We start from the raw sequence: 72089 nt of genomic DNA on the forward strand, positions 1-72089 counted from the left end.
ATGCGGCCAACTGGAGAAGAAAGCGATTGTTACATGACGTATATGACCGAGTAAAATCTGTTTTCAGATGACATACATATCTTTTACACAAAGAAATATCAACTGAGGCAATTCAAAGGTTAGAAAAGGTGTAAAAATAGTGAAGTTGTACGCATTTACTTCGGATGCACTCTACGGTAGCTGCTGCTAATGATAATTTAATGATTCACAAAATGACAGGCAATCATGATGATAAGTATGAAAGAAAACAGGTAATCAAGCCTACTGTATCCAAAATCTAGTAAACCACGTCATGTAATATATATGGAAACAAATAAACAAGCACTTATTAGCATTAATATGGTAGCAGGAGCAGTCCTGAGCAAATTTCAATGCTAATTTACTTGCGAACTAGCGTTCCACATCCTGAAAACGTTATAAATTCAAAGCAAGAGTAGGTGATACCACTCGCTACTATTAAGCTCAAAGCAGAATCTAAAAGCCTTCATAATATCGTCGTGAATCTCCTTTCATTAGTCGATTGATTTTGAACAAAAAAAAATAAACTAGTACCGCAACTACCTCTAGTACTTCTATTCCTACTATTACCACTACTACTACAACAACAACCGCTACTACTACTACTACTACTTCTAATACTACTAGTATTATAATAGCAGTAGTAATAGTAGTAGTAGCAGTAATAGTAACACAAAAATTATCGTGAAGAAAGCATAGACGACGAGCCTAACAAACACCACAGTGAGTTCCGTTCCCCACCGTTATTCAAATTTATTTGTATACTGGTTTTGCTTTCCAAAATGTCATATTTCAAACACCTCTTTACCTGTTCTTATATTTACTAATATCGTCGAAAACCTTGATTTTTCTCCTTTTGAATATTACTGTCATTGATAGGTGCTTGTACCTATCGAGTGTTTACATGCCAGATATAGTCGGTGATTGACAAATGCCAGTGAAGTACAACTAATGTCTACTCTCCACATTAACTTACAATCCAGACACGATAGCAATAGTGCTTAATGAGAATCTTTTTTATTGGTCTATATAACCAAAACTGTTCCCAATAGTTTGGTTTTGTGGCCAGTTTGAAGACAAACAGCCTAAACAATTTTATATCAGGTACTTTAGCTTTGTATTTTTATTTACATGTTTGCCTAATGTGCTAACTTTGAGCTTTCTGGGATTGGGTGCAATTGAAGTTATCGACTACTCCTCGTGATTAATGCTATAACTAAGACAAGATACACACCAAGGCAGGTCTCGGCGGATCTTAGATTATTCATTTCACCTACTTTATCTCAGATATATAGTATATCCTCCGCTGAATCAGCTTTGGGAAGCAGACAGACGAAAGTTTTAAAATTGAATAACATACCTTTAGGAGATAACTACGTACAGATTTCATATCGTTGCCAAAGGAAGTTGAAATTTGTGCTGCAGAATATAAATAAAAAAGAAAAGCAGAAGAAACAGTTTGAAAAATAAATGTGAAATAAATCCCCATTTTTGAATTGTCAGTCTGGCAGGAATCATAATCAATTTTCTCAGAATATTGCAGTCTATCTTTGTAAATGTTATATTGTCTGCAATCCAAATGCGCAAAGTCTAGGGTGTTGAAAGGCAAGTGTATTACTTTCCAGTGATTAAATGCTTCCAAATTAAACATCCTACTCCAATAGGAAACAGAAGCTGTTTCTTGGAAAATGAAACTACATAATAACATGTAAAATAGTGGTGTTGTACATGAGCAAGACAATATAATTCCAATTTTTATAGATGAAACAGATTTCTCGCAATACGATTGGCTGTAAACGGTCACGTGATACTGATCTGGAATTTGTTACACATCGATACAGTCTGGGACTACTTTGCAATATAAATAAACATTTCATACACGTCATGACGAAACGATTGTTTCATCTTTTAAATTTTTTATTCACTAAATAAATATAAATTATACACTTTTTATACTTTTTCAAATATTGTTTGATTGAAATGCATAGTTTACAATTTTGCGTTCGTCTGCTACATAGTCTCGCAAAATTGTCGATTACGGTCACTTTCATTGCAATTTGCTGCGGAGATTTTTGAATAATTAGATGAAACGAAATAATATCAGCGATTGAAGCAGATGAAGATGGATTTGACGATAAATGCGATGGATGTTGCAAACGCTGAAAATGAAAATGAATAACAGAGATTGGTAAATTCCCTCACATAGCACCCCATGATCTCAGTCACCCTAGCCGTACACAACAACAATAATAGCGTTGGAATTGGGCCAGTCAATTTTGAACCTGTTGAGGGATATAAACCAAGATTCGGGAAATTATCTGAGGAGGACTTAAAAACTTTGTCATATCCTATCATGAACATTTGTTCAACGGAAGTGGTATTAAGAACACCAACTCTATAATTTTTTAAAATAATCTCAACTATATATACAATATAATTCTTAAAATAGCTTTATTCAGGACATTTCAAAAACATGTGAAATAAATCCTCTGTTTCCAACTGGCACACTGGACATAAGTTATTATCAATTTTGCCATAGTATTGCAGTCTCTTTTTTGTAAATATTCGATTGTGCATTATTCTGTAATCCAAATCTACACAATCTGGGATCTTGAAAGGCAAGTGCATAAATTTCCAGTGGTTACGTGTTTCCAAACTCAATAACTTACTCCAAAAGGAAACAGAAGATGGTTCTTGAAAAATCAAAGCACATAAAACCGTGCCGACCGCTCCGGTGGCCTAGTGGTTAGAGCGTCCGCCTAGGTTGCGGGAGGTCGTGGGTTCGATCCCCGGCCTGGTCATAGCAAAGACTTATATAAATGGTACTAACAGCTGCTCTCGACACAATATTCTCATTCTTAACATTCTGACAAATGTGCAACAGGATATCATATATACAATCATAAAATTTACAATATCAATCTACTGTCTATCCGTCCGGGCTGGGGCTTTTATTTTTTGCCATCCCTTTTAAAGCTGTATGTATTTCATCAACTGTTATTATGACATCACACATATCTTTATCCTCATCAGGTACAGAACAGTTTACGAGATTTAAAAGTGAATTTGTACAATTATCATCAGTAGTTACCGAAGAATACAAATGGCTATCAAACTGATATCATCAGCTCCCAGTGTTGCATGTGCCGCACGAACGGTTCCCGAATTCAAATAATCGTTCTTAGTGTGGTGGATAAACTCTTCCACAAACACAAATTACAACACACATACAAGAATCTCATAAAAGTACCTGCAAGAAAATTAAACAGAAAAACAGGTCTATTCAAGGAACGCAACTTGAAGATTCACGGAGCCATCATCGAACGTGTTTCCCTTCTGATGTCACAACCGGAAGTCCTTAAGCACGACGCTCTACCCAAGTGAGCTATCCGGCCACTTGAAGACATTGGGCTTCTTACATAAATTATAACAATGAATAAAGTTATTTGCCGCTGTTAGATACCTTTACACACAGAATGGTTAGCGGAGGCAATCCAAAAGTTAGGACACGTATAAACAATGTGTCACATGCATGCCTAATTTCATAGCTTTCAGCATTAGGTTTTATGTAAACGTAGAGAAAATCTTGAATTGAATGTCTGTTTATCACATAGTGGGTACACTTTGCCTATAGTGTGTACAATTTCATATTTTTGATAAAATAAAATGTTAAAATATTACTTTGTGTGATTCTGATTGATCCAAATAAGTCCATGAAATTATTGTGCAGTATTCTCTTTACTGATTGACTGCAATCGTGGGAAACATTTTGTTTTATCCCCGCCTTTTGGAATGTTTTGTTTTGAATGAAAATTGTTGCTACCATTTTCCATTCGAGTCACAATGGGATTTGGGAAATAATGGTGTCGTCTGTCTGAATATGGCCAATTTACCACTTCAGCTGCTTGCTACATCATGTATAACATTTCATAATATGAAAAATGGCTAAAAGCTCAGGACAAGAAGAAGAAGTAAAACTAATGGTATTGATCAGCAGTTGATACCGGGTGTGTGGGGTGTGGGTGGGGGTGTGGGTGGAGTAGGGAACGGGAGTGGTAAACTATGTATACAAGCGTGGTTTAAATGTTAACTTACGGATGAAAATAACCTCAGCTCTATTCACAGAAGAATGTGGACATAAACCGATCTCCAAACTGACAGAAGTTTATGCGACCACTGCTTATTTACGCAGTAAATATGTGATGTAATTCCGAATCATGTTGAAATTTGTTCACATATTCTGTAGCGTACTGTTCGAAGTCAAGAACTGTAAATATCCCTTCACAAATACATTACAGTGAATATGGGAATTTCTGCATCCAGTAAATCTTCTTTCACATCAATATTGCAACAATGTAATTTGTATTTGTGAAAGTGGCATGCCAGGTTGCTTAAACATGGATCGTCTACTGCAGTATAACGGGTAATGCATCAAACAATGCGACATCACGTGCACTGGAAATTCTGTGTTGAAAAACGATTTTGTATGTGTGAAATATTCTGTTCATTCGGAAGGACACTTGCTAGAAACGTATAATCTACTATGAAACGTTAATACTAGTTTAGCTTTGTTTATATGCATAGCAAATGAGAGGGGCATCGACTGTCATAATGAATGGACATACTCTCTCTTCTTTCTAGCTAAATAATTTCCACTGAAATAAAACTATGTGATAAAATGAATCTCAAATGGATAAGGATTTTATATTAAATTTATGGAACTCGTTGAATAGTGCCCAGCTGGTGTTAAGGCAATAACAACAACATAAAATGTGCCCTCCCTAAGTTATTAACATATTCAGATAAATTAAAATCCTACAACTGTGTATGGAAAATATATGTCAAATCCAGATAGATAATAAGTGACTTACATACCAAAAACGCGTCAATTCCAAAAGTAATAAGCAACATAGACGGTAAATATGTGTCAATGGATCTTATATATATAATTCCAATACCTTTAATACTGCTACTACCCTTATGATCCGAATTAACACATATTCAGTTTTTATAAGTACTAACAGACGCAACAATAAATTGGAATATACAGTCTTGAGGTCGTTTGAGAGAGAGGAAAGCCTTGCTCATATATATATATATATATATATATATATATATATATATATAGATAGATAGATAGATAGATAGATAGATAGATAGATAGATGCATACATGTGAGAGAGAGAGAGAGTTTCAACAAGGGCATCTTACTAAGCGAATCAATCACTTGTATTATCGTGACTTGAATTTCATGTTTCCCTATTTCGAAACTTGCTTATCTTTAATGTCCAAGGCTCGCAAAAGCTTTACATTATTAAACTCGTTTCGTAAATTCAAAACTAAACCATTACCCAGTTGAGATCCTATATGTAGTACTGTAAGCCTGTGATAATACCAAGATTATTTTAAGCTTTGTATGTTCAGTGTAGTGTCGTTGTTCAGTATTGTGTGTGTGTTCACTGGAGAATAGCAAACAAAATATGGATCTTTATTTAATTTAATTCATATTTTACAGTCGTTCGGAAAGCCTAAGAAGAGCATATATTTTTACTTTGTTTTTGCATGTAAATTCAACTACCACTGATGTAGCAAGTGTACCTCCTAACAGATTAGCACGTACAGGACCGCTCCGGTGGCCTAGTGGTTAGAGCGTCCGCCTCGGATGCGGGAGGTCGTGGGTTCGATCCCAGGCCGAGTCATACCAAAGACTTACAAAAATGGTACTAACAGCTACCTCGCTTGGCGCTCAGCATTAAGAGGTTAGTGTTAGGACTGGTCGGCCTGGTGTCAGGATAATGTGACTGGGTGGGACATCGTGCTACATGTCTGCGGCATGATGCCCCAGTGCTGGAAATCACTATAAACTGCCACGCTGCAGACATCGTAGATATATGACTGAAAAATTGTTAAAGCTACGTTAAAAATCCAAATCACACACACACACACACACACACACACAACACGTACAGATTACATCCCAGCCCATAGTTTCCAATTCATGCATTAAATTTGGACATATCCCAATGAATAGGTATCATACTGATATAACGAAGATGAGATACATACTTAGGTGGGTCACAGCGGATGGTGAATATGTCACTTCCCTGTCTGTCTCTCTAATACTTATACAAAATCTATTTAATAATTGTTTGCTATGCATTTAGGAGATTATTCGGTACAATATTTATACTTACATCCAGTTCCAAATGGAAATTTTAGATTTTTTATTGCATAATGGGAATGAAAGAAAATGAAATAAAAAGAATGGCCACAGGGGGGATCGAACCCACGACCTTCGCGTTATTAGCACGACGCTCTAACCAACTGAGCTATGCGGCCAGTTACTATAAAGTGGGGTAATAGTTCGAAAATATTTAGTCATATCCTCAACATTTTTGTTCCTTGTTTCTTCATTTTTTTTTTGTTTACCTGCTTATTTAGTATGACGTTTCCAATACATAGTATAGTGATTGATTGAGATACCAATAATGTTTTCGCTTCACTATATCTCAAGGGAAGTAACTGACTCAGTCAAGGAATACGGTTGCGAACGTTTGGATTTGAATAGCCTCGTTACACCGCATACTTTAGATTACTTGTACACATAAACTGGATGGGTTTTCAGTTTTTATAGTATTTAGGTTCTGGTAATCCCCCTGCCCATAATCTTATGAGTACACTACACAAGATATCCTTCCTCTGCGTAGATCGCTCATTCCCTGTCGTCCACTTAGCAGGTGTGCTCGTCCGAGAAGAATGGAGGTCCCGGCCGTTTCTAGAAAATGTTATAAAAAAATTTAATTAATCTTTGTAGTAAATGTTAAAATCTGTTCCTTGCAAGAAACTAAGTTACACTTGATTACTACATGTTTTATGCGCAAAACTATACACAGTGGACTTTAACAAATAAAAAAAATAGACTAGTTTTGGTGCCTATGACTGCTCTGCCCAAGGGCCCGGTGTGTGTGTTCTACAGGAAGTAACTCGTATTAGCATGATTTGTTGCCCGTCTTGAAGCCACAGGGGCTCGTTACAAAGAAAATCAGGGGATGGGGGTTCTAATATAGCACAAGGGAAGACACCGGTCCGCACCCCTCCACAGGGGCTCGTTACAAAGAAAATCAAGGGATGGGGGGGGGGGTGGTGGGTTCTAACCTGCAATAATATAGCACAAGGGAAGACACCGGTCCGGACCCCTCCACAGGGGCTCGTTACAAAGAAAATTAAGGGATGGGGGTTCTAACCTGTAATAATATAGCTTAGAACCCCCATCCATCTTTGTAACGAGCCCCTGTGCTTGAAGCTAAATATGCCAATATTTTAAATAGATTTAAAAGATTAAAATCTGAACCCAACCTAACAATGGGAAGGGATATATATATATATATATATATTGGTACGGTTTTACAATGAGGAATAGGAGGGAAATGTATCAAAATAATAAATTTAAATTTTTTTAGAAATACCTATGAAATTCAGGCTTGTTAAAGATTTACTAATTTAATATCGTGATAAAACAAAGTTATGGGAAAAGGATGAAAAAGATACATACCAATGGATAAGAGAAGATACAACAAAAAAAAGTAGTAGGAAAGCAGAACAAGAAAATTTAGGAGTAAATTGGGACAGGGCCTGGGGGCACTGGAACAAATTAGGATCACTTCAAATTCAAAGCCTCTGCTTCAAATACATGCACAATGCATGGTTGACAGGAGAGGTGGCGGTGAGACGGCACATGATCAGAGTATCGCCAAAATATCCACTGTGTAAGAACGTCCCTTTTAGTAAATATCATACTATGATGCAATGTGAAAAAAGAAAGGATGAAAGACTGAAGTTAATAGGGAAAATATGTAAGAAAGACAAATATAAAAGAAATAACATTTTATTTTTAGATGGGAAATTTGACAAAAGCACACTTTATAAAATTACAGATTACATTGTTGGAACAGTGAGGGCCTGTGGGCAAATAATACTGATAGGGAGATAATTATGAAATAACTTGTCAAGAAATTGGAATCCTGAGGAGAGGAGGAGCAAAATGGGGAGGGGGATGGGAGGGAGAGCTTTGGTTGGCTACCCACTAGGGGTGTGATACTGTTAGTGTGCAGGCCAGAGCCTCCAACTCATCCCCCGACCCAGACACGAGTCCCACCAAACCTTAGGATCCAATTCCAAATTTTAAAATTTCAACTAGTTTTAAATCCTAAATTTAATATAAATTAAATAGGAACCCCAATCCAATATAAATTACATAAAATTTAAATTGTAAAATTTTTAATAATCGGGAAAAAATTTGAAAATTTCAAAAATTATGTATGAAGTTTAGCAGAGTTTAAAGTTTGTGAAACTTTAAATTTTGTTGTTTATTATTTTTTTTGTTTGTTTATTTTCCAAAATTAAACCTATAAAGATAATTAAAAAAATTTACTAAATTATAACAAGGTTTATATAGGAATCCTAACTTATTGTAACTTTCAAATACCATCTGAACTTTCTAAAGAATCCTATGATGCTACACATTTGAAAATTCTAAAATATTATTACATGAAATACGAAACTACAGGGAATCCACAGGGAATCTATATGGTTAAAGTACAAGGTGATCACATCATGGGGCTCTGTCACAGGGCGCTATGCGAAGTGGACAGGCCTATGAAAGAGTTTTGAAAAAACACCCCATATAGAACATAAACAGACCAAACACAAACACAAATACAACCTCACTGACTCTTCTCTCTTTCTCCAACCATACAGCTTCCGCACTGTTGACCAACCTACAATCTAGTAGTGATTAAAAAAAAATTGGAATTTTCTAAAGAAATAGTTTAAATAAAGGAGGCCCTACTCAATTCGGAAGAAATACAAGGAATGAAGAAGTGTGGACCTTGAATCCAGCACAGCCTACCTATTTGCTTCTTTAGCACATATTGAAAGGAACAACACATATTACAACTCGAATAAAACAATAGAATGTTTTTTTTCATAACCTGATATATCACACCATTCCGAAAGCCAAAATTCTAAATTGAAAATAAATTAACGGAAAATAACATAAAATATATTGTAATGGATTTTAAATCCAAAGAATTGAAATAAGACAACTGGGGGAAACCTTCCCCCGCCCTGAAAACTTGATTTATACTTGCTGTCTCAAACATACAGAAAATATAGCATGCACACAATATAGCACTAATACACATAGCAAACACTGAGACTTAGAAGACCTCTATCAAAGGTCACAAAAATTACAAGGGAAGGGACATGAGCAAGGTGACTAAAACCAGGCTCAGACGAACATTAGATAACACTAAGGGGAAAATAATACCCCATCAAAAATTCAAATTAAAATTTTTGATGCAAAATTCTTTATAAATAGAACATACAACATATCTGAGGGGGAAACACGCAAACATAAAATACTTTTTATATTTTTTTTTAAATGGGGGGGGCAGCTGTCTGGTGCCCCCCCACCTCAAGTCTTTAGCTATGAATGGATTAATGGCAGAAACTTTTTGACTCAGATGTGTGTTTTGCGTTAGAAGCTAATACAATTCTTTAAAAAACAGTTCTGAGTCCAATTTAATATTTGTTGCTATTAAAAGAAAACGATGTAGGTTTTCGTTTACAGCATAACATTCACCTCTCTCTCTCTCTGTTTTTATATATATATATATATATATATATATATATATATATATATATAGAGAGAGAGAGAGAGAGAGAGAGAGAGAGAGAGAGAGAGAGATATTAATTTAAATAAGATTATTGCTGATAGATTCAGCATTAGAAAGATAGGGAGAGACAGGATGAATGTAACAAAAGATGGGTAAAATATTGTATTGATTTTGGGAAGATGGAATAGATACAGAGGAGGTGAGATACCTTTTTCATGAAATAAAGGAATAAAAAGTTAAAAAAAGAGAACATCCTCATTAGCTAGATTGAATACCAAGAATGACTTTCACTAGAATCAGTACCAAGAATGACTTTCACTAGAATCAATACCCAGAATGACTTTTACTAGAATCAATACCCAGAATGTCTTTCACTAGAATCAATACCCAGAAGGACTTTCACTAGAATCAATACCCAGAAGGTCTTTCCATAGAATGAATAGCCAGAAGGACTTTCCATAGAATGTCTTTCAAACTGACACTACATCAAATGTGTATATGATTGCTTGCATAATACAAATGTCAAAACAAAAATTCACGTAAAAGCTAGTAAGGTCAGACATAAACCGGTCCAGTTTTTGTTGCATTGTGATATACAAGTTAAACAAATGGTGGTGGAGGTAGATGCGCCTGGGGTGCCATTTGGTCAAGGGACCAACTTTGGGAACAATAACTCTTGCCCTTCACCATTAGGGTGAAAATGATAGGTCTCTGACATTATCTTTAGTCCTTAACACCCACTGGTATTAATGTAACTCTTACAAACTTTATCACCAATCTCTGCAGGTTTCTGTAAAAGACATTGCTATTTGACCATCACTTTTCATGTCAGTTATTTGTAATGTTTACTCCGATGCATTATATTAGAGTTCAGATTATGCTAACAGCAAAGAAACCCCACATTTACCAGTGTGCAATAAATTCTGATTTTGTTTAAAATGTATTATATTTAACTTAATTTAGATAATAATAATAATAATAATAATAATAATAATAATAATAACAATAATAATAATAATAATAATTATTAATAATAAAACATCTATAATGTTATTTCATGCAATCAAATACACTATTTTATGTCTTTTTATGTACAAACATGACAAACTTGTTGCAACTTGGTATAAAGTGGCCCCACTTACGATGTCAGTCACTTATAAGGCTCCCATATACAACATTATAAAGAGGGAGTATAAGGCACCCTCACTTATAATGTCAGTCACTTGTATTGCTCACATATATAGTATTATAAAAAGTGATCACTGTATGATCTTTTCTAAACGTGCCATGCAAGGATATACTTTTTCCAATTGGATCCTAAAATTTGGTATGATCAATTTGAAAAGTCTTGAAATACACTTTTAAGATGCAAGGTGTAATTTGTGATTTTCATCCATATTGCTTTTAAATATTCCTGAAAGTTTGAAATTATAAAGAGTTGCAACAGCACAATGAATCATGAATGTAAAACGTAATTTTGAGTTTGATTTTGACATGTAAAAATAAAATGAAACCCCACTTTTTAAAAGCCACACTATAACAAGCTTCATTATAACACAAAGTGAAACCCCACTAAAACACGTTTTACCATAGCTCAAAGTGAAGGCTTCCCACTATAAAACACTTCATTATAACACAAAGTGAAACCCCATTATAGGCGTCAGTTCAATAACTGTTGTTACCGTCCCTGAAAATAGACTCCCTTGAAGAGCTCTTTATTGCAGTGATATCAGATAATGTCTTAACGAATTTACAATCCCTACCTCTGGCGAGCAATAACCGTTATAGATGCATCAACTTGAGTGCCTAAATCAACAGAAGAGCGTGTTATTATTATTATTATTATTATTATAAATCCTCCATACGCATTTATATTTGTTCATTGTGTCCTTGGCAAACCTAGATGTTTAAATAATCGTGAAAATTCTTGTGCTAAGAAAAAGAAGTGCCTGAATTAGATTGTCTGGAAATGACACATTAGCAAAGAAAAGAAAATTATCATTTCTGTCCAGTATGTAATATGATTGCACTTTTTTAAATATCAAATGCATGTTTGAATTAGATTAAATGATTGTTTGACTTAGGAATGAATAAATGATCTTATATACTTTTAGATACTTAAGTGATAAAAAAAATCCAAACGGCATAGTCTGGTTTCATGTTTTGTTTTCCATCAAAGTCCAGTAACTAGATTTACTGGAACAAAGGGAATTACTGAAACAAGATTGAAATTATCAAAAGGAAAAGTTAGCAGTACTGTCCAAATAGAAGAAATTTTAATATATATATATATATAAATATATATATATATAGAGAGAGAGAGAGAGAGAGAGAGAGAGAGAGAGAGAGAGAGAGAGAGATATTATAATATAATTGAACATACTTTTTAGTGAATTACATATTTGTGGCGAACATTGAAATTTATTAATCTTTATATTATTTATTAACATTAAGAATTATTTACACCATGTTCTTGATGAGCTTTGGTTTCAACAAATGTTATAATTTATTTATAAGTATTAAATTTGACTTGGTCACAAGGGGAACAATGACACCTCATGGCAACTGTTACAGCTTAATTCAGTTTGGCCACTTTGATACTAATTGTTTCCTTTTCTTAATGAAATAAACAAACTTTATGTCTTACTTCCTACTTTTTGTTTTATAAACAAAGGGGTGTATGCTCCACTGTTGTATATGCTTATTTATACAACCCTCTCTTTCGACCCCCCCCCCCCTTCTCTCTCTGTCTCATACACTTTAAAGGTCAGGGCCGGCCTTAGGCCAGTTGAACTGATTTGGTCCAATCGGGCCCCGAGCTCACAGGGGCCCCACATATTTGTAATTTCTAAAAACATATCTATAGAGAGAAACTAAATTTACAGCGATGGAAGATTTTAAGATCAATATCCTACAAAACTTCTTCAAAAGTTTATTTCCAAATGTCCCTGTGTGAAAATCCAGAAAGCCCTGTCAAAATGATAAAAATCGGGCCCTGCATTCGCTAAGGCCATTATTGTTACGGATTATGTGTTCTAGGTAATTACACCAATGACCATGCAGTAGATTAATTAGATTATTGTGATTGCAGTTCTGAATTTAGTAAATTACAATCAACTGTAAAATCATCATTCTGTGTATGTATACTACCATTCGCCATTATAGAACCTTTCAGGTATATCCAAGTTACATTATTACGTTAATTGTATGTAAAATAGAAGCAAAAATTAATTAGTTATATAAAAATCATTTAAATCAAAGTGTATTTTGTTTATTAATAGTATTATTCAAAAACTACAAATCAAAATTTGCTCATAAACTCGAGGCACTTGACACAAAATTTTCGTGGGTACAAGGTTCATTCACAGCTTTTTTTGATGCCATTACTTTACAGATTTACTCACTCAATGAACATTGGATCATGGGTAAATTAAGGGAATTAATAAGCAGAGAGACATAACTGTTATCAAATAGGTCTATATTTCTATAACATGCTTCATCATAACATAAAGTGAAGCCCTACTTTAACATGCTTCATCAAAACACAAAGTAAAATCCCACTATAACACGCTTCATCATACCACATAGTGAAATTCCTGCATAACATGATTCATTATAACATAAAGTGAAACCCAACAATAGCACACTCCATTATAACATAAAGTGAAACCCTACTATAACATGATTCATTATAACACAGAGTGAAAACCCACCATAACACACTTCATTATAACTGGTTAGTTATAACTCTAATGGTCTGTAACTGGTTACCTAGGACTGTTATGGCCCATAACTGGTTACTTATGACTCTAATGGCACAAACTGGTTACTTATGACTCTAATGGCCTATAACTGGTTACCCAGGACTCTTACGGCCCATAAGTGGTTAGTTATGACTCTAATGGCCCATAACTGGTTACCCAGGACTCTAATGGCCCATAACTGGGTACTTAAGACCCTAATGGCCCAAACTGGTTACTTATGACTCTAATGGCCCATAACTGGTTACCTAGGACTGTTATGGACCATAACTGAATACTTATAACTCTAATGGCCTATAACTGGTTACCCAGGACTCTTATGGCCCATAAGTGGTTACTTACAACTCTAATGGCCCATAACTGGTTACTTATGACTCTAATGGCCCATAACTTGTTACCTCGGACTATTATGGTACACAGTTGATTACGTAACACCAGGTACAAAAACAAAAAAAGGTGAGGGACAATAAAGTCTTTTGATTATCAATGTTCAAGTTCATTTGGATAACTTTAAATCACAAAAAGCAAACATCTGTGTTTGTGCTTATGTGCACCTAAAGACCCAAGTGCATGTTTTTGTCTCTGTCTCTAGGTGTCTGTCGATTGTCTCAACCTAGTAACACATAAACACATTTAGCAATTGGGCAATTAGAATTTATCATTACTTGTACTCAGTTTCATTGAGCTTTCTGGTTGTATTTCTGACCATTGTTGCAGCTGATGATGGGTGGCAAGACTGAAGAATGCCTGGCTTTATGTGGAAAAATTACTGACATGATGGGAAATATTCCTTTGATATGGCATGTATGCATGAAAGAAAACATAAACAAGATTGATAGAGAGAAATGTGACTAAGGTCAAACAATTAACTCATCAGACTTTATAAAGAGAAATATCATCCTGATTATTTGTAAGGCTAAAGAGGGGAACTAGGAATAATGGAATATGTCAGTATATAATGGTGCCACAAGTTTTCAAATCAAAGGACATATCAATCAATAATGCACCAGTACATTTTATGCTAGGACAGTTGTTAGGATTTTTACTCGTGTATGCTAATGGCCAAGTTGGACAGAGTTCAGGCTGTATGCAAAATCACATTTTGTCTATTAAAATGTGAATTTTGATCTGGTACCCCTGGGGCTGCATTCAGGATCATAAACCTTTTATGTCATATATTTATCACGGTAAAACATTAGGTGAATTATGCTTAATGTCAGACTATGCTTACAGATTGCAAGGTACAAGCAAGATTATACCGCTCCTGTGGCCTAGTGATTAGAGTGTCCGCTTCGGATGTGGGAGGTCGTGGATTTGAAACCCTGCCGTGTCATACCATTAAAGACTTATAAAAAAGGTACTTACAGCTTCCTCGCTAGGTGCAAAGCATTAAGAGGTTAGTGTTAGGACTGGTTGGCCTGGTGTCAGGGTAATGTGACTGGGTGGGACATTATGCTTCATGTCTGCAACATGATGCCCTAGTGCTGGACATCACTATAAACTGCCACGCTGCAGACTTTATATTGATATGACTGGAAAATTGTTAAAGCTACATTAAAATTACAAAATCTCTCACACAAACACACTCACACACTGATAAATCCATTAATTAAATTTTAGTTGCATAGCGGTGTAAAAATCAGAGGTCTCACTAGGATTTTTAAACTAGGAGTCCAGGACTCCCATTTTGGTAAAAATAGGAGTCCCACCATCAAACGCTGCAGTCCCTTCTTTCCTACAGAATCAACACAGACGTGAGTGCATCTATTTTTAGATGGAGAGGTTTTCATAATGTAATCACTTATTATAATATAGCTTTATTACAACAGTCCACTGACAGGATCGCAAATTTATGGTTTATTTATTTGTATACGTACTTGTAGTAATTTTAGGCAAATAAATAGTATTTGATTTGCTGTTTTTTTCCCCATATTTTTGCAAATACAGTAATACCTCGTGCATTCACGTTTCTGGATTCGCAAATTCATGGATTTGCGAAATTTTCATTGGTACCCTCTACGTACATGTTTTCTTTATTTTATTGAATTGTACCTTTGTTATATGACTTCTGTGACATATGAAGTTTGTCTAGTTAGTTTACCTTCCTGACAATGACAAAGAAAACGTCGGTCATTAAGTTTACAGTCCCATTCCTTACTTGGTTTTATCTTACTGTGAGTGCAAAAGAAAACGGCAGCCAATGAATTAGTATAGGGGTAATATTAGCATACATGTACCGTACTGTAAATGCACTAGTGTGGCAAATACCCATTAGGCGATACTGTACTCTATTTTTATGTCAACCATTTATTTCTCTTTTTAAGGGTAATGTATTAAGCTAACTTTTAAATGAAATTATAGTGCTTTGGGAGCATGATTTGGGTCATAGTTAGGGTTTAAACCCTAGAAATAAGCATTTATTAGCATTTTTAGTGACTCGTACCAAACATTCGCGATTCCTCCTGATCTGCGACTGGTTCTGGAACCTAACCTCGCGAATGTTCGAGGTATTACTGTACCTGTCGTGTCAGAAAACAGCTTAGACATTAGAGCGCATCCCGTGAATTCCACAACACAGCATCGTCCCACATGTTTCTGACCTACATATTTTTCATTTTAAAGTTAAATCTTTAATAAAATAATACATAGGCTTTGAGTTCAATGATTTGTATATTTTTTCTGAATATATTTACCTGATGATTTAAGAAGACAGACAACCTAATAAACTGGTACATCCCAGACTTAGCACAGTCTGCCATTATTTCCTGGTAGGCCTACTGGTTCACTTAAGTTTCAAACCAATTTTATGACAAAATAGTGTATAAGAGGCAGTTAATATATATATATAGATCACCGATTCTGATCTTAAAACACAAGTTTGTTTGTTTTATCATCAAAGGATAGCATGCAGGAAATTGATAGTTGCTACCTTACTCGGAAAAGGGTTAATGGTCAATCAGCTGTCAAAACATAATGCTTGTGAATGGGTAAGAGTTTGTTTATCAATGTAATTTATATAAAAACTAGGCCTAGCTACTGATGCCTTGATGAATACATTTCGCTACAACACTAGAACTAACCGGGCTACGGTGAGGGGCATTTAAACAAAATATGCTATGGTCAGTCAATGTACCTCTTAAATAATGACAGGGTGAAGTCGCTTTCACTTTTCCTAACAGAAGAATGCAAAGTTTACATTTTTAGGCGACTTGTCACCTACTTACAAATGGTCTTTTTATCCAAGCGTCAACATGTCTTGTTTCTGAGGTCACGTGAACTGCTTATTCGGCTACAATCGGAAATGAACACAATAACAAAAGCTTGTTGTTGTTGTTGTTGTAAGGTTTAACGCCATTTTTCAGCACACAATAGGCTATACATGGCGGCCAGTATTAATGGTGGAGGAAGAACCCGGGAAAACCCCAGAAAGAACCACTGACCCTCAAGAAGCTACTGGCAAGCTTTGTCACATACCCATATTGGCCGAATCCGAGACTTGAACCTATGCAGACAGAGGTGAGATGGCAGTGATCCATAACGGAGAGCGCTTTAGACCACTTGGCCACTCAGGGCCCCTCAATAACGAAAGCTAAAGTTGTTTATTTGATGTACTTTTATAAATGACCACATGTACATGTCAAGGTCTTTCTGTCTCTGAATTCAATCACTGTAAATATCAGTACATTTTCCCACCCCGCCACCAGTCAAAGCCTTTGAACTTGCTGCCCAGCTATTGCATCATGTTCTTTTTTTATGTACTCATGAAATGGCAATATGTATGTACATCAAATGTGTCTTTCAGTCACTTAATTATGTCATTGTAAATATCAGCACAGCTAACTGATCAACACATTTTCCCACAAAGCAGGTGGCTGAAGCAGGACTGGCAAGTCTTAGAATTTTGCCGCACACCTATTACATGCGTACGCAGGACTCCCGCATCAGTGATTTTCTGCGTCCCAGATCAAAAATTGGCATCCAAATATGTTTAGTTAAGTGTTTCCGAGATCTCTGAAAAATAGTTCATAAAAAATCTTCAAAAATAATAAGCATAATTCATAAAAATAAAAATATTAGTGCAGAGAAATGTAAGATCATAGGCAAAACTCAACTATTTAGCGAACAGGCATAATTGCATAAATGAAAGTGATGAAAGTGGTTCTTCCCGGGTTCTTCCTCCACCATTAATACTGGCTGCCATACATAGCCTATCGTGTGCTGAAAAATGATGTTAAAGCCCACAACAACAACATCTAAAAAACAACAAATTTTTTGCTGCAAGACCCTAGCCATTGATGAGGTGATATATATCTCAAAGTCAACATAGGATGAAAATATAAGTAAAAATGACCTAGTTCTGCTATGTAAACGTACTACTCATAAAATTAGGTACTATAATATTGATAACTTTCATGAGCAAAACCTAAGGACTTACAGTACTTATTCTTTGGAAAAATTGGAACCAGTTTGTAAAATGGGTGAACATAAATTAGAGTATACATGGGTTTGGCTGGCCAGAATTGGTCGATTATATGTTATTATTTTAGGAAAAAGAATCTTTCCAGAGCTTGTCATAGTTGTAAGTGAAATAAAATATTGTTTTATTGATGGAATTTCAGTCCTTTAACAGTCTTGAGTTTGGAACATTCATTATTAAAATTAGCACCCGACTCTTTGGTGTTGAATTGAAAGCGCACGTTTGAAACACACGTAAAACCAGAAAATGCCGCAGCTCAAATCATTTTCTCTAAACAGAGGCTGTCATCCAGGTTTCATTTAAACTGAAAAATGTAGGTTTGATCATGAGCACTCAGAATGTTAAAGTTATTGGAGTTTTAATATCATGGTGTTTGCATAGGTTTACCATGGGAACTGAATTAGTACTGAGAGTCCTATAAAAATGAACTTGGAGACAAGAAGGTGAACAAAGACTGTGCTGCATTAAATAGTTTTCATTAATAGTAGTCACACAGCTCTGGTCAATATTTTGTTTAGGACTTCCCAAAATAATCAAGGAGAATTTTTTTATATTGTAAAATGGTTATGTTCCAACAGAATTAGTCATCCTTTTAAACAAAATAAGATATACACAAAATCATGGAAAATTAATTAGCACCTACCCGTTTTGTGTAATACATGTAATTTACCTTCCAAATGTTGGTGTGTGTCTGTGTGTGTGTGTGTGTGTGTTTCATAGTAAAGTTTCATGACTCTACCATTGTCAGTGTGACCAAGGAATGTTCCTCAAAATATTTAACATCATTGATGAATTAATTATTGTCACTATCAAGATCATTAGTGTGTGTGTGTGTGTGTTCCAAGTTTTAACATAGCTTTAAAAAAAAATTCAATCATATCTCTATGATGTCTGCAGTGTGGCAGTTTTTAATTATGTCTAGCACTGAGGCATCATGCCACAGACATGTAGCATTATGTCCCACCCAGTTACATTATCCTGATAGCATGCCGACCAGACCTAATACTAACTCGTAAAGCTGAGTGCCATGCGAGGCAGCTCTTACTACCATTTTTATAAGTCTTTGGTATGACCCAGTCGGGGTTCGAACCTACAACCTCTTGCATAGTTTGTATGATGATGAACATTTCTTAAAGTCTTAAACTTCCAAACTTTTCAAGGATTATCTCCCATGCCTGGAGCATCAATTTCATTTTCATAAGCCGTGTAAGCATATTCTGTTAGTGTCCGCTTTAAACCTCTTTCAACCAGTGGATGGTGTGCTATGCTCCCACTGAACATATAAAAAAAGCTTTTATCAAAAATGGCTCAGCCATATTGAAGAAAAGGTTGAAATTGGGTTTCCAAAATGGCTGATTTAAGCTAATAAATTTGGTATGCAACTCATTCATTTAATGATATACACTTATGCCATATTTCCAAATAATACTTCAATCGGCAGGATAAGTAATGAATATGCAAACAATTTGATATTATACAAATAGGGTCAGTCTAACATACCCTTGACCTAACTTTCAGGGTACCTATACACTAAAGCTGTATGCAAAGTCCAAAGGAGAATAACTTTCACAAATTTTAAAACGCTAACCCTTCCTCTCTGACATTGTGTTTTGATCCAACAAATCATAAGAGACTGTGTTTGTTCCCTTTGACGCTTATATTCAGTGTCTGATGATAATCCGATGTGTTAACAGCACACATGATCACTTCTAATGAATTTACCTGACACTTTTGATCTTGACCTTAGACATGGTGACACACATATCACTGGAGATATCAAAACCCCTGCTTAACCTCAAAGCAAAACCTATCCATGGAAATAGGAGACATTCAACTGCCCAATAAAAAGAATCAATCAATACATGCTTGTTTCCACAACTTTGATCTTTCAGTCATCATAGAACTAGGAATGTACCACCCCCAACCTGCAACAAATGTAGTTATCCAATATATCTACCCTAAAAGATAAATTTCAAAACACATCTCACTAATGGAGAGATAGGCATAGTGCCCATTATCTCTTATCATTTTTCCCTTTTGTCATTGGCAAGATAAAATGAATCAATAATGTCACCAAATTGGTTGAAGCACAGGGAAAATTCAAAATAGGGCCATCAAAAGAAAACTGCCAATTTTCTTCCTGTGGATTTAGAGGATACAAGTCTGCAAAACTGTACATCACTACTATGACAGGCATATTAAATGATACATAGAGACATAATAAGCGAATGCGGCCATTTTGAGAAATATTTCTGCCAAAGTCCATTTAAGTCAGTGTCATAGAATATATAATAATTTCTGATCCACCGGTGGGGTAGGGAAAGGTTACAGATTACAACTACAGGCATTGTTTATAATTTTAATGTCACAAAATAAAATCAAAGGGTCACAGCAATAATAATTATACTTTGCAACCTGTGTCTAAATGAACTAATTATAATGCCTTGTTATATCGTCTTATGATCATTGGTTTATTTAATATGGCAGCCTGTATATCAAGGTACCTCAAACACTGTGGCATGTGATCCTTTTGGAGGTCAATTATTTCTCTCGTCTGCAACAAAGAAAAAACACCTAAATAAAACAGCAGCATTTCCAATCATTAAAGAGGCTTCACTAAGTTGAGATTTTAAACCTGTAATATGCCAGGAAGAGCTGATATCTAACATGATCTCAGGAGATCATTCCATGAACAGTATTCATAACACACAGAATTTGTGTTTATTTATTGGTGCTTAATTGCACATCTGCACATCAAAGACTATTAGTATCAAAGTAAAGAAAGCAAATTAGCTAGTCTAGAAACACACCACTCTTGAAGACCATGGATGGGTTGGGCAGGATTCAAACCTACACTCCTCTGATTTTTACATTAGCATGCTGACCACTGAGTCACAACGGATCCCAAGCACAGTAAAAAGAAAAGATAATAAAAAACCTTAAAAAAGCTGGACTTTGAGAACTCAGAAAAGGTCATATACTGCAAAAATCAGAAAATTCCTGCTGGAAATGCTAGTTTATGCAAAATGCAGTTACAATGGAAACTGTCACAAGAAATTAAGAATGATATAAGTTACAATTAGAAATCCAAAGGGAACAAGAAAAACAAAAATTAAGTTCTCTCCCCAAACTAATTAGCCCTAATTAACTAATTAATATAAGAGACAGATTCTTACTTGGTAGACAGCCCTTGTTGTATTTAGTGTTGGATACACTGACAGTGGAGAAGTCTTTGACAAAGTCTTTTAATGCATCAGTTTCTTCTCTGGACCAGTATTCACATAGCAGCTATCATAATATTATCCTGACTTCTATGCATAATAAGGAAACAGCGTACACTGACACTACTTGTTAGAATTTTAGAAATGTACATACTTGACTGCTAATACTAACCTGGCCTTACAGTGCAGGTAAGTAATCTGAGGGCATATATAAAGTGAATAGAACTAATAAATGTTGATTGATCAAGTAAACTGTGTTAAGATTATGTATATATCTCCTTTCTCCTAATTACTTTCAGTTTTTCAAGGAGACTGATTTGTCATTTTTCTTAAATCATTATGAAAAACTTGGTCAAGCTCGTGATGTTTCACATTGTTTCAAATTATGTTGATAATAAAACTGCATATAGACTCTATGTTCACCATGACATGCAGATACTTAGATGGATGCATTGTCACTAATTTTAGCAACAAAGATAAAGCGTTCCAACAGTATTTTCCCAAGAAGACTCGTTAAATTGAAAAATTGAGTACAATGTCTTTGTACATTTCCACCAATTCTCTTTGTGATTGGAAACAAAACTCTAAATATAAGGATACATATATGCATAGACTGATGAACGAACAAGGATAACATAATAGTAATCCAACTAAACAGAATTCTATAAGTACTGTAACATTATGTCATAGGACAGCAATGCTTCAAGTCTGAGGAGCAACTATAAAGCATGCATGTGAATCAGCACTGAAACTATAACAGTTGCATAGAAGTAAAATCTTTTAAACCTTTGAATGCACATATGTTGCACTATTCAAGTTCATTGAAGCATCACACACAGGTCCATAAAATATACCTTAAGTAGAACTCTGAAATGCACCCTTTCATGAATTTTCATATAGATAATGTCTCAGGAATTAGATTGGATGTGAAAGTTCACCAAAGTTTGCATGGTCCATGAAGCAGTGATGAGTGTGCAAAATGTACCCCTTCATCTGTTTTGATGATTTTAACATGAAATGAACTTAACAGGTTAAGGTAGGAAAGAATACATGATGAAGGAATTATCAGTAAGTGACCCAGATTTGTAGCAAGGGTATAGTATTCCAAGAAATATATTAATGCAACCAACAGGAATGAAGATTATGATTTTAACTTGACTAAAAGTCAAATAAAGTCAGTGTATTGGGGAATACATAAAGGTCTCAATATATCCAATTTTTGTGGTGAATAGGTACACTGATATGCAGTTCAAGAGTCTACACGAGAATTCAACATTAAAAGGGAACCCCCATTTCATTTAAAAAGGGGAGATTTATTGGAGGGATTTATCTAGGAAATAAAGGTTAACTGCACTAACATGATGTACATTATTTGCAAACCCAGTTAACTTTTAGGACGACGTTTGAGAAATCTGCATCCTGCAATCATGCATCCTAGAGTATACCCTGAGTTCTTCCCACATGTTCAGGACTTGACCATGAATAATGCCAAAAAGTGAGCCAACGTTAAGCCTGTTGTGTAACATAAATCAGTAAACCGTGAAATAATGGACGTTCTGATATACCTTCTTGCTGGCACGCATAATAATTAAAGAAATGCATTCTCTTACCAAGTTTCTTAACTGTACTAAAATCAAAGTCTGAAAATGGAAACTTGCCCAAAATCTTTCAACAAAGTCAGTGAACCACAAAACAAAATCCATTCCTGTTTTCACGGTGTAGTTCTTACTGGTAAGGATCCTTTTACAAAGTGTCATAACTCTACCATGATCAATGTCTGGGAAACTATTCTTATTGCAAACTTAAAGTCATTGCAATAAAATATAGGCTACAGAGATCTACTTTTCTGTTCATGGTGCAGTATTCAAATATGCATACAATCACTAGGTTTGATAATCCCAACATGTTTAGTGACTTAAGTAAATGTGCCCTAAAACATTTCAAGTTGGTGCTCCATGAAATATACATCACAGTGACCTACATTTGTGATGAGGGTGTAGGATTAGTGTATACAAATGTCCTATCCATGTTAAATGACTCTACCATGATCAACAACTGAGAAACAAACTGGTCCCATACTTGGAATCAAGTGTGATGCTAATGGTCATGTTGAAACAACTGTCCATGCCAAGATGACTAGATTAACTATCCATATTTTATGACTGCCTTCAATTTGTTTTTGACATCGTAGACATGTTTACACATCAGCTTCAGTTTAACTCAATAGTCCATGAACTAACTTGCGTACAGAAAAGCATGAATGAAATTTGGAAAGTCCACTTCTAATATGTCTCTCTCCCTTTGTAGTGGGGTGTTTACTTATCAATAGGTGAAGTTAGATATGTTTCACTCAAAATTTACTGAACCATAAATGAGTGTTTTTATGAGGAGTTATTCTCAGGATTGAAGCAAACGTAATTTTTACATATCTTGGTCTCTTGATTGCTGGTATCTCAACATGCTATATAGAAGTATCTCTAATGCTGATTATTATCATTATGCCAAATAAATAAAAAATTTAGTCTCCATATTGCTGGCTTTTAACAGCAAGCACAACTTAAGCATTTGCCACCAAAGCAAACTCATACAATAGCATTTAATATCCAATGGTTTGTTCCGAGTGAGCAAGTGAGCTAATTTGTACAAAATATGGCATGATTCGTGCATTTCTTTACTTTTGATATTACAGCCGTTTCACAAGAGTATATTTGTCTGTCACATGACTGGTTTCATTGCAGATGGTTGTCTTGTTTTAAAAACAAAATTACAGAATAATGCCGATGTATTTCTATTAATTCTACAAAAGTAGGATGGAAATGGGTTTGTAATTCTTGACTTCATCCTAAATTCCAGTTTTGAAAAGGAGCATCACTTTCACTAGTTTCCATGATTTTGGGAGCTGACCAGTCTTTGTACTGATTATGTGTGAAAGTAACACAGCACTTATTGGAGTAGATGCTTTCCAAAGTCTGGGTCCAATCTGATCTTACTAAAAATTGTTCATTTTATTTGCTGGACAATTTAAGAACATGATTATAGTTAATTGATGCAGTTGAAAATGTGTCTCACTTGCAAGCCTTTCAGAGAGTAAGTCTTAAAGATATGGATATGGATTCAACAGTAGGTTTCTTCATGAAGGAAGCTGCAGTAATTAGCAAATATATCAGTTAAACTATCTTCCCATATCATTAGGATTTTTAATGTAATACTATATGATATCAGTGATGAACTATATGTGACTATTTATGCACTTTTCCAGCTTCAAACTCAGTCAAAATTTTCCAACTGACTTTAAGATTATTTCTCTTTTCATCTGTGGCTTTTACATCATGGTCAATTACCTGATGAATTATAATATAATTTCTTTTGTACTGTAAACTAGCTCATTACAGATGGCATTTATTTGTTCTTTTAAGTCATCTAAATTGTTAGGTGTAGTCCAGTCAGGTTGTTTGGCCTGTTTGACTGAGATTTTATTGTGGGGTGTGTAATCAACAACATTAATAGTTTGGATCAAGCACTCCAAATTCTGGTATATGGCTAATTACAGACTTAATATGATCTTAATATTTTAATGCAAACAATGACAAAAAAGTGAAAAGTATGTCTATCAACATGCACAAGTGAAACTCATCTACATTCTTCCTTTATATGAAAGATAAACAATACCTGAAACACAAACTTTACCTGTTGTTTACAGATAGCATTCGCTAAAGAATCCCCTTAAATTAATAGTGTAAATATTTAGTTAAAAGTGATTTTGAAGAAACAACAAAACTACATAAAACCTTAAGGAACATGATCAGATTAGCTGAGGGAACTTTACAGTATTATTCAAACAATCTACACAAAAATATGCACATTTTGCTGATGACCTCTCTTGTGCTCTGGCCCTCCTGGTATTCTCTGACCACTCTTTTACCCCAGGCCCATCTGGTCTCTTTGGTGCTGCAGACCCCTCTGACATCTATGGTAGTGTTCATGCCTCTGCTGTGGTACCTGAAATGTGTTGCAGCAAATTAGCTCAATTACAAAATCCAGGATGGATTCTATGGAGCATAGTTGAGGTGTCAGAGTAATTCTTCCATCTGTGATAAGCTTGACACTGGCTGCAATATTATGAGTGTGGCACAAATGGGCGTCAATGTGGTTTTGAAGGAATATTTGATATGATTTCAAATTGCATTCTGTGAATATCTGCAATTGTTTCCAGACATAACATGCACCAAGTCACCCTTATTTTGAGCCCTGTATATGGATCACTGATGATTTGTATCTATAGTTGAAGGGACATGGTGTAATAACATAACTGAGTGAAACATGATATGCACCTGTCAAGAGTTTGCACAACTAATACTTCCACCAGTCACCTATGTCATCTGGTTTGCAGGCTGAGAAATCTTTTGAGAGATCTTTTGTTAGGCATTCAACAGTAAAGTTGGGTGTGCTGGAGTTTGCTGTTAGGTAGTAAACAAAATGACATGGAGGGACAGTTGCCATCTTTGCTTCTCTTCAGAAATCATGTTGTACTAGTGGTCACTGCCTTAATTGTATTTTACAGGATTAAAGTTTTACAGTTACTTCATTACACTAAGCAAATTCACAGGCTTTAATTGCTAAATACTACCATGGAAAACAATACTTCATCTTGGACAAGTGAAGATGGATATTTTCATCTGCATGTGATTTCCTTCCTCTAATGTGCTAACTGGTTTAAAATTGTGCTAAAATTAGCACCTGGAAACAGTCAAATTAGAGGAGGGGAAAACCAGGATTTCACTTAAACCATGAGGCAGTTGCATAATGCAGTCCAGTTAACCACAAACTAGCAAAATTATAGGACCTTCTATCAACCATTACCTACCTGAAATCAACAGAACATTTACCCTTTAAGACACAATCAAATAAAACATAATTTGTCTATTTAACAATCCGACATTTGAACCAGTATTTCCAAACAGAATGTACCCTGTGATGCAGCATGAGACACATAATTCATAAATTTGCCTGGCAACTAGAAGAACCGCTAGTCAAATATGTCATTTGCATAACAGTGATATCATTCCTCTAGTGGATAGCATGGAAACCTCCCCTGAACTGCAGTAATCAGTTGGCATATTAGTTGCAGCTTTTGCATAATAGGAAATGTATGAAATTACCAAAGTTTTTCAATGATGGTGGTTCGATAGTTATCTGAGGTCTCACAAGGAAGTATGATGCAGCTGTTAGCAAATTTCCCCGCACAGCTAGTTAGCAAATTTCCCCGCACAGCTAGTTAGCAAATTTCCCCGCACAGCTAGTTTGATGCATTAACATTTAACCTCTAACATAATGAAAAGTTGCGAGATCTGAATAACATGACCCAGCGATGTGCAATGATTTCATAGAAAGTCTATTATGTGAACGCTAGCTTTTACTCATGTGAAGACAAGACATGATCAATTAACTTGCCTCATGCCCAGAACGAGCTCAAATGGGACGTGAGTATTGCTAAGTACTTGCCTGCAAGTATGTAAAACAGAGAGAGAGAGAGAGAGAGATTGCAAAGTTTGCAATGGTGTATTATCTCAAGTTTTATACTCTGTGATCTTGCCAGAGTATAAATAAATGAACCTTTATTTATTGTTATAGGTACCAAATATTTCTATTATATAAATGTACTCAGTTTGATTCACCTATCATTCCTCTGTTTCACACAAACTCCTGCAAAAGCCTGTTGCTTCCATCTTCCAGTTAATGCCATAGTCTCTCTCTTGTGCAGGCATGACAGTTATACTACTATTTCAAGCAAGTTTTCACAAATAGGAAATAAATCTTTATATTTTAACTTGTCAGTTTCATTTTAATCATAATACATGTATTTGCAAGCAAACAGGATTTCACGATTTTCAAAATGCCCAACCAAGACACAGGCAGTTTGTGAGTAGACTCCAAAATGTGCTGAGCTTGCAAGATCTCAAACTTGTCACATTGTAAAAAGATCTTTTTGATGCATACCACCTACTTCAAGGTAATTAGGTGATAACTCTTAATAATATAGATCCCAAGACTTCTTTGACAGGTGTATTCGGCAAAAAAGGGTATTCATTTCTGATGATTACAAACCTGGATTTCATGAAGAATGCAATTGCTTTACCGAAACTGTAGCATCCACAATGGTGTTACCATCTGTTGTTTATGTAATAATTACTGGAGAGAGATACTCGCTTACAGTTCTTTTTATTGTTGATGTAGGTGAAGATACAAGACTGCTAGCATATCAAAGCAGAAAAAGGAAACTTGAGCCCGAACTGAATAGGATTCTCCCTTACAGCAAGTGTATGACTGACTCGACACTAGAAAACCTCAGTAAAATGGCAAAGCTTTGTCAAATTTTCCATTATTAAATGAATAAATACTTTCTGAATATGGCTGATATATGGATAATTAATTTAATATACCAGACTTTGAAGTCAAACATGCTAATAAACGAGCAGTTTACTTACTATCTGTTTTTCTCTTGAGAAAGCCATTGTTTGCATTTATTCTGAAAAAAAGATGTAAAGATGATAATTTTAATTGCCATTACTCAACAGAGAAGATGTTGCCAAATAGGGGTGGGGGCAGAGGCTGCAAAAAAATGAATGTGTCCACTTATTTTAATTCAAAATGATGGATATAAATTATGCCATAAAAAGATTAATGCACGATTTAGATCATAATTATTACATATTACAGTGAATGAGCAATCTGACCTGAAGTAACTATGACATCAGGTGCTGTTCTAATATAAGTTTTAAAAAAATCTGCTTACCTGCCGTTTCATCAAGCCAACAAATTTCATCTTTGTGAACAAGTCTATTTTATTTTCACCAAATCTCTTGACAATACGAATGGTTTTGAAATGAGATACAGGCATGAGAATTACTTAATGGACCAAACAGCAATAAAATTACCATGGCCTCTTACAAAAAACATTGTATTTAATCGATCAAGGCAATTTTGACATGTTTTGACATTTTGGAAGTTCATTAAAAATCAGATATTTGCCAACATAATGAAGATTCCTATACCTCAATGTTCAATCTAGGCTTTTGGGTCATGGGGACAATGGTTAACTGATTCTTTTTTTCTCATGGGTCCTGTTATGATTGTGTTTGGCCAATATTTTAAATGGTTTAAGTTCCTTTTCTTTGAAAGTGGAATGAGACGCCTTTTTAATCGCACACTTTGAAATTCAAAGTGACGAATGTAAATAGATCTAAATAAAAATGTAATTCCTCACTTAGTCAAACCTATTTGTGATATCATCTGAACTATTCCCACAGTCAGTGTAAGGAACTATTCCACCATTTACTTTGCTAAAAATTCACAGCAAGATGTCTACAATGGACTGTCTGTGGAAAAGTGTCCAGCCTAATATAGAAGTCAAAGTCTATCCAATATTTATATCGAATTAAATTTACACCAGGTGCTTATGCTTGTGCTAGCCAGAGGCTACAGTCATTACTTACTGCTGATTGTTTAAATAAACAAAGGGTTAAAATCCATTTTAAATAAAAAAACATCGACTGGCATTTAAATGAGAATAACTTCATCACTACAGTGTATAAATTTTCAAAATCCCACAACATTAACGCACTGTATTTATACTGAGCAGTGTTTCTTCCAAGTTGAGTCTAATCATCACAGTATAGGGTAGTACGAATTTGTTTATCAACATCCATAGCTTTCATTGTGACATCAAAGCGCGCAACATTCAATCCTGATTGTACTAGGTATTCCTACAATGTAAGATGTATAACATTTTATTTGTTTTAGTCCTACCATGTAAGATGTATCACATGTTATTTGTGTTTTGATGCTACAAAACAAAAATATCATGTGATAAGTCTTATATTGTAGGACTAACCTGTAGTCAGATTTCATCCAAAAATGTAAATGTACTTTGACATTGATTTTGCTCTATGTACCTCTTGGGGAGTGTAAATAATGATCTTCCAAAGGAATATGGATGTAAGAGGATCCAAGTAAAGTGAATAATTGCCAGTTACAGCTATGTAAAATCAAATTATAAAAATGACCAGTGGCACAACTTACCTAAATATACCCAAATACTACCCAAATATTACTCAAACTTTTAAGAATCAGTTGGTAAAGATCAGACACAAGGTTATAAATAGATCTGTAAGCTGTATCAACATTTGTGCTGGATTTGATTTCTACTTAGCATTCTTCTAGAATATAGATATCTGCAAATTATGTAAACTAAGAACATATATGTAATCCATGATTGTCGATATTTTCCAAGCAAATGGTAACTGGAGATGGTACTTCTGTTACCTTTCTTACAAATAATTTCTAATTGCTTTTGTAATTTAACATATTTCGTTTTAACCTAGAACCTAATTTTGCAATGAATTTAAAAATCTCTTTAGTTGTAAATGTATTAAAAAAAGTCTCTTTAATTGTAAATGTAACACGTGCTTGTATATGGGCAGTATATGGGAGTATTTGGGCAGTATTCGGATGTATTTGGGTAGTATAATCCAACGCTGTATTATCGCGGGTTCTATATTATTGCGGCAAATGGGATTTTCCTCTTAATTTTGGACACGCGCCGTCTAACAGTTCTTTACAAATGTAAAGCTGTAACCAGTCAGGATGCAAATATCTTATTGCAGTATTTTCTCTAAAATGTCTACATTTTTAATAAGTTTACATTGAAAAGAATGAACATCACTATTTTGTAAAGTGCATGCAATTCTGTTTATCATTATATAACAACTCCCGTCGAACTTGATATACCTGCATTGACTTTGATTACGAAAAATATTCAGTGCATCATCTGATGTTTGATGATTATAGGTGATATACTGATGGTGACATACATCTTATGTTCCTACAATGTAAGGCATAGCACATGGTATGTTTTGTTTATCCCAAAACATAAATATCAGCTTCGAGGTCTTACATGTAGGACTATACCACAGGGGCTCGTATTGCTGCTTAAAATTGACCTGTCATACATGTAGTTTATAATAACTATTACTATAAAACTATTATATAGTACATGTATGACAGGTCAATTTTAAGCAACGATACAAGCCCCTGTGAACTATACAAGGTAAAGCTTGGAATTTCATATATGGGCTAAAATTGACGAAAAATATTAATTGGGCTGCTTAATGTCATATAAGTCAGATGTTTATTCTATCTTTTTCCCCAAACATTTTTTACTCCAATATATCGAAATTTATTTATGAACATAGGACTTAAGCAGCAAGAGAAATGGGGAAGCTAGATAGAGTTATCTCCCCTATCGTAACGCTCTTTGGCTTCGTATTTTACATTTTGAAAGGAAAAGGGATTACCTCACTGGTTATCATGACATTTTAAAAAAGACATTGTATATCTAGCTGTCGTTAAAATATCTTGTGATTACTTTATTATGGTAATTCGACTGATGGGTGTAATTTGGGCTACAAAGTCTAACTGCTTTGCCTTACTGCGCTTCAACTTCGAATATGCAGTTTCTTGAGAAATTTCATGGAACAACTGGGAATGGCATGTTGTTGCGCCATTTCTCGAGAAATTTAATCGTCCTGAGGGTCCGGCTTTAACAGCAGTCTTTTAGAGATTTTCATCGGTGTATATGTTTATATATATATATATATATATATATATATATATATATATATATATATATATAGTATGTTCGCTGTATTAGGAATAAACCACGAGATGTATAAATGTTACATTGAAAGGAAACGAGGCTTGTCAAGTTTCCTTTGAATGAAAAATGTATACGAGTGGTATATCATTGATACAGCGTACATACTGTACATGTATTTTACTTGTATCACATACAAACACATATATTTGTCCTTTGAACAGAGTTTAAGATTGACTACTGGTAACTGTATTGACCGAGTGAATGAACTCCTCACATCCTTACAAAATGTGTCCGCTACAAAATGTAGTTATGTGCATCTTGTTGCTACAATCACCTTTGCGTATTGATAAGTTTATTGTTTTCTTTTTTAGGTTTATATTTTTATTCACATTGATTAAATCAATATAAGACACTTATGATTTAAACATGAAAGAAGGTTTTAATGAAGAAAGCAGAGCACTACAAACACATTGTTAGCTATGCCATTTATATGAACGTAAACCATTCACGTACCGACGCATGGAAATTGGTGTGGAATAGGAACTATAGAAACTAAGCGAAATGACCAACCAACAAGAGGCAATTTAGATATATTCACATATTTACAGTTGATCTAAGTATTTTTCTGCTTTAATAACAGTGCTACCGTTCATAACACACACTCTCTCTCTCCTTCTCTCTCTCTCTCTCTCTCTCTCTCTCTCTCGTTCACAATCACATTTGTAAATTGATAAGTTGATTGTTTTCTTTTACAGTTTATATTTTTATTCAAATTGATTAAACCAACATAAGACACACTTATGATTTGAACATGAAATATTGTCTTTGTGAAGAACGTAGAGCACTACCAACACAGTGTACACACTGAAGACTGAGGCATTCACTTACTAGCGTACGAAAATTAGCGTGGAATAGAAACCAAGCGAATTGACGAACGAACAAGAGGTAATTAAAACATTTTAATATATCTACAGTCGATCTCAGTTATTATTCTGCTTTAATTAACATTACTACTGACCATAAAATTCTCTCTGTCTCTCTCTCTCTGTCTCTCTCTGTCTGTCTCTCTCTCTCGTCCTTTGGTCGGTTTAACTTAGCTTTTACCATCGTTCATAAGTCCAGAGATATCGTGGGATGACACAAGCGAAAATCCAGAGAGAGAGAGAGAGAGAGAGAGAGAGAGAGTGGTGGGGGTGGGGGAAGCCTTTGGACATTTTCCTATTCAATTAATAGTAATCGATTTTTAGAACATTATAAGAGGTTTAAGAAACAAGAACAAAAAACATTAAGTACACCACAGCATGTGTACCACGTAACCGAAGAATTTACCGTATTTGCAACTTTGTATCATTGATTATATAAAGACTGTAGATAAATCCCAGGGAAAGTGCACAAATACCGTTACGACGAACCATATTCTTGTAGGTTACTTGATGTAAGTCCAATCTCAAATTCTGTTTCTTAAATAGCGATTAAAAGTATTAATAATCCCCGTTTTCGAAATGAAGTTAACATGGTGCACAATTTTATCGCTATCCTTTCTGCTTTCCGTTATTCCCCTCCCCTCTCATGCATAAGGGACAAAATACGCAGAAATCTGGAGTGAGAGAGAAAACGAATTTGGGCTGAATAAAAACTTTGAAAATAAACTTACACCAAGTAACCTACAAGAATACGGTTTCTTTTTTTTTATCTCAACAACAGACAAGTGCTTGTCAATTATTGCGATTGTGCTCTACCGGTGGATATCTCATGTGCACTAATAACCGCAAGGCACACGTTTGTAAAGGAAAGAAACTATGTCGTTTTTGTGACAAAATGCTCGACTTTAAACATCAATGCTAAATTAAAAGAAACCACCTGCAAAGAAGGAAGATTTGAAGACCAAGGAAAAGACACAATTGGATTTCATAGTTTTTTTTTATTTCGCGTTTATGCAAGAGACTGGCTTTGACATTCATAATATCTGTGTCGCTGATCGGGCTTGCAAGATAGTGCATCCAATAATCTTTTTTCATTGTCCTTATTGTAGCAAGATTCCAGGACGACATGAAGAAATCTTTCAAGGATCCAGCACGCTTCCGGATTTTCTTCCATGGATCTTAGACTCTTGGAGCCAAGAGGGTATCCATCGTTACGGGGACAACCATCTCTATGCTACAGTGATTTCTCACAATTTCTCTTTTTGCGACGGACACTTTCTTCTGAAATACTATTCAGAACAAGGCAACGATTGCCCTAAGGTCATTATGAACAGATCCAAAATCATCAGCATGTAAGTGGTACAAGAGAAGTTTAAAGATTCCGTGAGTTATTTGGTCATTCCTTTGAGTCTAATGCCCGAATGACCGAAATGGCCAAAGAATATTTTCCACACTTTTGCAATACCGAAGCCAAACAACACGGATACTCCCACATTCGCATGACGCTAACTATTACGACTCCGACAATATGCGAAAGGAAGGGCGAGAGCTTTCTGCGCCTGTACCACTCTCACGCTTCCAGCCCCTTTGACTTTCAGGAAGAAATGTTAAAGTATTGCCGATTTGGTGTTGACATTTCCAGCCGTAGTTTTGGAAATTTTGACAATGGTTTCTGGAACACGTATGAATTTATCCCTGGATGGAATCCTCTACCATTGCCAAAGCGTTGTCCCCAATAAACCACAACAAATTCATGCCCGAGAACACATTAGCAATCATATCCTCTCAAACTACCCTGTGCATCAGCCGTCGATACTCTGCCAATGCTCTGCCATAGTTACATCACTTATGCGTAAAGGCGGACACTTGGATCCAGAAACGGAGGAGGTGAAAAGAAAATCGGAAATATTGTGGCTGTGAAATACAATACCCAAGCATCGTCTACGAATTTCATGGATGCTTATTTCACAGATGCCCTGTCTGTTACTTTCAATGACACATGAAAAGTCCATTCTCAGAATACATCATGGAAGAATTGTAGGAGAAAACATACTAACAACAACTGAAGTTAGAACAAAAAGGATACCGAGTGGTAGAAATGTCCGAAAACGACTACGATCGACGTTTCAAAACCGATCCCAAGTTCAGGCGCATTGTCGAAAGTAATGACGTGATGGACACGGAACCTCTGGACCCACGCGACAGTTTATTGGAGGACGAACGAATGTCAAACGTTTGCTGTACGACGTGGACGAATCTCAAGAAGAAATTAAATACGTCGATGTGTGTTAGCTGTATCCCAGGGTGGGCAAATATTGTTCATTTCCTACAGGACATCCCCAAATGTTGACAGAACATATCGACGTGGAGTACATTGACCAGTACGAAGGCTTGATCAAACGCAAAGTCTTACCTCCCACCAATTTGTATCAGCCCTTTTTACCACACCATTGCCAAGGAAAACTAATGTTTTATTTGTGCCGTTCCTGTGCCGAAACCGGTAAATAAGACCAACCTTGGCAACACAGCGAGGAAGAACGCGCTTTAATAGGAAGGTAGGTTAGTGTGGAAATGTTCTGGATCCGGGACACCTCTTATTAAAAGTGTACGAAATTTGCCACTTAACAAACACAGAAATATACCAATTGACGTCGAGTCACTGAAAGGCAACTTTTTGGGCCACGTCAACCAATTTCTAAAACGAAAGCAATGATCCAGCGGCTATCCCTCAGGGTGTCATGCTCCAGAATACCAAGACAAATTCAGAGAAGCGTACCGTTGAATTGAAGGCATCACTTTTGGCCACGTAGATAAGAACGTAGGAAGACGCTAGTTTGCTAAACGCATGCTCACTTGCAGGTGGGGAACATTACAACAACGCCCTTGCTTACCCAAGTAGGAGTGCTAGGCAGATACATACAGGTACTTTGATCTGGTGGACGACAAAGTAAAACTAATGAAACACGTGGATGTTGTTCTTGAAGATTTGATATTGGTCAATTAATTGAGTACTAGAAGTATTAGAGTTTGTATTTCCAAATGTCATCATTGCAGCCTACGTGACAGCCAATACTCGCTTAAAATTGTACAAAGCCTTCAGCCCTTTAAGGGAAAGAGTCATGTACGTACAGTTACGTATATATTTATCACCGTGAGAGTCCTCATCCAGAAACCAAAGGGGACCAATTAGGGCCATTGACGGACGAGCACCCCGAAGACAAGATCCTGATCCCAAACGTTAAAGCCACCAATATCGTGACCGACGGGGAGAAATGTATTGCAAGTGCAAAATCGAGCGGATGGCACTGAATTATCGACGAGTCAACTGGTGAACTCTGAGGTGCTGAAAGAAGCCCCGAAGTCAGGAGAGGATCGACACTTTTTCGTGACCATCTTCGATCTGCACAAAATTGTATTGTTTCAAAATCACAAAGTCGTCAGACGTCCTATCGAAAAAAATTATCAAATCTTGTACCAGAAATGAAATGAGGGCGTCTTCCAGACCACAACGCTCTATCGTACGGACACGCCGAGCTCCAGTATAAAAAGGAACGACTTCCCAGACAGACACTTCATATCGACTACAAACGCGAAGTTATCAAGATGAATCATTCAATAAAGCCACAATCATGCGAAGAGTTCAAGTTCAGTGATAAAATCTAGTGCGATGCTTTGCCAGGTGGTCGCATCTATGCCATACCCTGCGACATCCTCGATGCAGCACGTCATGGTTGCTTATCTACTTCTACCACCATAGAAAGTGTTGCTGTGCGTGTACCACAATACGGATGCAAAAGTGATCCCGTGCGTGTATGTCGTCCTTCTTCGATGCCGTTCATTACTGTGTACTTTGCTTCTTTACTACTGGAAGAGATGCAATAAGAGCATGTACTGGTTTTCATGGTCCACGTAATGTCGTGCGTGTACCACCCTACCAAACTCATCCACGCCAGTGCAGATTACTCCAGAAAACTCTACCACATCATCGAAATTAGCCAGTGGAAACAAAATACACGTTACCTGTGCTTTGCGTGGCTACTGTGATTTTGAACTCGACTCCAAACGTTCAAGGGGAAATCGCCTAAATATCAGAATTGATCTACATACAAACAATTAGCCAGAGCTGAATTTGTTTACGTGAGAGAAGGAGATAAAATCAATTGCTTTAGCCGTGAAGTGTCACTTCACAAATGGGAGGGGAAAGACTCGACTTGTCTTACCTGGAATATGTTGGGTGGTATCGGCACTGCCTACCTTTGTTCGGACCAAGTCATATAAGTGTCTACGCTACTTTCATATTATGTTGTTTAAAAAACCAGACTGGCGATTAGTCAAAAGTTCTACATTACCATTAGAAGTATCAAACTACCGGATTTGCTTCTTTCACCTTTGAAGCCATTCCACCCGTCATCGCCTCTACTCCCATGGCAATTTAGGCTACAATTGACATTTGCATGTTTGTCACTTTTCATTTTATTAGCACACACACACACACACACTCGCGCGCGCGCGCCACGTGATTGAGCCAGCCATGGGGTTAGAGTCTCGTACGGATTTAAGTGTCTAAAAGAGTTTCCACAATGGGCAAGACTCTAGCCTTTGATACTACTCTGTGATTGTAGAAACAACTCCCGAAGCGTACTTGTTCAGGCAAACATTTCGTACCGATGGATACCCAGCGCAATGAATGAACGTGGTTTCGATCAATATAACATAAAAACAGGTTGGTATTGTGAGTTGTAGCTATGCTATATCAACATAAAACTCTGAATTGATTTATTCTCTGCAGAAATTCTTGCACAGTCTCTATAGCATGATGTTGTACTGACTAATATAAGAATATAGCTGAGTTGTGAATATTTCCTATTGAACAAATGCTTGTAGAGGTTTATAGGGAAATGTTGAGTCATCGACCCCAAAGTATACTGAAAGAATTTATCTAGGTCTAAAATAGTTGCATAAACCTGCATAAATATTGGAATGTCCAACTTTCGGTGGATAATCTGAGATCGCTGTATCGCTGGTATATCATACGGTTTTATTAAGGAAGTACAGAAGATGTTGTATGCATTCTCCGAAACAAATTCTGTATACATTCATAAGTTCTTTAAAATGGGATTGACCTCACAAATAGAACAAAATAAACTTTGACAGATTTTTGAGGCAAATACAACTAAAATGAATCTGCAGATTATTGTACATGAGAGAGTGCACTCGCCAAAGAGAAATAACTCGCCCACTGCGTCTGAAGATAGTGACGTTTTGGATGAGGTCAATAGCGAAATGTTCAAGAGCAGATTAATTAAACAAATGCTTTGGAGTCATAAGCATAAAAATGGCACTAAGATGTATGCCAAAGTACTATAAAAGGAGAAGCAGTCGAAAACCTGCCCAAGAAGAGAAACGTTTATATCAAGTAATATAGATCGCTGCAGAGTTGTTGCAGCGCTAGCACAGGGAACACTTTTCAGAAGCTATCGTTAAAGACAATTAAGCAAAAATTCTCTGGAATATTCACCAGCGTTCTCCGAAATTTAATGCTATTGGATACCATCGCATAGAGTGCTGTTGTTCAACTCATTTAGGCACAATACTCAGTGACTGGTCGTTTGAGCTTATTTTGGCTGATCCCTGATTGAAATATGCTTTATATGACTTAAAATCTCTTTCTTAAAAAATGATGACATATTTTAGCAGAGATTGCCTATTTTAAAACTTCGATTTACCATATATCCACAAGATGGTGGACTTTACGATGTTTTCTATCAGCCCAACCTTAAAGAGAGTACAGCAGAGGAGATAATACAGTGGCGACGGACGCATCTGTACTATAGCCATAGCATTTCCCCCAATTAGATAAAACTCTAGCATGTATTTATATGAAACAACAAATGCAAAGCCGTCTACCTTGGAAAATACAAACTATGTGGCAGCACATACCATTATGAGTACCATAAAACACAAACGCATGTGTTACGTGAGGGTTTAAGGGAGCGGCCCTGCCTGAAATATGACATCGGGATCAAGTCACATAATCAACTTTGCCAGTTGAAACCACAAACATATGTTGCTATACAACTGAAAACAGTGAAACTGAAAAAATGAAATAATAACATGGATCAAAGCGATTGCATTTTCTGATCCTGATAAAATATAAAACATAAAACAAACAATCGACATAATTTCCAAATTAGACGCTTCGTTCTTTTTTAAGTATAAACTTTATATTATGTCACATCTAAAACAGATTTCGCGGCAGCATGTAATACACATATCAAGTCGTATGAGAAAGACAGACATACTTGAATTATTGAGACTCATATTTGTTCTGAATTCATAACCATTGGTTGCTACAGCAGCAACAACAACAATAAGAACAACAACGATTACAAATAAAACAACGGAACAGCAACTAAAACAATTTGCACGTGAGCCTAATATCCAAATACCCAGAGGTGCATGTAAAGCTGATATCCTTGCGCCATTAGACAAGTACGAGCAAAACCGTTGTTGTCTTGCATCTGCTATCGCTACTGATGCGGCTCAGTATGTTCGTGCAAACACACATCATTTACATGTATTTAACACCGAACATCTGCCTACCAGTCACAACTTTTATTGCGGTGGTATCAGTGAAAATCCACAGCTCACAACCATGTCAGAGCCTGGTTTTTCCGTCATTGATTTCTCCGCACAAGCAACACCTAAACCGTCCAATGTTGATGAAATCGTATTTCCAAACCAGTTCGTGCGCTAAACATTGGTCCTTTTGAATCAGGAGTAAAGTAAACTTGCTGAAGATGGTTTTACGATGATTAATCTGGTATCGGCTGTACGTGATTTCATCGTCGGCTGATGATTAGCGGTGTTATGATGTTTTGAAAGATCTTCAAACAGCGTGAAGTGACAAAAGGTCGTTGAGAAGCGTTAGCAACACTAAGACGACTTTTTCGTAAACCGTCGATTTCTTTTCCACCATTAACGAAGCTCATAAGATTGAAAGTTTGAATGCAAACACTCTTGCTGTAAACGACGAGGTGATGCTTGACAATGAAGTAAATCCCGCATAAATATTTTCACGAGGCCGGAAAGAACCCACAGAGAGTATATATTTGACTCAGCAAAACGCACATATACCTAAAGTAATCAGTTACAACAAAAACATGTTGATAATATTTTGTGTCACTGACATGCATGCTACTGGATATATTCACTGAACACGGTGTGCCAGTGATCACACGTGGAATGAATTTCGTGATTATGTTTCCGCGATCACCTCTGACCCGAATAGTTTTTTCACCATTGATTTGACTGGAATTTGCAGTGGTGGGGTTAAATATCGTGCGGTTCTAGAAACGGATTCATCTCACTCAACAATTTAACAAACAGAAAAAAACAATATGAACTAATCATATATAAAAGACAGGTAGTGATGTCATAGAAGATTTTGGAAAGCGACTCCGTGAACTCATTCAAGAACAGGAAGAATTAATTTAAAAAGTGATAAAGGGTGAACATATGTTATAGTCGCGACAAAATGCACGCGATCTCACAGCCGCGTTTGAACACACATTTGCGTCACTGATTAAACTCACAAAAGAAAATGAAAAAGCAGAGGATATTGAAAGGGCAAGAAGAACATCCTTGTAACAAGTGGCATAGCGAACGGGAACAGAAGCAGTCTCTGGTCCAGTTTTTAGCCAAACGTACTATGGATATTTAAAAACCTCACAGGAGCAACCGCAGAGACGATTACACATTTGCCAGAGGACATTGAGGAAGACAATGAACAGATTGCTGGAATAGGAGAAATCTATGGTGCACCAGGCAACGCACCGCTGAGCATGATGAGGATGAAATATAGGCACTGTACAAATACCAGACGTGCCACCCGAGTACAAGTCGCAAAAATACCGCCTCAGTTCTTTAACGACTAAGCTAGCCAGGCGATCTTTACAAAACCTATTAGTGTTGCTCTTAACCGACCTCCCAGTTGGAAATAGTACACGATACAAATGCCATCAGAAAATACATCCTAACTACATGGATATAAAATGGTATTCAAATGGTTTTCTGGAAAGAAAGAAGCTATCGGTGAACAAGGGGATCATTTTGTAGAAACTTGTAATGCTTATAATAGTGAAGGTATTGTATTGTAAAAGCCGATGCGTTATTTAGAAAATGTTTGGCGCAGTACACATCACAATTAGTGATGCAACCACAGCAACATCATGCAGTCCCTGACCATGAATATATAACAGTGGACGAGCTGCAAAACATACGAGAGAGAACGTACATTTTAGGAACGACATAAGCAATCGAGTAGCTTGATAGCACAAGAAACTAAACCCAAATTTAGCAGATATATAGGTGCAGAAACAACAAATGAAAATATTCTACCAAGAACAAGAACCTGCAGCCCCTGCTCCTTGACCAAGAAAGGAAACGATCTAACAAAACCTGCACCAAAGCAACAAAGCAAACGTAGATTTTTAACACCATACTCCAAGAGTTAATGAACACGTTGCGGAGACAGGACACAAAGAGATATCCGCACACAAGACAAAGAAGAATGGCAGAGGTGGATGGATGGCCAAGAAAAGAAAGGAAGCAGCCACTGGCGGCACCTGTAATACTATTGAGCTTCCTCTGATACGTACGACAAATAATCGATCAATGAAGAAATTCGGCTAAGAATCACATGCGTAATTGGTAAAGATTCTAAATTTTCTACATGTACCCATGAGTCCACACGCAGCTCTGTCTTTGCCATCGAATCTCAAAGGTATGTAGTTGATATTACCGATCGTCAATAAGATCAGTTTTAGGTTGGACTGAAAACATTTCAGGTGATAAACAATTTTTACGTGTGGGATATCATGTCGCTCTGACATTGTGAGAATTACTTCAACGAGGCAAGTGAACTTAACTTGTGACTCCATCAGTGGTAGTTATGAAAGCAGGCTTGGAACGAAAGGTGTAGCTGTTGAAGGTTATATACTGTTTGGATTTTCAACAACCGTGGAACCAGGTGCTTTGATATTGATTACTCTCTCATCACCTGTGTATCTTCCATGCCATACTAATCGCCAGACGCGTATTCGTTTTTAATTTGTGAATCAAGACCGGCACGTAGTTGATATGTGCGGTGAAACATTAACCGTAGAACTGTACATTAGAAGTCGACCTGACAATTAAAAACAATAACAATGACAGTCATGCTATGACGTGTAAAATCCATTCGCGTAGTTAACGCGAGAAAACCTATATGCATGACATATTACGAAAATGGGCTCGGTGATGTTGTTTGTGGTCTATTTGCTAGCGCACCAAATCATACACAGCCTTATCTTCACATTGCACCCATTGCTAAGCAAGTTGCAATGCGAAATGTAGCTAGTATTAAAAGTGAGTATGTGAACTGGGTTCGCAGGCAGCTCAGTGGCTTCGAGATCGATCACGGCGAATAATAACACGAGGACCATCAATAAATGAGTTACATTAACATATACATAACCAAAGTCGCTTACAGTCAGTAAAGTAATTGCTAAGGACGCTCACCAAAGATTGTCAGTTTCAAATCTGACAATGAGAAGTGCATTTTGACCGTAAGTGGTATTAAATAAAATCAACAATGAATAGCTTCGCCTTGGCTCAGTTCAAAGATTTATTTGATTTAGCATTTGACATGGGAACTGATGTGCAGAGAGATTTTTAGTATTACTCATCCGGCCAGAAATCCCAATCTATTAAAAATAGAATTGCAAGTGCAAGACACATCTAGGTTTTTCCTTCCATGTGAGGCATTTTTCGAAGTTATGGGAAAACTGGTACTGAATGACGGTACCAATTGTTCCGTCAATACTACAGTTGAATTTGTTAACAATGGCATCCTGACGTTGTTTAAGAGTGCACGCTGCTCGGTCGATGGAAACGAAATCGAATCAAGTTTGGACAACGTTTATCTGACAACAATTATTGGACATTCATGATATAGCGATGTTTACACGAGAACAGCTTGTCTAACAATGATGTTTATCAATGATACATCTAACAACGCGGATTCTTAACAATATAATTATTTGACTTAAAACAAACAGCAACGTCGCTAATGATGCAGATTTACAAGCGGTCGTTATGGGTCCTAAAACACTTTTAATAGCGGATTTGCTCAGCGCCAAACGAATAAAGCAAGAAAAAGTTACCTTTTTACAACCACCACCCTCGATTCCTACTCTTGTTTCTTGTCGAACACCCCAAGCAGGCTCCAAAACCCACGAATCTAAGCATAGTATCGGTAAAATGTGGGTAACTTATTGAAGATAGACTTCACGAAGAGTCTTTTAGCTACCATTAAGTACAATCTTCCCCATTCTGCTGCTTACGGTGGAGTTCAAAACTTGTATCGTGCTGCTAAAACAAAACTTAAATGTGTACGTTTATCCCAGATGCGAACAGCTTGCGAGAACAAGCGATGTACACGTTACACAAACAAATTAGACGAAACATTTCAAGAAGTAAAACCAAAGTGGATGGCGTATTTCGTCAATGTCAATTCGATGTAGCCGATGTCTCTCATTTGGCCCAGTACAATCATGTTTACAAATATTTGTGTTGTAACATCGACGTCTTTTCTAAATTCGCTTGGGTCGTGCCTTTGACATCCAAAATAACTCCTAATTTGTACGGGTGTTAACACTGGTGTTGAAACAAATTGTTTGTCACCCTTTTTGATGGTAAACAGGAAAAGCTGCTTAATTTCTGAATCAAGCTTTCCAAAAAGAATTGAAGAAAAGAGACATTCATCTTAACGTCAATGAGAATCCTGAAACAGAAGCCAGTGTCGAGGAATGTTTTCAACGTACTTTAAAATAACTCATGTGGACATCTTTTACACATCAACACACTCTCAAGTGCATCGATGTGTTACCGCATCTGGTCAAATCCTAAAATAAATAGTACTATCGGAGCACCGAAGAAGTGACCACCGACAACGACGTGATCGTATTTGATCGCTTGATTGGAGAGTATCCTACTGCCTCCAAGAACTGTGGACTGATAATGACTGCAGATTGGGTGCGCGTTGGAGAAAACGAAACAAACCCTCAACAAACTTAATTTACCATACTGGACAACGGAAGATTTCGTGTCACTGGACGAGTGTGCGGCTGCCATCCTCCCGCTTATAAATTGGAAATCATGAACGGTGAAATGGTAAAAGGAACGTTATACTTGTCCAAGTTACAACGAGTGACAAAAGAGGAAGACGGCTGTATGAGATTGAAAGCATTCTTAATAGAAGAACACGAAAAGTATACTAACGAGAACTCGAAAAAGTGAAAGTGCGTAGGAAAAGATATCTACCAGTGTTGGATTCTTTGACTGCCAAGTCAACAACTATAAAAGGTAGTAATCATTGTGCCTTTAAAGACAGCAGCGGCCGCTCCTTTTTTTAAGCTCCTCTCTTGAAGATCTACAAAAGCAACCACTGTTTGTGTGGTGTGAAGAACGTGTGCCTGGAACGCAAATCGTACTTTTCTTCGAAATCCTTTGGACGTATTGTGTCATCGGATGCGCCATCGCCAATATGAATTTTCAACAAGGAGATAAACAAATGTGGATTATTGTGCTCAGTAGTTGCAGTTACCTTCTTCCCAATCCGTCCTTGATTTATTCTAAGGGCAGAAACAAGTGCAGCCTTACGGCTAACGCCGTAACCCCTAGGTTCACAACAGCATCATCAAGTTTTTGGAACCTTCTGAAACACCTCTGACATCGAGTGACTCCTCGAAAAGCGGAACCATCGAATTACGAATAACCAATTTTATTTATCATTACCCAGTGACAGTTCTATTGATATGTTTGCCAGAAACACCTTTAGTCCATTTCACAGTGAAATTAACCCAGGCCAATTTGATCACGAAGCGCATTGGGAAGTCGCTTTGGTAGAAATTAGTCATCCCACTCAAACCCTAAAAAATGTCATGGTCGAAATCCTGAGCGATCAGGTGCAAAAATCGTTTGACACAAGCAATCTTCTGGTGTTGAAGTGAAAAACAAAAACAGCCCATCAGCAACCAAACCTCAGTTGAATACCTTATACCATACTAAGTCATGCGAAGTATTACTTTAATGCTTAAGATCTGGTCGAAAAGATTGCATCTTCGTTGGGGGGAAGCGAACAAAACTGTAAAGATCGAAAACCACACAAATTCTAATCGTCTGGACACGTATTTTAAGGGTAACGAAACTCTTCCCATTACATGTTGTACTGAGTTGTATTTTATTTCGGGTGGGATCACAAAATCAGCATCTACGAGCGATTATTTAAGCATTTTAAATATATTGTGCTATTAAACGATGTGGTGGAGTACAAAGTGGTGCCAAACAGCCACTCCGTTTTGGATAGTAATTCCTTTCAAAGTGGAGTCTGTCATTACTGCCCATGGTCAAGGTGGAAACACGTATACGTGCATCGTGAATTTGTGCATCTGCACTATTTGCCTGCAAGAAGTCGTAATTTGACAGTGTTAACATTAGTAGAAGAGACAAAATATTTCGTTATCGAAAGGAAAAGTTACAGTGAAGATACATTTTCGAAAACGATTATCTAGCGATTTGTAAGTCATGTATCCTATGTACCAAGGTGTCACTCGTCATCGAGGACATGGTTTAGGAGATATTCTCAAAGCCGCTTTTCATGCGTTGGCCCCATTTTAAAACCGATGGTGACGCGAAGATTGCACTCTTTGAAAAATGCCGCTTTGATGCAAGGAAGCAACTTTCTCAGAAATGTCGTCATCGCCTAAGAAAGTCCGAAAGAATCCTTCATGGGATCAGGTATAAATGGGTTTTTCCAAACCTAAAAACACATTTCTTTCGTCAAGTGACCCCCATAAATGCGTTGCACGCTGCTTGTCAAGGCACTCCATCATAATCTACTCCATAGCAAGTATTAGGTAGAAAGAGATGTCGAAACAGAAACTAATTAAGTACTTGAAGGATTAGAACACAACCAACATCAACATATAGAGAAATTAATGTGGATACCATCTTATTTAGAGATTCCAGGTAATGATATAGCGGAGAAAAAAGCCCAATTGAAATTACAAGAACTGACATAGCAGAACATCTACTACAGCATAAACAAATTGGAGCAATAACACCAAGGAAACATTTTTAAGTCTTTACGTCTGTTCTTGCAATCGAAATAGATGATTTTTAAGAGTGCTCTTGATTGAGATCACTGTGTCTTCGTGTTCACGTTCAGTTGGCTATTCGTTTCAAGTTGCTGGGCCCTGTTATGCAAACGAATGTTGTCCATATGACTTCATTTTCATAGTGGGAATAATGAGAATACGAGTGTCAGAAAATGAGCGTAAGTATCGTGCTTGTGTGTTCACATGGGTGATGTCGGATAGGTCTCTTTGGAATGTAGCCTGTCAGTGAAACGTAGCACAGAGAACAAATGTTGTGTTTGATTCAGGATCGAAGGGATAGCTAGTGTAGGATACAGAGAACGGGGAAGGTGCGCTCTGATCGTGGTACTCTAAGGTTGATTTGAGCAACTGTGTTTTGAACTTTCTGAAGTTTCTGGAGTAGACTTTGAGACGAACCAGGCAGAATTGAATTACAATAGTACAATAGAATTAAAAGTACTAAGGACCACACAATTTTTTTTTTTTTAGTGGCATCAACTGAAAAATAATTGCGAATGGAGCTGATGCGTCTCAGCTCAAGATATGCAGCATTGCATATGTTCATCTCATATTGGTGCAATGACAGAGTACTGTCGAGAGTAACACCTAGGTTTCGTACTGACTGTGAATTTAATGTTGGTGTTGCTGATATTTATTGTTTGAGGTAAAGGATGTGAATGAGAAAATCTTTGAGTTGTAATCAGAATGGTTTCAGTTTTATAATCATTCGTCTGCAGCTTATTACATGTCATCCATGATTTCACATCATAAATGCACATCTCTACATCTTACATGCTAGCATCAGCTTCAGTTGGGTGCTATTTGGATGTCATCAGCGTACAACTGGTAAGACACTGGATGATGATCTATGACACTTGAGAGCGACTGAGTGTATGGTTTAAAGAGAACAGTTCCAAGACAAAAATTATTGGTATATCAAATTGTGATCCGCCCATGGTGCAATGATACAAAAATGTAAACGTTTTTTAAAACTGCAGGCTAATAGATCAATGAAGAATTTCCACTCATTAATCATTATTGACGTATGAAAATAATAAAAAAGTATCAGTAGTCCCCGTTTTCTAAATGAATTTAACATGGTCCGCGTCAAAATCCCTTTTTCTTCAGTTCCCTTCTTCCCTATCATACATAAGGGTCAACATACACAGAAACATGGAGTGAGAGACAAAAACAAACTGGGTTGGATGTAAACCATAAAATTGAACTTGCACTAAGGAACCTAAAAGAATATAGTTCATCGTATGTATACGCTTTCCTTTGGATCCATCTGCATCTTCATAGTGATGCATTGTTGCAATAACCTGTCGACACTATAAGTTAAATTTATCGGTTACATGGCACACATACTGTAACGTATTTAATTCTTAATTGTTTTTGTTTCTTAAACCTATTATAATGTTCTAAAAATCAATTTTTATTGTTATTATTATTATTATTATTATTATTATTTGAATATGAAAATTTCCAAAAGGTGCCCCGCCCCCCTTCCGTTCACTCTGTCTCTCTCTGTCTCTCTCTCTGCTTCTCTCTCTCTGTCTCGGTCTGTCTCTCTCTCTCTCTCTCTCTCTCTCTCTCGGGACCATCGTAGCAAGTTACGGGCAAAAATCCATGACAATACAAGCGTTGGATGGTTTTTGATTGTGTCATACGACGATGTATCTGGACTTATAAATGATGGTAAAGTCAAACCGTCCAGAGGAAAAGGAGAGAGAGAGAGAGAGAGAGAGAGAGAGAGAGAGAGAATTGTATGGTCAGTAATAATGTTAATTATAGCAGAATAATAACTGAGATCGACTGTAGATGTATTAAAATATTTTAATTACCTTTTGTTCCTTCGACATTTCGCTTAGTTTCTATTCACGCTAATTTTCGTACGCTAGTAAGTGAATGCCTCAGTCTACAGTGTGTACACTGTATTCGTCGTGCTCTACGTTCTTCACAAAGACAATATTTCATGCTTAAACCATAAGTGTGTCTTATGTTGGTTTAATCAATTTGAATATTAATATAAACTTTAAAAGAAAAAATCAACAGACCAATTTTCAAATGTGATTGTGAACAACAACACAGTTGCCTCGAGCATATCTTAACTCCGTTCAAAGGGCAAATATGTGTATTTGTATGTGATATAAATAAAATATATGTATATTATGTACGCTGTATCAATGATATACCAGTCGATGTATACATTTTGCATTTAATAAAAGATTTATACATCTTGTGGTATAGCAGCGATACAGCGTACATACTATACACATTATATACAAGGAAGATACATATAATTGGAAATTTTTTCTTGACAGGGCAAGATTGGTTAACTGTAATCTGACCCGTACAATTAGCAATTATAAGGTGGTTTCAAATTCAAATCCATCAGGCCCAGCCACACAAGGTGACGCCAATTGGAAAAAGCAATTTAAAACTCTGATCAACATGCCTTTTTTCAAAAGTAAAGATTGATAGCTTACACATTTCCAGAAATAATACCATCATCACTACTAACAGAAATAATTACAACCGCAACAACAACATAAGTCTCAACCGTGGCACCAAAGATAGGGATAACATCGACACAACTTAAACCTGTAACAGCTAAAGCAGTCGCTTGAACTACGACAGCAAATCCCAAGAAAGGCTACAAAGAAAGAAATACCCTGAAATGTCAACTATATATTTGGCCAAGCCGAGAAGATTGGAATTAGATTGATGATGGCTGGTCACATTGTTGCACTACATTACATGGAAGACCTATGACGGGTGATAGATATTTATCAAATGTAAGGATGCCAAGGTAAGTTTACCTTACCTCGTGAAAATAATTTTCTTGAGAGCGGCTCTAAGACTCAAAACCATGGGGGATGATTTCTACTTGACTTCAATTACACTATTGACATTAATATCCAACGAACTGATCAAGGTTCACAGCATGGAAACACCACAATTACAATCGCCGCCAGAATATGAACACCTAGCTCTCGGAGATATCATCTGCCCGAGTATAATTGAATAAGCTGTCAGATGGAAGTTCATGCCGCCCAAAAACTTGAAGGGACTATTGTTTCCTGACGAGGATTAACCTCAGTCCTTATTAGGGCTATCAAATCATTGCCTTTGAATAAGGGATTCAAAGCTGACTTGATGATACTTCTCTAAACAAACACAATCATTTAATCACCGTTCCAAATTAACAAACAATTATCTTAACTCGACCATACGAAACGTTTACTGGTCTCTTAGATCTACCAGTTTTGTTTAATATAAATTTAAACATGAACTCTATGTACCTTTGACATTAAATATCAAGATATGAAAATTTATCACTCATTACCGTGACTCTAATTACGATTGTGGCTTTCACAAAACTGGCAATAGGAATTACCTATTAGGTAGATAACTGGGTTGAAGTTGATAATATTATTTTATGCGTTTCAGGAGTGTTCCGGCTGGCTTTTGGTGTCTAATTCCAGGCCCCGCTGCTCCCTGCCAACTCGGACATTTAAAAGATATGTGTGTGGGCCGATTCCCACTTGTCTAGAAATTAGTTTGTTTGTTTTTCTATGTCTATGTTTTCATCTCAGATTTAAAACCCGTATCCATTATTCTTCCCGTTTGTCCCTATAAAAAAAATTTGTCCGCATAAAGCATTTTACCCGTAAGTGGCCCATTTTGAAATTAGGACATACAGTGTTACTGGTAAAGCCTCAGACAGCGTAATGAAGTTTTACTTCTCAACCTTTGAAAACTAATTAAACATAATTTGACATGATTCAGCAGACTGTCGTGACACAACCTATTCAGAACTTAAAACATTATAAGACCCCAACACATGCAACACAGGTCATGATCAATATTATCATAAGATCCTTCAGTATCAAGCCCCATCTTATATAACAAATGACACCCATGAGAGAGCCAATATACTCCCATGAATAGTGTTATAGAGATTATAGCTAGAAAATAAGTCTCTTGTAATATATGTTGATGGAGTGCAAATTGCCGTACGTGACAGAACACAGTTTTATTATCATTAATCCATATATAGAGGATCTCAAATGGGTAACGGTTTAATATTGAATTGATGAAACAAGTTGAATGATGTCCAGTTTTTGCGAGCCTTGGCGAGCAAAAGCTGGACATTATCTAACGAGTTTCATGAATTTAATATTGAATTTGAAATTATTTTTATCACATAGTTTTATTTCAGTATAAAATATTTAGATAGAACGAAGAATTGATAATTTCATTCATTCTGACAGATGCTGTACCTTTCATTTCTTGTGCGCAAAATATAGTCCCAAACAAAGTTGAATTAATAAACGTATGTTAGACATTTGTGCTAAGTATAAATCAAAGAATAAGCGTCCATCCAAATAAACAGAACATTTTACAAAAGACAAAACATTTGTCAACACAAAATGTCCAATGCGTGTGATGTCACATTGTTTGATAAAGTGCAGAGTACCGGTTTGAGCTTGCCTATACAACCCAGTGTCAGTGTTTACGTTGAAATTATACAACACATCTAAACATTACATTGTTGCGATATTTTTGTGAACAGAAGGTTACTGGATGCATACATACACTTATTTACTATAATGTATTTATGACCAGATATTTGCAGCATTTGATTTGGAACATTAGATTGTACAAAAGATATAAATCTCTTTTTTAGTCGGACTTGCATCACATATTTACCCCGTAAATGTGCTTTAGTTGGATAAATTTCGGTCAGTTTTGGAGACCGGTTTATGTCTTCATTCATCTGTGAACAAAGGTAAGTTTATTTACTTCAGTTGGTTCACATTTAAGTCAACCTTGTATATAGGGCGGATTCCATGCTACAGATATACCGCTCCTCCATCCCCACCCACACCCTCGCTATCATCTTAGCAATACCCGTAGTTTTAATTGTTGTTATTATTCTTGTCTTGGGGGTTTTGCCATTTTTCATGTTATGATATGTTGTAAAGATGTAAAGAAAAACCCTGTTGGGGTAAATTTGCAATATTGAAAGAGACGAGACCATTTTTCCCCAATTCCTTTCGCAAATCGAATAAGAAATGGCGGGCAAAATGTTCATTCAAAACAAAGAAAGATTATAAAAGGCGGTGTTATAAAAGTTTTCCCACGATCGCCGCCAATCAGTAAAGAGAATACTGCAAAATAATTTCATGGCCTTATTTGGACCAATCAAAATCACATAAAGTGATGTTTTAAAGTGTGGTAATAACAAAAATATGAAACTGCACATACAATAGGAAAACTGTACCGACTATGTGATAATATTCTTTCTGCTGCAACCAAGACAAAATTATGACCCACTGCGGATATAATGTTTACCTACTTTAAGTTGTATTCTCTGCTTTTACAGAAATAGCTTGGTCTAGAAAGTATTAGTGTACAACTGAATGCCGCAAGTTTACAAAATGTAGGCATTTTACAGGCCTATAGTAATTGATATATCAATCATCATCATAAACATTATCATCCTAGATTTTCTGCATTAAAAATAATATAGATATTATGTATGTAATATTAGCCATATTAATATTCACATATTTATCCCTGCAAAAATGAATAAAACATGTCTCAATCAACATCCTCTATTGCAGACGTAATAATGAACTGATTGTAGCGGAAGTCACCTGGTTACACTACCTCGATTCTTGCTTTCTCAGGCCCTTTAGGGGAGGTTTTTATAATGCAGTGATATTCCACTATATATATTTGAGACCTGGCTCTTAAGTATGTGACAGATTTCTGCCCAGCAGGATACCATTGCACTTATGGGTTCTTCTCCCCCCCCCCCCCCCGGTCATCAACTAGTTCGTCGACTGGTTCGTCTTCTGGATCGTATAATGTGTCGTCGACTCGGTCGTCTTTGCCGACATGGCGTAGCCTGCGTAGTCTGCTGCGTTGTCTTTGAGGTAGCTTACTAGGTAGTTGCCGGCGGCGTCAGTTGAGTTTTCATCGCGAGTTGTCACTCCTTTATGATCAACGGAGAGAAGGATAAGGGGCGAGAGAAGAGAGATCTTCAGTTGCTATCTCTTTTCTTTCGCGTACTACTTGAACAGACCTTGAAGATCCTCTAGACGACGAAATAACTAGCCCCGATCATTTTTTCCAAGGCCTGGACACGGTTGTTTGCTACAACCAATCAAATAAAGAATGATTCCAATATATTTTGCTGATGGTTGAATTTGTGAATGATATACACAATATCAGTTAAAATTGTTTTATGTGGCAGATAAGACATTTCGTAATGGTAGACATTCTACTTTTGAAAATAAAACATTTAATATCAACACGAAGAGAAAATCACACTTGACGCATTAATCTTCTGCTTCATTTCAATGTTAAAAGAAATCATTAGTAAATAATACCATGAATATATACTCTATATAATATATATATATATATATATATATATATAGAGAGAGAGAGAGAGAGAGAGAGAGAGAGAGAGAGAGCGATGATCCAGCTAAAATGGTAGATTCTATTTGATGCATTCATAAACAATAAGTATCAACCATTCAGTCAAACGAATGCATGGGGGATTCTTCAAATATCTTCAACGAAATTACTTTATATCATGATAATGTACGTGTTAAAAACAAACTCACGGATTAATTTAAATCGTAACTGCTAATAAAACTGGTTATTCTATTGATAAAATATATATGTATGGCTAACAAGACATGGCTTTGTATTTAAATTGTTTCATTTGATTACTTTTTTAATTCCGTAAGATTCAGTTTCCATTTGTTAACCTTAAGAAACTCACATTCTCTCTCTCTCTCTCTCTCTCTCTCTCTCTCTCTGTGTGTGCAAGCATGTTTCTGAAACAATTCTTGAAACAACATTTCAGTGTTCTTCAATCCAAGAATGTTAAACTATGAATAACAGCGCAATGTATGACGCATTTTGCAGCTGGTCACATGTTCGTTATGAACACATAGAGTAGTCATACAAGTTTTGAGGTCCTGACAAACAGTACTTTGCTACAGGATAAGATAGATGTTTGTACGTTTCAACATTATATGCGTTCGTTAGTTGCAATATCGGTTATCTTATCAGCGTTTTGCCCGGGGTGTTTACATGCACAAACAAAGCGATGTGATATGTGCGTGGGTAAGGCTTCAGTTAACAGTCATAGTCAACATCAGTCCAAATACTAACCTCTAGATAGTGAAGAGACCGTCAGATTTACACTTGTGACCACCTGCATGTAGTTACCACTGACTCTTCGCTCTCTGGGCTCTAAAACAGATTTTACTGTTTTGCTAAGAGTTTTGAGAGAGAGAGAGAGCGTGAGAGAGAATATTCATAACATTTAAATATTTAGGTTCTGTTATAGATTAAAAAAGCCTCCAACCAAAACAAAAACCCAGTAAAACAAATCAATAACAAAATCAAAACAACTAAAAGAAACAAGCATCACATTAGCTCCAAAGTGTGTTAGCCACCAATTGAAGAAATTCAAAGCATAGAACATACTCCATGAAACTTTACACGTTTTGTTTGATGTAAGCTCCAAGGATAGCGTACACGTCTTCACGTGTTAGGTTACCGAGTGTAAGCGATTTTTGTATCCAGATTTTAGCATTATTCTTTAATTGATCGCTTTACTTTGATTATATAATGATCATACATGCGCATGTCAGTTTCCACATAGACAATACGTGCAAAACAAAATCTTGGCGATAGTTGGCTTGACACTTTGACATTTCTTTAGTTAATAAAAACAACAGTTTAATCTTTTCTTGTCCACTGTGACCCAGAGTAAAGCAGCCCTGATATGATAGCTGCACATACGGTATATAAATGGGTATTCCGATGATATAGAAAGTGACGTGAGCTATATATATTGATGTATGGCGAGAGAGAGAGAGAGAGAGAGAGAGAGAGAGAATGTGTTAGATTGATATGGATATTGACTTTTGAGTTCTGACTAGTGTTAGATACCTACCCTCCCCGACAGTCATCTTGAATGATTACATTGACTATTGAATTCATAAGTGCGGCCTTATCAGATCATATACTTCTTGGGTCGTCAGAACATGCGTATAACCATCTGTTTTTATCAGACCTCCCACGCATGCAACGGTTTCAGTGAGTAGTAACTATAATATACTGTTGTCGTTGAATACATGCCTGCATAGGTAAAATGCATGGCCTTCATTTACTAGCTGTGCCATATGTACATTGTTATCGTTTGACTTTGTTATATGATTGGAAAGCTAGATAAGATTATCTCGTGCGCTTAACGCCATTTTCAGCTCTTGATCGGCTATGCACGGGGCACTGTATGTCTGGTCAAGGAAAAACACACGAAAGCCCTTTGAAGAAATAACGACGCACGTCAAGCATTCGCATATACCCACATTGCCGAGTCTGAGATTACATCCTATGGGAGTATCGGTGAGTGATCCGTAAAAGCTAGCTACTAAACCACCAGGCCATTTGGGTCCCTCTATATCATATGACGTTACTTCTTCGATTAAAGTCACTCGTATTAAATTATTAATATAAACAACTTTTTTATTATTAATAATAAAGGCAGTTCGAAGTCATATGAAACTAATTAACAGCCTTCTTTTGCAACTACCATGTGATTTATATTATTCTCCATACCTATGCAGCTGTCGGTCGGGTAACCATCCCACGGACCACTTGACAATTCGTTTAAAGTGCAACTTACTTTGCACGGAATAATGCTTAACACTTGAACATACTATTATATCCTAATTCTAAAAACAATACTGAATCTAATAGCGGCTAATTCATGGATGACAGAAAGACAGAGGGCAACAATGACCAATGTTGACAGCTAAGGTATTAGGAAGAGATGGAAGAAGCGACTTAGGGGAAGTAAGAATATATACACAATAATTTTAAGCATTCCTCTAATTCCTGCCTCTGTTCAGCGTTATAGTTTCGGAATGTTTAAGATTAGATTTGTACTATATATGTTTATGAATGAAAACCTTTATTTTTGAGTTGATGTACCTGAAACAAACTCTGCTTTTACACTATGCATGGTGTGCTGGAAATACTGTTCAAGATCAGCTAATCTATGTCACTCATCTTTTGTTATTAAATGCACATCTTGGAGTAGATATAATAAATATTTGTTCCTTTCCAGGTAATTGAAATCCTACTCTCCTATGACGAGGTTATCTAACCAAATTGCAATTAATTCAAACATTCTGCTGCAAAACGACAATAACTTTTCTTCCCTCAACACGGCGTAGACCCTTCTGTAGGCGCCACAAAACTTATTTTCAGCCAGACATGGTCCAACGTTTTTTCGGCACACGAAATGTGTGCTCTAACTAGTTCCTGAGTTGGATATCGTTTGACCCACCACCACCACCATTTCCCCCCCCCCCCTTGATGATGGATATTATAAACGATCCCACTTTTGCTGATATATTAGAGGAAGTTGAAGTCAGTCCGAAAACTGTGCATCCAGAGCTTTTATATTCCATGGTCACAAAAGCCAACTGTATAATGAGATCAGTTATATTCTTGATTTGGCTCAATTAGCTTGTTGCTGCGAGATACCAAATAGACGCGGTAATGACCGTTCGACTATTCTTGCGGAGCGACGGATACAACATACGTCTCGGCTTGTTCGACGCATATTTGCATATTCCTATTAACATGATTTCCCCCCTATCCCATGTTCGCTTACTTATGATACCGAGGGTATTGTACCAAATTCAGCGCCATTCCATCTAGCCTTAGTCTCGGCCTTTTGGCCTCCTCCAAATCGGTGGAAGCTCTATATCCCACTTCGGGACACTTCCGCCTCAACGCGGTAGCCTATCTGGACGATATTCTGCACAATCACTCGAAAGGTGTAGTTCAGGATACTATTCACCTTCTCTCCATCAATGTGGCGAAAGTGGATCTAATCCATGATCGGCATTTTTTCATGAAATTATGAAGCTTCTATTTCATCTCAACCTTCTTCGTCGTCTTACAAAATGTATAGATAACACAATTCGTCCTGGAGGACGCACAGTACTGTTGTAACGTAATCAAGCTAACACCCCTTGAGACTGAATTGGTATTTAAGAAATAACAAATACGTATGCGAGTGACAATAAAAAGATGTATTATTCTCTCACACTAATGATGAAGTAACATGACATCAAAATAAATACAAAGGTACATAATATGGATCCAATTGAAAGCCATGACGAAGAACATATATAATTATTTGACATGTTCAATAATTATAAAGTTGTCTCAGATAATTAAACACTACCATGCTTTTTGTCTCTATGTTCAACCAATATGATGACCTTTCCCTATAGAGTTAAACACAAATGGCATTCTTATAGTCAAACAGTATAATGAAATTCTCTTAGTCATACACTATGACCTTATAGTCAAAGACTATAATGAAATTCTTATAGTCAAACATTATAATGACATTTCTCTTAGTTAAACACTATGGCCTTCTTATAGTCAAACACTTTAATCAAATTCTCTTATATGCATGTCCAATGTTTACTTGACATTTCACATGCCCTTTGACCCGTTTCCCGGCTCGGTCACTTTAACCATCCAGACTTTTCATGCACGTATAAGCTGGCACTTTCCTGGCGGTTTTTCATCACTATTGCTGGGGCCTCTGGCTACACCTAGTCAGTCTGCACACAGTTATCCACACCTAGACACTCATGCCTAGTTAGCCACAACTAGTAATCCACGCCTAGTTATCCACACCTAGTTAGCTGAATATGAAAAGAAACAACTTTTCAAATAGTCTGCTTTCTGTGTATCTAGATTAAAATATCTGAGCATTTCAAATGGATTAATACTAACACACCTGAAATATTCCTTGTGTACGACTATGACGTACGAATGGCCGACAAAAATAGAAATATGATATACTAAAACTCTTAATACATACATAATACGTCTTAAATATTAGTTATAACAGCGACAAGATAACCTACCAACAGGAGTATTGCATAAGTGTTCATATCCCTGTTAATAAACCGAATCGTACCATCTCTCGCTACCAAATTACATAAGCCATACACTCTTGATGAATTAAACTACAAGTACGATAAAGCAACGCAAACGTATAATACAAGATTGAACGTGTTTTGCGAAACTGAACATTAATTAAAGAGTTGATTAAAAAGAATATAACTCACCCAACTCGTTGGCTCAAACTAAGACATAATGGCGATCCCACCCCGACAGCTAAACACATAAAGAGCTTCCCTCTAATGGCTGTGTCAGTCAAGATCCCTAAGTAACATATATAGTCGCGCGCGTTAACATGCATTACGCACGTGCCGTGCAAGCAATGACGGCCACACGCGATGTAAACAAAAAGTATATTTACAAGATACTATGGCGCGCAAAACACGTCAAATACTAGAATTTATGGTGGTCTAAGCAAGCCATATCAGGTATTTCGTAACAACTGTGGACTTTACTCCTCGGTCATTTCTATATACATCATAACACTGGTCAACAGTGAAATCATTACTGACTTGAAAAGGCCCTAATCTGTAGTATTTTGGTGTGCCGAACACGAATATAACCGTGAAAAATTTGTATTGGCTCTCGTTTTGAAGATATTCATATACCTCATTTTCTATGTTTCACTGTGTAAATTTCTCCAGTCGGTCTGCAGCAACATCCGGAATAATGATGTAACATTGCATAATACCATCATGCTCACATCATCCACAGTTGATTGCATCATTTTCTGATGCAATGCAATACTAATGCCATGCGGCTGCTGAAGTAAGTTGACGTCAGCAGTGTACTATACATGTGTAGGCCTATTATACTAATGCCAGGCGGCTGCTGAAGCTGACGTAAGCAGTGTACTATATAAAGCCCAATCAGATAGGTTCAGCATTTAAAATATTTTAGACGTTGTGCGAGACAGTTCAAGCTACTGTTACATAAAACTTATTATTTTATCCATTTACGTACAATAAAGAACAGTAATGCCTCGAAAGTGTGTTAATACCGCGGACAATTTTTGCTATATTTGTGGGGAAGTGACATTTGCCAACCAGAAGAAAAGTATCAATTCTCAAGTGAAGAAGGCATATCATCTTTACTTCGGATGCAAGGTTGGTGACCAAGACAAGCCTTGGGCTCCGCATATATGCTGTGCTACATGTACAACACAGCTTTCACAGTGGTTGAATTGCAAAAGGTCATCAATGCCGTTTGCAGTCCCAATGGTGTGGAGAGAGCCAAGCAACCACCTAAATGACTGTTACTTCTGCTTGGTTCCTCCTCTTTCCGGCGGAATAACGAAGCGAAAGAAGTCGAGAATAGTCTACCCAAACATTCCGTCTGCATTGAGACCAGTTCCACATGGTGAGGGACTTCCTATTCCAGAACCTCCAGCAGAATATTCTCTTGATTCATCTGACGAAGACAAAGGTGAGTCGACCTGTTCTTCTCCTGGTCCATCAGCATGCAGTGATCCAGATTTTCACTGTGGTGCATCATCAACCCCACACAGAATAACACAGGAAGAACTAAATGACCTGATTCGTGATTTGGACTTATCAAAGAACAAGGCAGAATTGCTAGGATCAAGACTCCAACAATGGAATCTTCTAGAAGAAGATGTCACAATTACTGCATATCGAAAGCGCCACCAGCAATTGGAGCCTTTCTTCAGAAAGGAAAGTAATCTGATATTCTGTTCCGATATTGAGGGCCTCATGAATGCTTTAAAAATCACTCATGACCCACAAGAATGGAGACTATTTGTGGACTCTTCGAAACTGAGTCTCAAGGCTGTGCTTTTGCACAATGGAAACATTCTTCCATCTATTCCAGTAGCGTATGCTGTCCACATGAAAGAGACATACGATAACTTAAGGCAGCTACTGAATTCCATTGAGTATAACAAGTACAGCTGGCACCTCTGTGGTGATTTGAAGGTAGTTGCCCTTTTAATGGGACTGCAGCAAGGATATACAAAATACATGTGTTTCTTATGCGAGTGGGATAGCCGAGCAAGGGAAATGCACTACATGAGGAAGGAATGGACTCACAGGCAGAATGTAGCCATTGGAGAGAAGAATATCCAACACCCAGCTCTGGTTGAGGCTCAGAAAATCTTGCTACCACCCCTTCACATCAAACTAGGTTTGATGAAGAACTTCGTGAAAGCCATTGACCGGACTTTGCCAGCATTCCGATACCTGCATGAAAAATTCCCTCGGCTCAGCGAAGCAAAGATTAAAGAGGGAGTTTTTGTGGGTCCTCAGATTCGAGAGCTTTTCAAAGATGACCGGTTCAACAACTTGCTGGAAGGTGACGCGAAACAAGCATGGAATGCTTTTCGCCTAGTTTCTACAAACTTCCTCGGAAATGTTAGGGCAGAAAACTATAAGGAACTAGTAGAAGACATGTTGATGAAGTATAAGAAACTTGGCTGCAATATGTCTCTAAAGATTCACTTCCTTCATTCCCATTTGGATTTCTTTCCTAGCAACTGTGGTATTGTTAGTGATGAACACGGCGAACGTTTTCATCAAGATATCGCAACAATGGAACAAAGATACCAGGGAAAATGGTCCACTACAATGCTGGCTGACTACTGCTGGACACTCCTCAGAGATGCTCCCGAACAGCTGTACAAGAGACAGGCGAAGAAATCTAAGATGTAGTCAATGACTTGATTTTTTATAGGTAGGCTATTACAGTTGACCTTTTACTATTGGAATGCATTTCGTTATGTAAACATTAATTTCTTGCAGATTACAAAAAAACTAGAGCCAATTTTGCAATTTGACTGTCATATTCGTGTTCAGCACATAAAAATTGAAAAGAATTGACTAATTTTATTTCAGTAACATGACTTTTGTAAAAATTTGTTGTCCAGTGTAATTTGCGTCTCGGCCTCCGTTATAAGCACCTTCTGCAGCTGACCGAACTAGCACAGTGGCGCGTAATCCCTGGTAGTTAAGGTCCCTATGCTATGATCGCCACTGAAATCAAACCCCCATCGTTCAAGGCAAGAAAGAAAGGGGACTGCAAGCAGCGTCAATAAAAATTAAAAGCTCGCCCCCCCCCCCCCCATCACTGACAGTTACAATTGGAACATGCGTCATCTTATCGGGTTGGGTGCACACTTTTAACAATTCTTCTAGAAGATCAGCGGCAAGTACACGGTGGAACTGAAGGCCTCTAAGATAAATATCTTGGAAACGAAGTCCAATCGCCAGGTGAACAGTACTTAAAATGAGCATCTCAAAGAGGAGACGGATTTGATAATGTTGGACAACGCAGTCATGGTGAGTTGGAATGTCTTCTGTGTTTGGTATATATTCGAAAATGGCAAGAACAAAAGCTACTTTGTGTGTGGTGAACAGAATTTGTCCTTAAAATCAACTCATCCGTTTAGTTGCAAATCCTTGAAGTATATTATCTCTTTTGGAGCATAAAATGGACATTCGCTCTCGCAGCATGGAGATAAAAAGATGTGAATTATTATACTCTGCAGTTATATTGGTTATTTTCGTTCCAGTGATTCTTTAAAACATACCGTAAGTTACAAGAAGAAATGAAAAAAAACCATCGACCAATGCACTAAGATTAACCAATTTTATTTATCTTTAAACAGTGGCAATTTTATGGATGTTTCCTAGCATTTAATATGCTCTTTCAATGTGAAAAAAAACGAAATCTGTACACTTAGATAATGAGGCGCATTCAGCATTCGGAAGATGCTTTGGTAAAATTAATTTATTCCACTCAAGGTTCGAATATTGTTCAAGACCAAACACCTTCATCGCAGAAATCCTCAAGGATCACGTCTAAGAACATATACATAAAAATGACTATGGCCTTAACGAACGGGAAATACAATCAACATAAAATCCTCAATTAAATAATTATAGCATAAAAATTTATTTTATCCTTCAATTTCAATTATGTTCAACAAAGAGTTCGACATATCACTGAATAAAGCATGAAAAGGTGAGCTGATCGATAAATATTCAACTTATCATTGTCTTTGATTATATGTATTCAACGATTAAACACTGTCCATCATTTTTCTGCTAGTTTGTTTGCTGTTATGGAGCACGAAGCACAAACATTAACTATTGAATCTAAAAGTATTCACACTCTCTTATCGAAGTGAACAAATGGCTGAACTTCAGGTGTGTGTACCCTGATGTCGTCGAATAAAATACTTCACTTTCGGTGAAAGTCATTCCTTTCAATGTGGATTCCCTTCGGACATTTAAAAACTTGTTTTGGATGTGATCTTTCTAGAAATGATACAAAGATATAAAAGTTGTTTTTTTTTCTTCGAATATTGTGGTTATCTATTTTCTTTAGTCCACGGATGGAAAGTACAGTGTCATCAAAATGACACCGTCTTAAATGATCGGAAATCTAGTCTAACTTCATCACATTGTCAAACTTGCAAACATCTTCATGTCAAATAATCTTCATGAAAGCAAAGGGAAAATACCTAATCATCCCTCTTGATTTTAAATGAGCGGGTCTGAAAAAATGTTGATATTTAAATAAATTGTAGCAAATTCCTTGTTAAAGATATTTTAATTAATACACTCTGTCTCTCTACGCTTTACACAAACACAAGCACTAAGCAAATGCACCATTCCCTCATAAAGACACACATTGACAGACAAACTAATGGAAGACGATATTTCAGTTTTAGTACAGACAATCACATCATAGTACAATTTTGCAGACCATACATATCTCTCAATAATGACCGAATGGTCATTTCTCTTTTGTTTCCGTAACAGTGTGACCCCCATTAGAGATTAACCTGTTCTAACATTGTTTAAATTATGTTTTACGACCATTCAATTTCCCATGTTAAATTCTCTTTGAGGCTATTAAATTCAATCCTTTTGTTAACCCTGGATTAACGGTTACTGTGAATATATCTGCTAGTATTTGGAAACATTTGGTGAACCGCGGTATATCGTAGAGCACCTGATATCAACATCATAATCTGGTTAATGTGCAAAGCTTCTAAATTGTCAAACGTCACCCAGTTGCTTTCATGCATGCTACTGTCTATACCCGTTGAATTCCCCATACTACAATAACTGGAATCACACTAGACCTCGCAACAATGTTTTCCTAGCGGATTTATTGCATGGCAGCGGCTTTCCTTAAGATGTTATATGATTCTTACGAATCAGTGGTCTCAAATGAAGTAATATAAAGATGAAAGACCATCAAATTGAAATTTAACAAATCAAAAAATTCCTACCATATTTAGGAATGCTTTTGGAACAATTTGAAAGAGCAGTTCGACTGAGTCTTTAAATGATGTAAAAGATATGTCAATTTAGCTTTCAAATTAGGCCAGAATGACTTAGTGTTGATATGGCTTAGTCTGAGATGCATACAAATACCAATTTGCTTAAGTGGAGATCATATTCAATTAATATTAAGATAAGTGCCTTATAACCTTATCAACCCTAAAATATTTCTCGATATGAATCAATAATTCAAATTTCGTTTGTTTATGTCATTTTTCTGTTCAAGTTGGTATTATTACATTTCAGGATCTTATGAATGCTAATCAAATGTTGTATTACCTGATGTAAAAAGAACGCTCAACGCCTAACAAATTAATAAAAGACTCGCATTTAAATGATGAAGATTAAACAACAAAGTAAGGGTTTGATATAATTGACCACAGGAAATATGCATACTAGAATGAATGTAAGTTAATTGTGTTAATGAATTGCTATAGATTGTGAATCATACACACCACATGGATATTTACGTCTGTGAAATAAATGTGTTAGATTGTTGAAATGAAATCATAAAAGCGCATATCAGTTTTAAAATATGCAATAATTGCAAAACAAAATCTTGGCGATAGTTGCCTTTTATCGGCTACTTGGTACTTGACATGCTTTTTAGGTTAATAAAAACATCAACAAATTAAAGCTTACGTGTCCTCTTCGACCCAGAGTAAAGCAGCCATGTTAGCTGCACATATGGTTTACAAATCTAATCTACAAATACAGATAGTGATGTAAAGGGAGAGAGAGAGAAAGAATGGGGTAGACTGATTTGGATATTGAGTTTTGAGTTCTATCTGGTGTTAGATGATAACCTTTGCCTACCCTCCCCGCTATCTTGGATGAATACAATGATAACTGAAGTCATAATGTGTGGCGTTATCAGATCACATACCTATATGTTAAACTGCTTTAGATCACTAGGCCATTCGAGATACCACTATATGAGATGACGTTACTTCTTCGACTAAGGTCACTTACATCATATTATTATATTCATTAGTTATTCAGACGTCATCGACTTTGAACTATTTTAGGTTATTGTGACAGTGGAATATATCATGTTCTAATAAGATACAATTCATGTATAATATTGAAGCTACTATGCAATCCACAATCCACCTATATTAGCGTATTTGCCACTTATAATTCAATGGTCCTAACTCTTAAAAAATGTCAGAATTTCTGATCCGATTTACTAATAGCTGTATAATAGTTATTCGGGTATTCAGGAGTGATATACCTTCAGCAATGGCGATTTTTGCGTGTATGTTGATCACAGTATTAAGATAACCTCTTTTGTAAACAAATCAGCTTTTATGCAAGGAAAACTCTTTCAAGAATTATAGCTGTTATGCCAACTGTAAGACACACGGTACTAATTAAACGGAAGAACTGTGAACCAGTCTAGAAATGGGTGAAGAAATGATAGAGTATTTACAGGTTTGGTAGTCCATAATTGGTTAATAATGAAAATTAAAATTTTAGGAAAAATATCTTTTGAGAGCTTATCCTATATGTAATGTAAAAAAAATTATTGACAAATTTCTACTGATGTAATTTTAGCATTTTTACAGGCTTGACTCAGGAGTACTCAATACTGAAAGTAGCACCTGATTCATTTGGCGCAGAATCAATAACACGTGTTTCATGCACATGTATGTACACAAAGTGCCGCGGGTCACATGGTGTTCTCCACACATAAGCTTGCACCAAGGTTAGATGTGCATGAAGAATTATAGGTGTCATTATCAGCACCCATAAATTTTAAGTTATTGAATTTTGAATATGATAGTGTTTCCATATGTTTACCATTGGAGTGGAATTAGTACGGTGAGTCCTGTAAGTGAGTTCATTATTGACCTGTACCTGTCATCTGATTTGAACGAGATATTGGGAAGGCCAGATGATATGACTTTTCGCATGTAGCTCCCTTTGATATTCATGTGGTCAAACGTTCTGCAAGACTAACACGAATATGTCGTTCGCCTAAACTATATCCAATGATAGGTAATATTTAATTGCATGTTATACATTGATTATCTGTTTAAAAATGAAAAGCAGTTTATAAAAGAGTTGTGCAGTAAACACTCAGGTAAGGTCGAAATGAGTAACATCTAAAAACGTGTGGTCATTTTGTACGATTAGAATTAGTGGCATGCAACTGGGTAAGATTCGCTCATTACTGAATGAGTCATTTTAAGCTACATTATATTTGTTTAAATTCCCAGGCTTTACTAGTCACTCATATGAGCTGATGTATTTGAATGATAATGGGGAAGATTTTAAACGCAATGCACTTTTCTTTTGCATTTTCCATTAGTCCTCCATCATGCCATCTAGACAAATGAACTCACCCGTAGAAGTAAATGAATGAAACACTCAGACATTTCATCGAAATAAAAGCGACCGTAAAGTTTCGTTCAGGCCTTCCAAGGCCTGGACACCGTGGTTTGAACCAACCAATAACATAATGGGTGATTCGAATATATTTTGCTGATGGTTGAATTTGCTAATAAACGCAATATCAGCTAAAAGTTTTTAATGTGGCAAAAATAAGACCTTTGGTAATAGTAGGCATTCTATTTTAAAGATAAAACGGTTAATATCATCAGGAAGAGGAAATCACACATGACGTATTAACATATTATGCTTCATTTTCAGTGTTAAAAAAGATCAATAGTAAATGATACCATGAATATATACTCAGATTATATATATATATATATATATATATATATATATATATATATATAGAGAGAGAGAGAGAGAGAGAGAGAGAGAGAGAGAGAGAGAGAGAGAGAGAGAGAGAGAGAGAGAGAGAGAGAGAGAAGAGATGATCCAGCTAAAATAGTGGATTCCATTTGATGCCTTCATAACCAAGAAGTATAAACCATTCATTCAAACGGATGGATGGGGGATTCTTCAGAAATCGTCAGCGAAATTACTTTATCGCTTAATAATGTACGTGCTAAAATCAAACTCACGGAGTAATTTAAGTAGTAACTGTTAATAAATCTCGCTATTATATTTATAAAATATATATGTATGGCTAACGAGACATGGCTATATATTTAAATTGTTTTATTTGATTCTTTCTTTAATTCTGTAAGATTCAGTTGCCGTTTGTTAGCCTTAAGAAACTCACAATCTCTCTTTCTGCAATCATGTTTCTTAAACATAACTCTAGAAATTTAGAATCTGCAACTCATCGATATGCCCACGAGATCGAATGTATTAAAACATTTTCTTTACATTTCGTATCTCTCTATGCCCGTATATATGACTGCTATATAATCTTATTAACATAATCGCAGTGTCAGCATGTTCTCAACAGTTATCATATGACCTCAACTTGTACCAGCGAGTTTATACGATATCACCATACCTGGCAGTTGTGTGTGCGCCCAAACATAATGTTCAAAACCACACATTCCTATTTTTGTATCTTAGGTACCATTTATTACATTGTATACAGAGTAAGCAAACAGTATATATTAATTACAAAAGCAATACAGCAGTTAATATTGCCTATACGATAGATGAGTGAAACAGAAAGGGATACAATGTTAGTAGTTAAGTGGGATACATTAGGGACAATGGGACTTAGCATTACAGAGACCCCTAGGACAGATTAGGGACAATGGAAATTTAACATGGAGAAAAATCGTGGGTCACTTTAGGGACAATGGGAATTTAACATAGAGTTTGGGTCTGTCTAGGGACAAGGGAAATTAACATGAGGAATAGAGTTTGGGCTTGTCTAGGGACAAGGGGAATTGAACATGGGGGAATAAAGTGTGGGTCTATCTAGGGACTAGGGGAATTTAACATATGGAAATTGAACATGGTGGGTCTGTATAGCGTCAAGGGGAATTGAACATGGTGGGATTGTCTAGGGACAATGATGGTAGAGGGTCAAATACAACAGAGACAGAAACATACATACACTAGTACAAGCGTGAGATTTATATATAAAGCATTACCAAGACCTGAAATCTTGCTGGGGTGTTCAAAAATTTGCATAATTGTAATGATGCTATAAATAGCTATAATCAAGGAAATGCTCAACGACAAAATGGATGTGACTAAAAGTAACGCTAAAATGACGAAATTGTCCCAGAATTTAAAGGAAAATAAACATATCCCCGAAAATTAAGTTACAATGGTTTAGACTAAAATGGATAAAATTAGTAACTACTTACAATATCAACTTCTGTGACGATCGTGGATAAATACCTATGTATCTATAATCAGCTGAAATTCCTATGAAATCCCACTATCTATTTATAGCTCCAACTTGTGGGTTTTTCCTTTGGAAAATCCCACTATCTTTTTATAGCCTCAGCTTGAGTGACGTTCCTGTTTATGAATTCTAGTATATATGTATAGCTACAAAATGTGGAAATCCCCAAGTCGATATTTATAGTCTCAAAATTTCCAGCGTCAGTGACGTCACTGTACTGAACACTAGGGGATAAATGGCAACAGTGTTGCAAGTGGCTGACCTGAATACGCGCTACTGTAGGTAGGTAGGTAGAGTGTATCTGATAGGGATAAAGTGAGTTTTATAGGGACAAACAGAGACCAATACACACACACACACACACACACACAACATAAGCGCGCAGACACACTCACACACACACACACGCACACACACACACATACACACACACACACACACACAGGGAAGAGGAAAAAACTAACCCCAAATATACTATCCACACTCGGGAGGAAGAAAAAAAACGCAACCAAATATACGATCTACACAACGTACGCGAACACACACACACACACACACACACAACATACGCGCGCAGACTCACACACACACACACACACACACACACACACACACAGAGGGAAGAGGACAAAACAAACCCCAAATATACTATCCACACTCGGGAGGAAGAAAAAAAAACAACCAAATATACGATCTACACAACGTACGCGAACAAACACACACACACACACAACATACGCGCGCAGACTCACACACACACACACACACACACAGAGGGAAGAGGAAAAAACAAACCCCAAATATACTATCCACACTCGGGAGGAAGAAAAAAAAAACCAAATATACGATCTACACAACGTACGCGAACACACACACATACACACACACACACACAGAGGGAAGAGGAAAAAACAAACCCCAAATATACTATCAACACAGAAGTGAGATAATACAAACCCCAAATAAAGTATCCACACAAACGTACGCGAACGGATACAAACCCCAAATATACTATCAACACAGAAGGGAGATAATACAAACCCCAAATAAACTATCCAGACAAACGTACGCGAACGCATACAAACCCGAAATATACTATCAACACAGAAGGGAGATAATACAAACCCCAAATAAACTATCCACACAAACGTACGCGAACGCATACAAACCCCAAATATGCTATCAACACAGAAGGAGATAATACAAACTCCAAATAAACTATCCACACAAACGTACGCGAACGCATACAAACCCAAAATATACTATCCACACAAACGTCGCTAACGCATACAAACTCCAAATTTGCTATCCACACAACGTCGCTAACGCATACAACCGCAAATATACCATCCACACTCGGGAGGAAGAAGAAGAAAAACAACCAAATATGCGATCTACACAATGTACGCGAACACACACACACACACACACACACACACACACGCACACCACAGAGGGAAGAAGAAGAAAACCATTATACACTATCCACACGCAGTGAAGAAATAACCCTTTATATATACTATCAACAGAGAGTAAAGAAAATAACCCATTATATTCCATCAACACAGAGTGAAGAAGAAAAAGTTTTTTGAAAGCACCTAAGCCCTCACCTGCAATGACCAACTCTGCCAAACACCTACACCCAACCCACCCCCACTCCCAACACTACAAAACCCATTTAACCCGTTATTTTATGGCATCAGTGTGTGATTTAGGAAACATCAAGACACAAAATGATGGACAAATAGACTGACTATTGTTTACGGACTTGCATGCCTAAAGAGCGTGCGTGAAGGAAAACATCCTTCCATTTCAATTCTAATTTAAACATGATCCAGAGGGATAGAGAGAGGTGAAAGAGCACAATTTCATAAAGTGTGAGTAAAAACAAAACACGCCATCCTTATTATACAATGTCAAGACCAAGAGACACTTACGTTTTCTTTCTGGTCTATTCTCTTTTAGAAGGTAGTATGAAATTTCACATCAGGGCCAACGCATCGGCTCACATTGTCAATTTTTCCATTTCCATGTTTTTACTGGCACAAGTTCTTCATCATCTTCAATTTCTTCTTCTTCTGAATCCCTCTTCTCTGTTTCGTCTTGTTTTTGTTTCTTCTCTTTTCTCGTAGGGCACTCTGAATTCCAGTGTCCTTTCTCCTGACAACGATATTAGGTATCTTGACTTTTGTCTCTCTTTCTTAGACGAAGCAGGTATTCTGGAGACAAATACCCATTTACCTTTGCAGATATAGCAAACTTCATTAGCACTTACACGCTTTCGTATGACTCTCATCAAATCAACGACCAAAAGAGTAAGTTTTGTTGCCACTTTCGCATGTGAATTATGCTTTCGTATGACTTTTAGCAAATATTTGACCAGCAGGTCGATCTGTGCTGACTCTTCCATCTTCTTGATCGTTTGAGAGCGGAATGAATACTCTGACACTAAGACACTCCTTATATACATGGACCTGCTGCGTATGAAACCTAGTCAAATGTAATTTTGCAATAAGATGAAACGATTTCATTGAGGAAGTAAAAAGCAATGATGTACCGTATCGCCTCACACAAAACCTGAAGTTTTAGTTCAAATCCGTGTCAGCGATTTCGAAGACGACATAACTGAGCTGTAATCAATGCTCTTCAATTATGACACAAAACCACGAGTCCTGATTCACGCCAAAAGAAATTTCGTTCGGTCCATAAAAAATAGTATCACTTCTGAGAAACGCAAAAACGAACTTCCAGAAAACTGAGAACGACGGCTTACACCTACAACGTAAATGTGTGAGTTCAAGTAGTGCGTAAAACTTAGTCAAATTAGATTTTTATAGTCAAGACGAAACGATCTCTTTTCGAACAAGAAAGCAGACACCAAGCGACAATGGCGATCCGTGTCACACAACACTTTTCAAAATGTATATTATCAGAGGTTTGTTCTAGCGATCTGCACGGTTAAATTAAATGTTGATGTATTTTGCAATAAGACGGACACAATTTCCATGGGATCGCCCATGGTACGATTGTTCGTGCATTAGTTTAATTTTTAAAAATATTTTTTTATATAAATCGCCTATAGGATAGACCCAGTAAAGCATGGCCATTCTCGTCACTGTCTGAATAGCTACTTAAGTCAATTCGAAGCGAACGCGGTAAGAAAATAAGTATAGCCAATGAAATGGCTTACAACGGGTGATGCATTGTTTTGTTCTAGGGCTGTGTGGCATAATAATCCCTATGTTCTTGCGTTGTTACCATTATAGTGCAGACAGACTGAAATGTAAACTTACAAGCCCTCTTTGTGTGTGTGTTGTACCATTTCCTCTTACCACATCAAAATACTGAGCGTCACAGTATTGGTTCGCGTTTTCAAACTGACCATTTTTTTATATCTCACTTAAACATTTCGACATAAACACTCACATCGGTAGAGTCAGAACAGACGTGTTACAGTATTGAGGGGCATGTTATCTTTTCTTTTTCAAACTAATAAATTTGGGGTTTGTATGAAGTAAAGAACCGAAAGTACAGTGAAACTCAAGGATGATGACCCAATCTGTCTGTCTATTGATGCGTGTATTTACTTAAGAAGAAATATGACCTTTAAAACACAAAGAGATACGGCAAGCATGATTAGATTAAACACAACGATGTTTTCCTTCACGCCCGTGTAATTTAGAGTTTCAATTGTCTTTGAAGACAAACTTGGTCTCCTTTTGTAGGGCTTGAAATAATAAAAAAAAATGAAAAATCTTAAGCACTTTGCTATAGATAATTTCATCAACAGAACAAACAACATAAATACCGTTACAACAATAGAAAGCCTTAAATCTTCTATCAAAAAGAAATGCATGAAAAAATTAAAGATTAACGATAACTAACCAATGAAACCGAATTTAACAAAGGCAAAAAACATGTGAAGAAATGCCTCTCACTTTGGAAAGGTAGGCGAATGTACTCTGTCATGCACCGTCAACTTGAAAAAAATTATAAACAGAGAGAAACCTGAATTCAAAATTCAGTTGTTTCTTTTTCTTCAAAATTATTTCGTTTCTTTTTTTCTTTTTTTTTTTGGAACAAATCTAAGCACTAATATAGAGTGGAAAAGGGAAAATGCACATACAAGCTTTGATATTTCTGAAAAAAGGAGGGGATATTCCTAACGTTCATAACCACCTATATATGCTTGGACTTGTCTGTGACTTATCCACAAAACAAGATATACATATTTCTGGTCAAGCTGCAAGTGTGTGCGTGTTTTTGAAAATGGTAAAAATTGGATATACAATTTTCTCGTGACACTTATAAAGTGAAGAGTCTGTGCAAGTGTCAAAAGCCAAAGTCATATAAGTTTTGTATTTTGTACGGCTTGTAAAGATTTCTACTTTAGAAAATGTGAAGTATCACAAGTTATTATCACAAACAGAAGTGGAACATAGGGGCTTGCAAGAAAGAAAATAATCCAGACAGTTGGTGTCATCAAGAGTGCTAGAGACGGTACCCGAACTTGCTTGTCTGCTTACTTGAATTAAAGTGATTTTCGCTCTAATGGAGCATGTATCACTGGTTTAATAACGCACCGCGTGATTTTTAATTACTCCTGGGGAAGGAAAGAGAGCCTCATCCCCCAGGCTTTTATGTACTCACAGACTATTTTTAAATTTAGCCACTCAGGTGTAGGACTAACTAGTCCTTAACAACCTGACTGAAAGACTTTAAACATGAGTGGGAATTGTCTCACCACACACTCATTTTTCTGTCCGAGCGTGGTAAAGGAGGAAAAAGGTGCTCAGCAAGACAGCCATGGATGTTAAGTACTCACCAAAACGCTAGCCCGTACTTATTTCAAATCAAGTCCCGTTTATGCTAATGCACAATAAAAGGTACCAATAATGTGTTAACCACCTGTGCAATTAGTTCAAATCTAACGAGTCTGTTAAATTTCCTACTTCCTAACATATCTGTCTAATATTAGTACTTAGTGTACATAAAAATAGCCATACTGATCTTATTTTAAATTATTATGTCTAAGCGACATATACCAGTTTGGTCACTGTTAGGTTTAAAAAATTAAGTTTGTTGTGGTGTTCCAATGGGTCAAGTTTGTTTCGAGAATAGTTTAGTCAAGGAGGGATACCAAGCCAAATATGGTTCCCTATTTAATAAAAAGCAATCTTTTGGAGCCCTAAAAAAAAGTCTGTTTTTTCTGTTAGAAGGTAACACGTCTCTCTTTTGCTTTCACGTTCTTTCCCGCACTCCTAGTCTCATGATTCTTGATATCAGGAAATGCGTAGCCATGATGGGCGGTAATGTAAGCAGCGGTTTCTGCCAGTTGACTGAGGGATATCCAGTGTAGGCTTGTCTGTAGAATTGGGGAAGAACTCTGACCCCTAATCCCCATTGAGAAGGTCTTGGTTTAAAGGTGTCTAGAGATTTGTAGGCAACGTATTGTATGGCTGTAATAAACTGCCCTGCTATGTTGACGTCATACAATGCTTGATCTAGCCCCATTTCGGTGTACTTCTCAACGAGGGTCAGCGTCCCCCTCCACCTCAACCGCCTCAATTTCCTCTTCTGGTTCTGATACTAATTCTTCAGTTGAGGTAGATAGTTTCAAATCCGCTGCTATGGTGTCTGTCGCTGTTATTGTTGTTGTGTTTGTTCTTTCAGTTGAGATTGCCTGTAGTATCGGAGTGAGAAAAGAACGTAGTGCCTCCGATAATTACATTTGAGTTTGCCATACCGTTTGTGTAACATAATTGGACCTTTGTTTTGCCACCACTCTTTCCGGGACGGGTTGTTTGTTAGGTATGGTCGGCTGTTGACTAGCTGTTATTTGTGTTCTCGAGGTGGGTGGAGTGCTAACTGGCTAGGTCTGCATTTCTTGCTCCCGCTGCTGTTGCGTATATTTCTTCCCTCCACACCGAGTTCTGGACCTAATTCTTTAAATTTCGTTGTACCCGAACTTACATTATCCATATTATCACCAACAAAAGAATACAAAACGCACAGACCTAAAAGAAACACTCATTCACTTTTTACAGAACATTACTATTTTTAAAATTTTGATAAGCGACGGAAACGAATAACTTAGAGTCACACTTTCTAACCAAGATAAAGAAATCATGTGCTGATAGACTCACTTCTGTATTTTTTCTTCTAACTGACTAACATAAATACAGAAGTGAGTCTATCAGCACATGATTTCTTGATCTTGGTTAGAAAGTGTGACTCTAAGTTGTTCGTTTCCGTCGCTTATCAAAATTTTAAAAATAGTAATGTTCTGTAAAAAGTGAATGAGTGTTTCTTTTAGGTCTGTGCGTTTTGTTTTCTTTTGTTGGTGATAATACGGATAATGTAAGTTCGGATACAACGAAATTTAAAGAATTAGGTCCAGAACTCGGTGTGGAGGGAAGAAATATACGCAACAGCAGCGGGAGCAAGAAATGCAGACCTAGCCAGTTAGCACTCCACCCACCTCGAGAACACAAATAACAGCTAGTCAACAGCCGACTATACCTAACAAACAACCCGTCCCGGAAAGAGTGGTGGCAAAACAAAGGTCCAATTATGTTACA

At 36.6% G+C, this 72089-nt stretch overlaps 1 long non-coding RNA gene and 1 other non-coding gene across 8 annotated transcripts; both read right to left on the bottom strand.

Moving 5' to 3' along the window:
* Positions 1–6283: 6283 nt before the first annotated feature.
* Trnai-aau (transfer RNA isoleucine (anticodon AAU)) lies at positions 6284–6357 on the bottom strand. Its single transcript has one exon. It is a non-coding gene; the product is annotated as a tRNA-Ile (tRNA).
* A 5671-nt stretch (positions 6358–12028) lies between these two features.
* LOC149770894 (uncharacterized) lies at positions 12029–53105 on the bottom strand. 7 transcript variants are annotated; one of them, XR_016418434.1, is made up of 5 exons: positions 28776–29563; positions 27640–27680; positions 25030–25153; positions 20438–20487; positions 12029–17467 (listed from the first exon to the last, which is right to left on the bottom strand). It is a non-coding gene; the product is annotated as an uncharacterized LOC149770894 (long non-coding RNA). The 7 variants fall into 7 exon arrangements; XR_016418437.1 differs by having other exon boundaries at positions 25016–25153; positions 28776–29550; XR_016418439.1 differs by lacking the exons at positions 12029–17467; positions 28776–29563 and adding an exon at positions 52922–53105 and having other exon boundaries at positions 20279–20487; positions 25016–25153.
* Between the last annotated feature and the right edge of the window lie 18984 nt (positions 53106–72089).

This window comes from Sinohyriopsis cumingii, unplaced genomic scaffold (genome assembly GCF_028554795.1).
Source record: "Sinohyriopsis cumingii isolate HCF-2022 unplaced genomic scaffold, ASM2855479v2 utg002228l, whole genome shotgun sequence".
Classification (NCBI taxonomy): Eukaryota; Metazoa; Mollusca; class Bivalvia; order Unionida; family Unionidae; genus Sinohyriopsis; species Sinohyriopsis cumingii.